Source organism: Zingiber officinale, chromosome 8A, assembly GCF_018446385.1.
Source record: "Zingiber officinale cultivar Zhangliang chromosome 8A, Zo_v1.1, whole genome shotgun sequence".
Taxonomy (NCBI): domain Eukaryota; kingdom Viridiplantae; phylum Streptophyta; class Magnoliopsida; order Zingiberales; family Zingiberaceae; genus Zingiber; species Zingiber officinale.
In genome coordinates, this window is record NC_056000.1 from 134,985,354 (window position 1) to 135,057,442 (window position 72,089).

The following is a 72,089-nucleotide window of genomic DNA, read 5'->3' on the forward strand; positions in this document are numbered from 1 at the left end:
GTAATTTTACAGCTTAAAAAAAGTATTTACTAGATATTGCATCTCACTGAAATTAAATACTCACAATCTCATCAGAGACCTAGGAACTAACTTAGACCCACACCAATACTGAAACTAATCCACAATATCATTTCGATATAAAATTAGTATACTTAAAAGAATGAGGAATTTTTTTGCACAACAAAATAAGATAGCACACCAAAAGTTTATCATTCCAAGATCACCACAACAACAACAATAACAAGATATGTGTCCAAACCATCCAGTGTTAACTAGATGAATACTTTTCCAACAATGAACCAGACTATAAAGATAGTAATAATCAGATCCTTTTAAGTAACTATGAATTATTACAAATAGAGTTTCCTTTGATCCAGTACCTTCATTTTTGGTTGATTCAACTAATCTTGTTTATAATCACAGAACAATTCAAATTATTTAACTATCAAAATCTCAGCTAAATATACTTCAAATACATGAATAGGATGACTGTTTCCTCACAAGAATATCATTTTCCATACAGCTTAATGAAGGTGCTTGCAAGGCACATTTATGCTTCTTCAACTTTCAAAAACATTAACCAATTGTGGCCCAGCATACATCCAATTCTGCTGGTAGAAAGGGAGAAAACATAGCCTTTGATCATTCTAAAACACAAATCTCTTCTAATTGGAAGAAGTTCGAAAGACAAGTTCCTAAAACAAATCCTTTTCAGCTAAATCAGGTTGCAAAATGAAACTCAGACAATTAACATCCTCATGTCTACAGCAACAGTTTCATTCATGAAAATAGCAAGTGAACTATATGAAAACTAGGACAAGATTGGATCAATATCATTGCTTAACCAGTCATAAAAATCACACCCTAATAAATCATGGCATTCATTAGCATTCTGGATTGTTCCCTTTGAACTCAGGTACAATTGACAAGACTTCAAGCAGTTTGGGTAATTTATCTTTGTAAGGGAGCACATACTTCTGCAAAAATTTTGGTCCCGGTGATATGAAAAATGTATGTAGTTTGTACCGTGAAGTCCACAACCCTTCAGATTTTAATATCTCCATCACATGAAATCGAGGAATTAACCTCTTTTCCAAACTCAATTCTAAAACCATTGGATGCTTAGCAATGTCTGAAGGTGTGCTTCCAACAATCTTGATTAAAAATTCCATCTTTCTCTGTAATGCCTCAGTGGAAAGCAATAAAAAAGTTGGATGTTTCTGGATTGCAGCAACGAATTCCGAGTTCGACCAACCAAATCTGTTCATGAGCTTGACATGGGCCTCAAATTTTTCCCTGCTGACCCTGTACAGCGCATTCAGGACCCAGATGAACATAATAGATTCTCGGGGAACTCCAAAACCGGCAGTTCTATCTACCAGAGCCCGGAGGGCATCTGGGTTCTGGGTGATGAAGCTGGGTTGCCTTTTAATGACAAGAGAAACGCGGTCTTCAGGAATACCACATTCATCCCGTAAGAAGTTAATGTTGGGGCGCACTACATTCTCAATGTTGCTGCTAAAAAACCATCCACACCTCCGGAGATGCTTGAGAAGCATCTCCTTCGATCCCAATAAACTTTCCCAAACCTTAAATCGGGGGAGAAGCGTGTTCTCGCTGTTGGAGCCAATAACTATAGGGTGCCGCCGAACGATAACGATGATGTCGGACTCAGATAATCCCATTTCGCGCAAAAGTTTAAACTTTGGGGCGAGGTTCGTCTCCACATCCCAGCCGAGCAATCCTGGTTTCCAAGCTAGTATCCTTCTCAGATTAGTATCATCAAGGCCCTGAGATCTGAAGAATCCAAGAACGGCGTCGGCCTTCTCGGTGGACTGACTACGAGGGAGCGACTTAGAGACCTTGGAAGCAACGTCGGCGGAGAACCCGCATGTATTCATGAGGTACTCGACCAGGAAGTGGGGATCCAGAGAAGCAGTGGCGCCTGAGGAGGCGGAAGTGCCGTTGGAGAAGAGGACGCGACGGAGTAGCGTAGACGGAGGAAGAAAACGGTGGCGGACGGGAAAGCGAAGCATCGCGTGGCTACCCTGTCCGACCCAGAGAAGAGGAAACCGTAAAACCCTACTTGAACCACTTCTTCCGGGTCAACTTCACATTTGCTCCCCTAAATGTTTCAATTTTCTTATATCTACACACGAACTGGGAATCAGAATCAATGAGGATTCCTAAGGTAAAAAAAATGGTAACACCCTACTTGGGCAATTTATCTGTACGATTTATGAGTTGATCAACAGACGCATCATACCTTAATATTTATCAAATGTATATTCAATTTACTATTCTTTCCATTCTATCCCTCTGTCAATCTCTTTTCTTTTTTTTTTTTCATGCAATTTTTGTTATCTTCCCTCTATGCAATGCACGCATCCACTCTCCTCTTTCCTCCCATCTTCTCATTCCTCACTCTTTAACTCTTTAGAAGATATGCATGCATACAAAGCATAATATGGGACGGATATGATTTCATATCAGACCCATGAGATTAGAGTTTAACGTATTTTTATAACATTTTAATACCTTCTGAGAAGTCGAAATATGAAATGGACAGCACCGTTGGACTCCTTGCAGCCTCAAAAATCTACAGGACTTGAAATGAGTCTAATCTAAGGTCTCTAGGGCCATAAGTGGATTTTGACTAAAATCCACTGATGGACCTAGAGACTTCGGATTGAATTCATTTCAGGTCCTGTAGACTTCTGAGGCTGCAAGGAGTTCAACAGTGTCGTCCATTTCATATTTCGACTTCTCCAAAATGTGTTAAAATATGATCAAAAGAATCAGCTAAAACAACCCAATGTGGGCCTGATATGAACCGTGGGCCTCATATTAGTCATATCAAGCCCATGTTGAGTTATTTTAGTTGATTTTTTCTATAACATTTTAACACCTCTGGATTAGTCAAAATATTCAATGGACGACACCATTCAATTCCTTGCAATCTCATAAATCTACAAGACTTGAAATGAGTGTAATATGAGATCTCTATGTCCATCAGTGGATTTTGATCGAAACCTACTAATGGACCTAGAGAGCTCAGATTGCACTCATTTCAAGTCCTGTGGATTTCTGAGGTTGCAAGGAGTTCAAATATGTTATCAATTATTTATTTCAACTTCTCAGAGGTATTATAATATAATAAGAAAAAATCTGTATAAAATTTCATGTTGGACTTTAAACATGTATCAGAAGTTAATTTTTTTCCACTATCAAATCTCGACAACTAGTTAATGCTTATTGACTAGGATTATACACCAATTATCAGTCTTCTTGTTCATGTTTCAATAACATATTGATTATTACTTAACTCAGGATGAAAGTGAACAGATCTATTCTGCTACACACTTTTTTAGGAACACAATTAAAGTAGTATTTGCTAAATTAGCCTCTCTTCAAAGTCATTAGCATAAAGTAATTTTGAATTATCTTGATTGTACTTTACATGCCATCTAAAATATTCATTATAATATCTGATACTAAAGAAGTAAGACTTGTGTAAAAAGAATAGCCAAAAAAAAAAATTAGGAAATCGATATGACTACATGATGACTTTGAGAACATTAGAGATAGAACAATGTAATGCTACCAATCCAACAGATGAAAGGAAAGAAAATGGTTCTGATGTTATTGAATTCTTCTTTAGACTGACATCTTTGGTTCATTTTATACTTTTTTTTGGCTATCCAAAGTTAGCAGGCATAGGTGAGGAGCATAAGGTGTTGATCCTCTTTCACTTACGAACTTTGAGGAAGAATCATAATCAGTAAACACGTACCAGCAAGGATAAAAATCACAACACAGTAATCGTGAAAAATTTTCCATATTATATTATATCACCTCCGAGAAGTCGAAATAAACAATTGATAGCATATTTTAACTCCTCGAAACCTCATTAATCCATAGGAACTGAAATGAGTACAATCTGAGGTCTCTAGGTTCATTAGTGAATTTCGATCAAAATCCACTTATGGACCTAGAGACATTAGATCGTACCAATTTCAAGTCCTGTGGATTTTTGAGGTTACAAGGAATCAAATGGTGTCGTCCATTGCATATTTTGACTTGTCCGAAAGTGTTAAAAAAGTTATAGAAAAAATAGCTAAAACAACCCAACGTTGGGCCTGATATGGTTCATATCAGGCCTATATTAGGCTTGATTTATCTCATGGTGGAGATTGTCTTTTAATAATTATTGTTTTTCTTTTGAGTTTAGTTGAGATTGTTATACCATATTAGTATTTTCGTTGTCAAATTCGTCGTAAATTTTGTAACAAAAATAATATTCATTGCAAAGGTTTGATGAAAATTAGCGACGAATTTGGCAACGAAAATCTAATTCATTGTCAAATTTTGTTGCCAAAATAGGGACAAACTTGGCAACAAAAATATAATTCGTCACCAAATTCATTACTAAGTTTGCAACAAAACAAATATTTGTTCCAAAATTGTATACAATATTGCAACGAATAGAGTTTTTTTTTTTTTTTTTTGCTGTTGGTGCCGAATTTGGGGGCCGATCAAATTAAATCAATCAAGCCAATCAATTCATGTTTGGTGATTGAATCAATCAAGAGGAAAGAAAAGGTGAATTTAGAGACTCCACCTTCTCTAAAATCCGGCCACCACCACCACCAAGGAAAAGAGAGCAAGGGGAAAGGAAGAGAGGAGAGGGTCGACCACAAGAGGAGCACCAAAAAGAGAATAAGAATTGTTATCTCATGAGGCCTCCCCTCCCCTTCTTTTAAATTACTTGCCCAAGGCAAATAAGGAAAGACTTTTTAAAAAAAATTAAAATTTTTCTCTTATTTTTCCTTTTTCCTTTTTATTTTTCCTTTTCTTTCCTCTTGATTGATTCAATCACCAAACATGGATTGATTGGCTTGATTGGCCGACCCCTTGCTTGGGCACCAAGCAAGGGTGGCCGACAACAATAAAAGGAAAGAAATAACTTTTGTAAAAATTTTATAATCAAAGAAAAGACTCTTATAAAATTTTACAAGCTCTCTTTTGATTTTCTAAAGTGAATGTTTAAAAAGGAAAGTTCTAAAAATTAAAACCAAGTTTTAAAATTTAAAACTTCTCTTCTAAAATTTTCATTTTTAACATGGTTAGAAAATTTTCAAATTTAAAACTTCTCTTCCTTTTTTCTTAAAACCATGAGGATGGTTAAAAAAAGGAAAGTTTTAAAACTTTTAAAATTTCTTTTAAATCATGTGGCCTAATTCAAATAAGGAAAGTTTTATATTTTAAAAACTCTCTTTTAAAACTTGTAGATATCTACAAAGAGAAGATTTTAAAAATTCAAAATACCCCTCCTTATTTGAAATATGTGGCCGACCCCCTTAAAGAAGCATATGGCCGACCACCTCATGGAGAATATGGCCGACCCCTTTGGCTTGGTCACCAAGCCATGGGTCGGCCCCTTCTTGGACACCAAGATGGGCTTTTCATGAGTGGATTAGAGGCATTGATGAGGCTATGATAGGGACCTAGAGGAGAAATTAGTTCTGACCTTCCGATGAGCTTGAGTATCCCGTGTTCGCCCCGAACACACAACTCAAATTCATCAATAATAACTCATTCCACTAGAGAGTTATTATTGCACTACCGCACCAATTCCAAATTACATTATGGGCTCCTTCTTATCATGAGTGTGTTAGTCTCCCTGTGTTTAAGATAACGAATGCCCACTAATTAAGTAAGTTACTAACAACTCACTTAATTAATATCTAAGTCCAAGAGTAGTATCACTCAACCTTATTGACATGTCGGACTAAGTCCACCTACAGGGTTTAACATGACAATCCTTATGAGCTCCTCTTAGGGACATTCTCAACCTAGATTACTAGGATACAATTTCCTTCTATAATCAATAACACATACTATAAGTAATATTATTTCCCAACTTATCGGGCCTATTGATTTATCAAGCTAAATCTCACTCTTTGATAAGTTAAAGAAATAAATACTAAATATATATGCTTGTTATTATATTAGGATTAAGAGTACACAATTCCATAATAACTAATGTCTAGTTCTTTTATTAAGTTAGTTATAAAAAGAACTTACCTAAAATGGTTCTACTCAATACACTTAGACTGTACTAGTGTAATTTATTAGTCAAGATAAACTAATACCTAATTACACTACGGCTATTCCAATGGTTTGTTCCTTTCCATCTTAGTCGTGAGCAACTATTTATAATTTATAAAGAACTGATAACATGATCTTCTATGTATGACACCACACACCATGTTATCTACAATATAAATTAATTGAACAACTACACTTAACAAATAAAATGTCAACATTTGACCAATGTGATTCTTTTATTTCAAAAATAAATGTTTACAAAAGCTAGGATTTTAGTGTACACTCTAACAATCTCCCACTTATACTAAAAGACTAAGTCGCCATATCTGCTGCCATACATTTGATTCCTATCCCCTCCACATGCCGATCAAAAACTTTCGCCGGAATGGCCTTAGTGAAAGGATCTGCCAGGTTATCTACTGATGCAATCTTGACGATGACAACTTCTCTTTATTTGATGATGTCTCGTATCAGGTGGTACTTGCGCTCTATATGTTTACTCGCCTTATGGGCTCGTGGTTCCATCGAGTTTGCAACTTCACCACTATTATCACAATAAATTGTGATGATTTTGGGCAAACCAAGAATCACATCTAAGTCCATTAGGAAGTTCCTGAGCCATACAGTTTCTTTGATTGCCTCAGAGGCTGCCACATACTCAGCTTCCATGGTTAAATCTGAAACACATTTCTGCTTAACACTCCTTCATGCAATAGCTCCACCTCCTAAAGTAAACACGTAACCTGATGTAGACTTACTGTTGTCCCTATCTGATTGGAAATTTGAATCCGTGTAATTCACAGGGAGCAAATCATCTGCTTGGTAAACTATCATATAGTCTTGAGTCCTTCTCAGGTACTTCAATATATGTTTTATAGCAGTCCAATGTCCCTGTCCAGGGTTACTTTGATATCTGCTAACTATGCCTACGGTAAAGCAGATATCCGGTCTTGTACACAACATTGCATACATTAGACTTCCTACAGCCGAAGCATAAGGAACTGCCTTCATGTCCTCTATCTCCTTTGATGTCTTCGGAGACATCTCTTTAGATAAGGCTACTCCATGTCTAAAAGGTAAGAAACCTTTCTTGGAGTTCTGCATGCTAAAACGAGCAAGGATTGTATCTATATATGAAGCTTGAGATAGGCACAACATCCTTTTCTTACGATCTCTTATGACTTTGATCCCAAGAATGTGTGCACATTCTCCTAAGTCCTTCATATCAAATTACTTGGATAATCATACTCTTACGTTCGATAACACTTTGACATTGTTTCCAATTAATAAAATATCATCTATGTATAGTACAAGAAATACCATCACATTTTCGTTACACTTCTTGTATACACAAGACTCATCTGGATACTGAATAAATCCATATGACTGCATTACTATGTTAAATCGGATGTTCCAAGATCTTGAAGCTTGCTTCAGTCCATAAATGGACCGATTCAGCTTGCACACTAGATGCTCTTTGCCTTTTTCAATGAATCCCTCTGATTGCTTCATATGGATGTTTTCTTCAAGACTTCCATTAAGGAAAGCTGTCTTGACATCCATTTGCCAAATCTCATAATCCATATGAGCGGCAATGGATAAGAGTATCCGGATAGATTTAAGCATAACTACCGGTGAAAAAGTCTCCTCATAATTGATTCCCTCTTTCTGAGTATACCCTTTCGCAACAAGTCTTGCTTTGAAAGTTTCTACCTTCCCGTCTATCCCTCTTTTTCTTTTATAGATCCACTTGCATCCAATGGGTTTTACATCATCTGGTGGTTCTACAAGCTCCCAGACCTTATTAGAATATATAGACTCTATTTCAGAATTCATTGCCTTTTGCTAAGATACTGCATCTATATCTTGGAGTGTTTCGTCATATGTTCAGGGATCAGGTTCATGTTTACCCGGAATCAAGTCCGAAGACTCTCCCAAAAATATGAATCTCTCTGGTTGCCTCACAACCCTCCCACTACGATGAGACACTGTCTGCGGTTGTGTATCATGTGTGACACGTGTTGCAGTCTCTTGTGGTACTTCATCTTGTACTGTTGGTACTGAAGTAGACGTGTCCTCTCTCATTTCTTCTAGAATAATTTTACTTTTGGACTTGTGGTCTATTATATAGTCTTCTTTTAAAAACTGGGCATTGGTGCTAACAATGACCTTCTAGTCTTTAGGACTATAAAATAAACCACTTTTCGTTCCTTTAGGATAACCCACAAACACGTGAACTTCTGTACGAGATTCTAACTTATCAGCATATGCTTTCAGCACATGTGCTGGTCTACCCCAAATCCGAATATGTCTTAGACTGGACTTTCACCCATTTCACAATTATGTGGGAGTAGAAGGTACTAAGTTCAGAATATGCGCTGCTGTTTCCAGAGCGTATCCCCAAAATAAACTTGGTAATTCTGAATAACTCATCATTGATCTAACCATCTCCATAAGAGTCTTATTCCTTCGTTCTGTCACACCATTCTGTTGGGGTGTACCAAGTGCAGACAACTGGGATTGAATCCCGGCTTCTGATAAGTAATTCCTAAACTCTCCTAAGAGGTATTCGCCAGCACGATCAGACTGCAGTGTTTTGATACTTTTACCAAGATGTTTCTCCACATCAGCCTTATACTCTTTGAACTTATCAAAGCACTCAGACTTACGGCGCATCAAGTAAATGTACCCGTATCTCGAATAATCGTCTATAAAAGAGATAAAGTATTCGAAACCACCTCTCGCCTGGATAGACATAGGACCACACAAATCAGAATGAACCAGCTCTAACACATCTTTGACTCTATACCCCTTGGCCTTAAAAGGTCTCTTGGTCATTTTACCTTCCAAGCAAGATTCACAGGTTGGAAAGTTTTCAAACTCTAATGAACCCAAGAGTCCATCAGCTATAAGCCTTTGAATCCTACTTAAGTTAATATAACTAAGTCTTAGATGCCAAAGATATGTTTGGTTCATTTCCGAAGGTTTTTTTCTCTTATTAGAGTTAGAAGATGTATTATTAATTTCCATTTGTTGCTTTATGGGAGAAATTGGATTTAATGTATATAAATTACCAACCAATGCACCAGAACAGATAATAACTCTATTTCTCTTTATAACTACATTGTTACTGAAAGAAACAGAATATCCATCCAAATACAGTTTAAAAACTGAAATTAAATTCTTTCTAAAACTGGGTACATAAAGACAATTTCTTAAAACCAAACTTATATTCCTATCAAAAAATAAGTAGATATCTCCCACTGCAACAGCCGTCACCTTAGTAGTATTGCCCATGTAGACGGTTATCTCTCCTTCAAATAGTCGTCAGATTTCTTGGAACCCCTGCAAAGAGTTGCAGACATGATCAGTGGTTCTCGTATCTACATACTAGGTGTTGGTAGATAACACCGCTAAATATGTTTCAACTACTAGAGCATGAGATATACCTTTATTGTTCTCTTTCCTACGAGGATAGTCTGCCTTCCAATGTCCAGCCTGCTTACAGATAAAGCATTTGCCCTTCGGCTTCTTCATTCCAGCTTTTGGTCCTGCCCCTAAAAGTTTATTCACCTTCTTTGTTGAAACAACTTGTTTCTTCTTCTTCTTCTTCTTACCTTTTGACTTAAAAGTAGAACTATTTTTAGCATAGTGAATCTGAGCACTATTATGAAATATACATTCTGATGCCTGTAGTTCTGTCAGAAGTTTCGCCAACGTATACTCCCTTTTGTTCATGTTATAGTTCAGGCGGAACTGCTCAAAACTTCTGGGTAGCGTTTGGAGAATAATATCGACCTGGGTTTCCCCATCGATTTCACCTCCAAGGACTTGTATTTCGTTCAGATAAGCCATCATTTTGAGAATATGATCCCTAACGGGTGTTCCCTCCGACATGGTGGCTGTCATTAACTTTCTCATTGCCTCTTGCCTAGTAGTCCGACTCTGGTGCCCAAAGAGTTCTTTGAGATCCTTCATTATATCATAAGCCATTGGTAAGTCCTGATGCTGATGTTGCAATACATTTGACATTGAAGTCAAAATGTAACACCGCGTCATCTCATCTGCCTTTACCCATTTCTTATGATACTCAATCTCCTCTGGGGTAGAATCATTGTTAGGTGTTTTTGGGCATACCTCTGACAGTACAAACTTATAGCTTTCAGCAGTTAAGACAATATCCAGGTTTCTTTTCCAATCTATATAGTTGAGACCAGTAAGTCTGTTCTCTTTCAATATAATGTACAGTGGGTTGAAAGTCATCCTAAGAATTACAAAATAAACTTTGGTCAGGGCTCTAAATTTAAAATAATATTGATTCCTCAAATAATACTATTTTAAATTAACCAACACCTCAAATCACCGTGAATTTCGCATGCCACGATAGTGTGGACGTATACAAAATCAAACATTTGTAAGAGGAGGTTTTACCCATTAATTTTATTTTTGTCATCCTAACTTTTGACAAATAAAATTAATAGTTGGTCTTCCTTCGGTCACACAAGTAATAGCAGTGACTCCGATGGGGAGGATACTATTAGACGTGTCTAAGTGTATATCATTACTTGACACTTACTCCATTAATAAGATTGTGCCCCTTCCGATGGGGAAGATCACACGCTCTTGATTAATTTCCTATAGTCATCCAAAATGGAAGTTTGATCTAGTGATCCTGCAAAAAAACTCATTCGATATGGAGGAAGACACTCAGAGCCAACGCGCAAGTTTGTTTGCATCACTTATAAACCAGTAATGGTGGCCGTGGAATTTATTTAAAAAATTCATCTCCCACTTAGTTATTTAAGGTGAGGAATTTTAACCTATGCTAGCATACAACACATGCATAGACACACATCACAGTAAATAAAAGAAATAAATTTGAAAATTAATTTTCCAACTATTATGGCCTTTTCCATCACTGTTCTCCGTGTGCTCCAACCCTAGCTGCTGCCATCTTTAGCCACCACCACCGGGTCCAGTCGTCGCATCTATCTTGCTTCTTATTTCGTCGCGCCTCTGGTCCTTCAATAGCACCACGCCTTGCAAGGATACGATCCGCGACAAATATAGAATTTTACATATATTGATCATATACTCCACAAAGGAATGTACATGTATTCTAGATTAAACAAAAAAAATAAAATTCTAAAACTAATACAGCTCCTGCTGTATTTGATACATACAATCATGCACACACAAAATAATGCCCTTGACATGTCCAAGGGTCCAATCACACACAATATCTATATGTCATAATAGTTGGAGCCTGCAACCACAAAGTTAGCATATCCTACTATTATCCGGCCTAAATTATGTATGACATGTATATAATTAATTTAAAAACCAAAACACATAGAGGCAAACCCTAGCTCTGATACCAATTGTTGGTTGGTCCTAGGAAGATCATACCGGTTCCACTGTACAAAAATTTTGTACAAGTGTCGAACATTTCCTAAAGAACCTATTGTGTTCTTTAGAACTTAAATTAGGAATCGCAAACGGAACTTAACATTATTGATTCCAAATTTAACTTATTTGTTCTTAATGGTTTAGATTTGGATCGCAAGCAGAACTTAACACTATTGATCCAAATCAACTTATCTTATAAATTTAATTAAATATTAATTTCCAAAATTGGCTTTCAGGTTAAACATGGCGAGGCACTAGGCCTTCTTGGATATGGGAGCAACCACCACTTCCTAGACAAAGTCTTTTAAGGAAAGCTAATATTTAATTTCCTTATATAACTCTAGGTTTAACCAAAAGAAACAATCGAATCACAAATTCGAAAACAAAAAGAAAACACAAACTCGAATTACAATTTGAAAAACTAGAATCTAATTCCTCTTGTATTTGGAATTCATACAAAGAAAAATAACTAGCATGATGCGGAAGAAAATTACTAGTTATACCTTCTCTTTGTATGCTAATGACCTCGAGATCTTCTGCCATATTCCTCGCCTCACCTTGGACGTCGTGTGGGCGACGATCCTCCAAGATGAACACCACCCAAAGCCTTCTTCCTCCTTCTCTAAAATCCGACCACCACCACCACCAAGGAAAAGAGAGCAAGGGGAAAGGAAGAGGGGAGAGGGTCGGCCACAAGAGGAGCACCAACAAGAGGATAAGAATTGTTATCTCATGAGGCCTCCCCTCCCCTTCTTTTAAATTACTTGCCCAAGGCTTTTTACAAAAAATTAAAATCTTCCTCTTGTTTTTTCTTTTCCCTTTTTATTTTTCCTTTTCTTTCCTCTTGATTGATTCAATCACCAAACATGGATTGATTGGCTTGATTGGATGACCCCTTGCTTGGGCACCAAGCAAGGGTGGCCGACCACAATAAAAGGAAAGAAATAACTTTTGTAAAAATTTTATAATCAAAGAAAAGACTCTTATAAAATTTTACAAGCTCTCTTTTAATTTCCTAAAGTACTGAATGTTAAAAAAGGAAAGTTCTAAAAATTAAAACCAAGTTTTAAAATTTAAAACTTCTCTTCTAAAATTTCCTTTTTTAACATGGTTAGAAAATGTTCAAATTTAAAATTTCTCTTCCTTTTTTCTTAAAACCATGAGGATGCATGGTTAAAAAAGGAAAGTTTTAAAACTTTTAAAATTTCTTTTAAACCATGTGGCCTAATTCAAATAAGGAAAGTTTTATATTTTAAAAACTCTCTTTTAAAACTTGTAGATATCTACAAAGAGAAGATTTTAAAAATTCAAAACACCCCTCCTTATTTGAAATATGTGGTCGGCCCCCTAAAAGAAGCATATGGTCGGCCACCTCATGGAGAATATGGCTGACCCCTTTGGCTTGGTCACCAAGCCATGGGCCGACCCCTTCTTGGACACCAAGATGGGCTTTTCATGAGTGGATTAGAGGCATTGATGAGGCTTCGACAGGGACCTAGAGGAGAAATTGGTTTTGGCCTTCCGATGAGCTTAAGTATCCCGTGTTCGCCCCGAACACACAACTCAAGTTCATTAATAATAACTCATTCCACTAGAGAGTTATTATTGCACTACCGCACCATTCCCAAATTACATTATGGGCTCCTTATTATGAGTGTGTTAGTCTCCCTGTGTTTAAGATAACGAATGTCCACTATTTAAGTAAGTTACTGACAACTCACTTAATTAATATCTAAGTCCAAGAGTAGTACCACTCAACCTTATTAACATGTCAGACTAAGTCCACCTGCAGGGTTTAACATGACAATCCTTATGAGCTCCTCTTGGAGACATTCTCAACCTAGATTACTAGGATACAGTTTCCTTCTATAATCAACAACACATACTATAAGTAATATAATTTCCCAACTTATCGGGCCTATTGATTTAAATCTCACCCTTTGATAAGTTAAAGAAATAAATACTAAATATATATACTTGTTATTATATTAGGATTAAAAGAACACACTTCCATAATAACTAAGGTCTAGTTATTTTATTAAGTCAGTTATAAAAAGAACTTACCTAAAATGGTCCTACTCAATACACTTAGAGTGTATTAGTATAATTTATTAGTCAAGATAAACTAATACCTAATTATATTACGACTATTCCAATGGTTTGTTCCTTTCCATCTTAGTCGTGAGCAACTGTTTATAATTTATAAAGAATTGATAACATGATTTTCTGTGTATAACACCACACACCATGTTATCTACAATATAAATTAATTGAACAACTACACTTAACAAATAAAATGTAGACATTTAACCAATATGATTCTTTTATTTTAAAAATAAATGTTTACAAAAGCTAGACTTTTAGTATACACTCTAACATGCACGGGGTGCGACCGTGGGACGAAGACTACGGATGAGTACGCTGGCGGACAAGAAGGAAGCACACGACGATTCCGAGGGACGAGAATCCGGAGAGGAAGCCCGCTCGAGAAAGCCGAAACTTGGGTTCGGGTGAGCCCTATTTCGGATGGCCAAGATCACCCAGACAAGCAGCACCGGAGCAGAGGGCTCGGACCGTCCGGACGTCCGGAAGTGAAGTTTTGATTGGATCATGTCAAGCGCGATCCATTGTGGAGGGGATAAAGTGTTATCCCCCCAGGGTGCTCGGAACCCTTCCAGGCGCCCCGACCAAGGCTATAAATATAGCCTTGGTCCAGAAGCTTTCAATCAACTTAGAAATTGTGTATGCCAACACTTGTGCGCTTCCAATTGTAGTTAAACTTCTATTTCTTGTACGTCAACGTTGTAAGAGACTTCTCTGCCTAGAGGAGATTTTCTTTTAGTACGCTTTTCATCTGCCTTGAATTAACAACCTCCTCGGTTGTAACCAAGTAAATTGTGAGCTTCGTTTTTCTATTCTAGTTTGTTTACTCTGTTTATGCAAGGGTTTCTTTGAAAGTCGAGAAGGGTTGTTTGTTTTTATTTTTTACAGGCTATTCAACCCCCTTCTAGCCGGCTCCAACGGTCCAACACTTTGGACCTAGACCCTCATGATTTTGCTCTTGGGCTCTACCAAAAAGGCTTTATGCCAATGGAAATATCCTACATTCTTTTAAACCCATGATTTTTACTAAATCTTTCCAATATAAGACTTTAATTAAATTCCAACAATCCTCCCCTCAAACGAAGGGCCACCACCACTCTCATGGTTTGGGCCTCCCCATGATCATTTAGTTACCCTAACCTGCTCTGCGCCTCCCAGCGAACATCTGGATCCGGTTACTCTTGACCTACTTTGGGCCTCCTCGTGAGCATTCAGTCACCTTGCCCTATTCTGGGCCTCACGCAAGCATCCCGTTTGCTCACTCTTGACCTGCTTCGGGCCTCTCCGCAAGCATCCGGTCACCTTGACCTACTCCGGACCTCTCCATGAACATCTAGTCATCTTGACCTACTCTAAACCTCCCCGTAAGCATTCGCGTCCGGTCACTCTTGATTTACTTCGGATCTCCCCGCAAGATCTGGTCACTCTTGTTAGATTGTAGAGCTCGCTAGAGGGGGGGATGAATAGCGATTTAAAATTTTAGATTAAGTATGCAACGGAAAATGCACAAAACAATGCTAACATGAACCAATTTTACTTAGTTCGAAACCTTGGTCGAATCCTACCCCAAGGCCCACACTCGTCGAGTGCTTTCGTTGGGCAATCACTAATAGTTCGCAAAATCAGATCACAAATGTAAGTACAAGAACTTTAGAGAGAAAATACCGACAACAATACAAAAAAAACTTAAGCCGCAGGTTGTCGGAGAAGCTTCGTAAAGTTGCAGCATCGCAGAAGCACAGCACAGTAGAGCAGTCGTTGGAAGACGTTGTTGTATTCAGCTCTGTTGGAGGCCTTCTTTTATAGAAGTGCTTTGGGCGCCTGGATCCCTTCTGAGCGCCCGGACCCTGACGTAGGCCCAGCCAATCAGTGAGCTCCTCGTTAGGACAGGATAGAGTTTTGACTTCTGAGCGCCCAGACCAACATCTTCTAGAAAGTCCTTCTCCTGCAAGAAATGTTAGTCCGAGGTAAAATAAAAGTTATACTACCCGCAAAATAAAAGTTAGCACAAATATAGTAAAAGAGTAATAATTAGATTCCGTCTCACCGAGACTAGAATCTAGTCACGATCTCATCTTAGATTTTCAAAATAATTCTAAGTTGGATCGACGCCTACTGTTCCCTCAAACGGGGAACGCGTCCTCACCAAGTCACTCCCCTCTAGTGACTTACCTTAACTTACCTGTTAGACGTTCGGTCAGCCCGTCGACCCATCTGGACTTCGTGCCAACTATCAGGTCAGCCCGTTGACCTAGCTGGACTTCGTGCCAACTATCAGGTCAGCCTATCGACCTAGCTGGACTTCATGCCAGCTATCAGGTCAGCTTGTCGACCTAGCTGGTCTTCATGCCAGATATCAGTTCAACCCGTCGACCTATCTAGACTTCTCCTGCACACTTTGTCAAAGTATTAGATCACAACGAGACTAACTTAACCTATTTTGTCATTCATCAAAACTTGAGTTAGACTGTTAGTGCTAACTGCATCAATAATCCTGACCTGCTTCGGGTCTCCCCGTGAATACCCTGCCACCTTGGCCTACTCCGGGCCTCCCCGCGAGTATTCGATCACCCTGACGTACACTTCGTCAAAGTATTAGATCACAACGAGACTAACTTAACCTACTTTGTCATTCATCAAAACCTGAGTTAGACTGTTAGTGCTAACCGCACCAACAATCCTGACTTGCTTCTGGTCTCCCCGTGAATACCCTGTCACCTTGGCCTACTCCGGGCCTCCCCGCAAGTATTCGATCACCCTGACCTGCTTCAGGGCTTTTCCCGCAAACATCCGGTCTACCTGACCTACTCCAGGCCTACCCTCAACTTCATTCAATGCCACCCCACAAGGTATCTAGTCTGGACCATGACTCTAATACCATTTGTTGGGATCGAAGGATGCCCACATATCTCCACAATGACATGATATTATCAACTTTGGGCCTAGACTCTCATGACTTTGCTCTTGGGCTCAACTCAAAAAGGTTCATACCAATGGAGATATCCTACATCCTTTTTAAACCCATGATCTTTACCAAATCTTTCCAATGTGGGATTTTGATCGAATTTCAACAATTCTCTCCTTAAACGAAGGACCGACATTACATTTATGGTTCGGGCCTCCCCGCGAGTATCCAGTCACTTTGACCTACTCCGAGCCTCCCCACAAACATTCGTTCACCCTAACCTGCTTCAGGCCTCCCCGTGAGCATCTGTGTCTGGTCACTCTTGACCTGCTCCGGGACTCCATGCAAGCATCCAGTCACCCTAATTTGCTCAGGGTCTCCCCGCCAACATCACCCTGACCTGTCTCGGGTCTCTCCGTGAGAATTCGATCACCCTGACCTACTCCGAGCCTTCCCTACGAGCATCCAGTCACCTTGACTTGCTCTAGGCCTCCCCACCACAAGCATCCAATCAACCTAATCTGCTTCGGGTCTACCTTCAACTTCGTTCAAGGTCACCTTACATGACTGATTTGAACCATGACTCTGATACCATTTGTTGGGATACAAGGATATCTACATATCTCCATAATGACATAATATTATCCACTTTAGGCCTAAGCACTCATGACTTTACTCTTGGGCTCTACCCAAAAGGCATCATGCCAATGGAAATATCCTACATCCTTTTAAACCCATAATCTTTACGAAATATTTTCAATGTAGGGCTTTTATTGAATTTTAATAGCTATGATACTAGTTTTTAAAAACTAGTACCACAATTATGTTAGTATTTAAAAATCAATACCACAACGTAAACATCAGTACCACTATGATGTTGATTTATAAAAATGGTAAAGAATAATATATTTAGACTGCAGAGCACTGCAGAAATTCACAGAAGTTGGAATAGGTCCAATTAGAACTTTTAGGTCTATCAAGGAATTTCGACCAAAACACATTTATGGACCTAGAGGATTTGAATTTTTGAAAAGTTAACATGTAATGGAAGATGGAGGTACAATGAAGGTATTTATAGTGTTCATGCCTAATTTTGGCATTCCATGTATACGTGTCAATTGCAAAGTCATAAACTTTGAAAACCTTCTAATTACTGTTGTTAATAACTTCGAGATGATATCTTTAGGTACATATAGACTCCGAAGTACTTTAAAAACTTATAACATTTGAAATGGATCCGATCATAGAAGTAAAACACCTACAACACTTACTATTTTCACTAGAGCGGTATTGATGTTTAAGTTATCGTACTAATTTTTAAACACTAATACCATTGTGATGCTAGTCTGTTCAGTTGTGCTAATTTTTTAAAACCAATGTCCGAGTGGTTGTTACATTTATGCAAATGAGAGAAAAGAGAGAAAATTTTAATTTAATTTAAGAGGAAAAATAATAGAGAAAAGTTATTGTATGCAAAAGAGAGGAGAGAGATAAAAGAAGAAAAAGTTAACTGCTAGTAGACAAGTAAAAAGATAAAGTGGTGCACCTTTTGGATAATCCTAAATCTTAAGTGTGTCGTTTAGAAATTGCCAAAAATATATCGTTTCTCTCAAATGTTTAAAGTTTTTAAGGAGACGATTTTTAATAACCTTCCATTTAAAATATATTTTTAATGGGAATTGACCAAAGAGTGTACACAAAGAGTGCATCATACTTTGAGAATGCCCAAAGAGCCCACTGATTTGGGTGGTCTTCTTGTTCTATCCCTCCTGCCAACATCAGCTTTCCACATACCAATTTCTAATGTATCCGAGCCACATTTTTAAAAAAAATCAAATTTGAATGTAATTTTTGACGTTCAAATGCGCGTGACCTCATAATATATTTCACCCTCTCTCTCTACTATGTGACATTGAACTCCATGCTTACCATACCTCTTCTTGTTGTTATAAACACAACGCTATCATGAACGAGACCTAAAATAAGTAATGGAGAATATCATTGGTCAAAATCCACTGATCGACTTAAACAAGCCCGTTGGACCCATTTCAAGTCCTGTGAGCTTTTGAATTTGTAAAGAGTCCAATAGTACTTTCCATTGATTTTTTTTAGCCTTTCTGTAGGTGTTATCATGTTATGCTAACTTTCAGCTAAAATGTGATCCTGGTCTTTGGGAAATTAGGTCCATGTTGGGCCTAATTTGAATCAGACCAGACCCATAGTAGTGTTGATTCATATCCGGTCAAATCCACTGATCGACTTAGACAAGTCCGATTGGACCCCTTTCAAGTCCTATGGGTTTCCGCAACTGCAAGGATTCCAATGATGCCCTCCAGTGCTAAGTCCACTAATATACAGGGGTGTTATAACAAGACTAGATCCACTTGTCCATAAAAAAGTGGACTAGGGGATGTACCACTTATAATTACGATCGGATTGTGACCACGATCCAGACGTAATTGGTTATTGATCTGGTGGTAAGAGGAGGGGGCCCGCCTGGCAGAAGGTCAAAGTGGTCAACACTCGGCAGACGTTCGACCCGAGTCGGGGTTACCTTCCTGATCAGTAGAAGGATTAGCCGACCCGACATATCGACAACTTGGCCTGACGCAGAGTTTCCGAAGCTCATAAGGCAAAGAAAGAAGAAATGGAGGTCGAGCGGCCATCCCGCTCGGCCAACAATAGCCACGACATTCGGTCAAGCGGGCATTCGCCTGAAGGTCGTCAGCCGACGGGCCTCCGCTCGGCCCGGGAAAGGCGCTAGCCGAGTGGTTCCTCCGCTCGGCTTGGGAAAAGCGCTGGTCGAGCGGTTCCTTCGCTCGGCCTGGTAAAAGACAGAGGGAGCAAGTGGCGAGATCTTCCTAGGAACTAGTATCGCCGACAAGAGGCAGGGCCAGCGGCCTGGTCGAACAGAGAATCATACGGTGGAAACTTCCACTGTCGCATCAGGGATATGCTCGTACTATTGAGGTATGATGTTAGACATTCTTTCCTGACACACTCATTCCAGGTATGTTTCGAGGGACGTGCACATCTCGGGGAGCATGCACGCGCCTCTAGGGTGCCCTATATAAGGACTCCTAGGCTTCGACGGAGGTATGGTTTTACATTTCTACTGTAGCTACAGTTCTCGCTTCTGCTATACTTCTTTCTTTTTTGCCGCCGGAAGTTTGACTTGAGCGTCTGAGGGTCATCGCCGGGGAACCCCGTCTCGGCTCGACACTGTGTTGCAGGTTTGTGGCGGCGAGGGATCTATATCTCTGGAATCTTCAACTAGTCAACAGAAGCGTCACGTCCCTAGCGTTCATCGACTTAGCACTCGGACAGGATCAAATTGGCGCTGTCTGTGGGAACACATCTGAATCCGAGTCAAGAAGATGGAAGAAGCTGGATGCCAACACACTATGACGCTCTCCCAAGAGGAACTCGATGCGCTTGTGCAGGTACGAGCGACCAAGATGATAGAGCAGCAACAGAAGGCGTTAGCCGAGCGGCTGGCGCAACAAGCAACTTCAACATCTGGAGGTTGAGTGGCACACGATGACTGTCCGGAACAGCTCTCCATATGGGGTCAAACCAAAGGTCCGACCGCCCCCCGCGCCGATCCCATTTCACCGGGTCTTGTTCCAGACGCCCTCTGAGATCGCGCAAGTAAATAGAGACCGGTCTTCCTCAGACGAAGCTCCCGCTCAGGATGCAAGAAAGGGCAAAGCGCCCCGAGCTGACTCATCACCTGAGCGGATCAACCGTCAATTATCCGAAGCAATTCTGCAGGATCCTTTGCTAAAGCATTACGGACCCTTGGCGATCGGCGAGTACAACGGGTCGACTGATCCAGACGACCACCTTGGCAAGTTCGACAACGCGACAACCCTTCATCAGTACATGGATGGAGTTAAATGCCGAGTCTTCCTCACCACCTTATCCGGTTTGGCGCAACGTTGGTTTTGAAGGTTGCCGGATGGGTCGATTCGAAGCTTCAAGGACTTCAGGACGTCCTTCCTCCACCACTTCGCAAGCAGCAAGCGCTATTAGAAGACCAGCGTTAGTCTGTTCTCTATGAAGCAAGGGCCGAGAGAGACTCTTCGGACCTAGATTTAGCGTTTTAACCAGGCGGCCATGGAACTCCACACGGTCTCATCTGAAATAATGTTGCACGCCTTCACCCAAGGGCTCGTTGATGGGGACTTCTTCCGCTCGCTCGTCAGGAAGCCACCCCGCGATTATGATCATATGCTAATGAAGGCCAACGAGTACAACAACATGGAAGAAGCTGAGGCGGCCCGAAGGAAAGAAGCGCCGTCGAAACTTGCTATGCACGCCGAGCGGAGGCCACCAAACAACCATCAACCTCCAAGAGGACCCTGAGCCGATGTGCTACCACATCCGGAAGCAAGACCACACGTCGTCCAATATGTGGCGGTCGAACGGCCAAGGCCCAAGGGAAAGATATGGACTCCCATGTTCTATACCTTCCATCAATCCACCACCCACAACACACGAGACTGCCGCAGAGTCCCCGTAGTCACTTAGTCAACTCCCAGGGATTATCGTTGCCGATCGCCTTCCCCTAAATTGCGATATAGGCGGCAAAGCACCGAACGGCGAGGGGAGATCAGGCGGTCACATGAGCGGCGACATCAGCGTCAAGATGACCGCACTCCAGCTTCGCGCGTACAAGTCGGGAGGTCCAGATAAAGCTGGCCATATCCCTCGGAGAAGAGCCGCTTCGAAGAACAAGGACGACTACCTTTATCGTTGTAGACGCTCCGCCCGCCTACAACGTCATATTGGGGTGACCAACGCTTAATGAGTTCCGAGCAGTTGTCTCAACATTTTGCCAGAAAATCAAATTCCTGGTTGAAGATCGGGTCGGAGAAGTCAAAGGGTATCAGCTGGTTGCGCGACGCTGCTACGTCGAGATGGTAAAGGCGGAGGCTAAGTCCGCCCGAAAGGCCCCTCGGATCGAGGTAAACACTATAACCGTGAAACCCCCTACCTTAGTTTATGAAGAAAAGGAGGAAGTGCAGATACATCCTAGCCAACCAGAGGCAACGACTTTCATAGCATCTGATCGAGAAGCCGATCAGAAAGCCGAGCTGATCAGCTGCCTCCAGCAGAACCATGATGTCTTCACATGGTCAACACACGAACTGCCCGACATCTCCCCTAGCGTCGCGCGGCATGAGCTTCATATCTGATCAGACGCCCGACCAGTAAAGCAAAAAAAGAGAGATTTCAGCGCCGAGCAGAATCAGATTATCCGAGCGGAGGTCGAGAAGCTGTTGGAAGCAAGCCACATATGGGAGGTCCAGTCCCCGAACTAGCTAGCGAACATAGTACTCGTCTCCAAGCTAAACAACAAGTGGAGGGTCTGCATCGACTTTCGGGACCTGAACAAAGCGTGCCCGAAGGACTTCTATCCCCTATCCAAAATCGATCAGATGGTGGACTCGACCACTGGGTGCGAGCTGATATGCATGCTGGATGCATACCAAGGATACCATCAGGTACCGCTCGCTCAGGAAGATCAGGAGAAGGTGAGCTTCATCACGGCGGATGACACCTATTGCGACAACGTAATGCTGTTCGGCTTAAAGAACGCTGGGGACACGTACCAACGACTCATGAACAAAGTCTTCTGACTGCAGATTGGACAGAATATGGAGGTATATGTCGATGACATACTCATTAAATCCCTCCGAGCTACTGACCTCTACGCAGACATCAAAGAAACTTGCCGAACACTCCGAGCGTACGGGATCAAGTTAAACCTGGGCAAGTGTCTGTTCGGCGCGAAGAGTGGGAAATTTTTGGGCTATATAGTTACCGAGCGGGGTATCGAGGCAAACCCTAGAAAAGTTAAAGAACTGCAAGATATGTCACCCCCAAGGAATTTGAAGGAAGTTCAGCGCCTCACTGGTCGGATAACGGCCTTATCCTGATTCATCTCTAAGACGACCGACCGGAGTCTACCTTTCTTCAAGATCTTGCGCCGAGCCACCAAGCTCCAGTGGGACGAGGAGTTTGATCAGGCGTTCGAAGAGCTCAAAGCCTATCTCAATTCACTACCACTACTAGCCAAGCCAATCATCGGAGAGTCTCTTAGGATCTATCTATCTTCGACCGAGCGCGCGGTCGGCTCGGCTCTTGTAAGGTCGAACAACGAGGAGCAGCCGGTGTATTTCTTGAGCTATATTTTAAAAGACGTCGATTCCCGCTATACTTGTCTCGAGAAATTTGCTTTCGCACTAGTACTCGCCGCTAGGAGGCTCCGCCCGTACTTCGTCTCGTACACGATCATTGTAATGACCAACAACTCCTTGGGGAGAGTCCTCCTCAATCCAGAAGCGTCAGGGCGATTAATCAAATGAACAATGGAGCTCAGCGAATTCAACATCCAGTATCAGCCCCGAATGACTATTAAGGCGCAGTCCTTGGCAGACTTCATTACTGAGGTGTAGACTCCCGAACAAGAGGCCGTTTGGAAGATATACATGGACGGATCATCCACTCGGCAAGGAAGTGGAGTTGGGTTCTTGCTAATCTCCCCCCCCCCTAGGAAGAACGAATGCATTTGTCAGTTCGATTGGAGTACCGGGCAACCAACAATGTATCCGAGTACGAGGCCCTTATTGTCGGCATGCAGGCCGCTCGACACATAGGAACTATCAAGGTTTTAATTCACTCAGATCCCAGCTGGTCGCACAACAACTTACTGGGGCATTCAAGATCAACAACCTGAGGCTCAGACTTTATGCCGAGGCCTTTGAGAAATTGAGGGCTGACTTCCGGGAGGTGGTTATACAGAAGATATCCCGGGCGGAAAACCAAGCGGCGGACGAGCTGGCCAAGTTAGCCAGCTCCATATCGCCGATCGTTGTCCAACAGCCGATCGAGCAGGTCTCCCTGGTCGCACACATCGACCGAATGGAAGGGCTCATCTTCCCGAGTGACTGGAGGACCTCGCTGATAGAGTTTCTGCAGTCCGAAGAGATGCCTCCCGACTGGGAAGAGGCCCATCAGCTGAGGAGAAGGGTGAGTCGGTTCACGCTGATCGGAGATCAGCTATACAGAAAGCTTTCTCCCGACCGCTGCTTAAGTGTGTCGGACCGGAGGACAACGACTACATACTGCAAGAAGTGCACCAAGGGTCATGTGGAGGGCATCCGAGCGGCGGCTCACTGGCATGGAAGATTCTGTTGGCAGGATACTTTTGGCCGACTCTCCAGGAAGATGCCGCTCGGATAGTGGCAACCTGTTTATCCTTCCAAAGCTTCCATAACTCTTCTCACCGGCCTACGGAAGAGATGAAGTCGTCCGTGGTGTCTTGCCCGTTCGATCAGTGGGGAATGGACATCGTAGGACCGTTCCCAATGGCGACCGGACAGCGGAAATTCCTTCTTGTGGCAGTCGACTACTTCTCCAAGTGGGTCGAGGGAGAGCCGCTGGCAAGGATAACCGAGCAAATGGTCAGAAAGTTCATTTGACAACACATCATCTGTCGGTTCGGCATCCCGCGTCGGCTCGTCTCGGACAACGGAAGGTAGTTCATTGGCCAGCAACTCAGAGAATGGTGCAGAGGGTACGACATCCATCAGACCTTCACCTCCGTAGCATATCTCCAGAGCAACGGACAAGAGGAAGTCGCCAATCGGGAGATCTTACGGATCCTTCGAGTTCGGCTCGACCATATAGGAGGCAGCTGGGTAGATGAGCTCCCTGGAGTCCTATGGGCAATTCACACAACTCCAAAGGAGGGAACAGGAGTAACCCCGTTTCACTTGGTGTATGGAGGAGAGACAGTCGTCCCGGTCAAGGTGGGGGTAGAGTCTGATCGGGTGCAGCGATACGATGAGGACAATGCTGAACGGAGACAGCTGGAGTTGGACTTGGTCGACGAAGCACGCGTCAGGGCTGCCGTTCGGTTGACTTTCTACCAACAAAATATGCGTCAGAACTATAATCAATGAGTGATACCTAGATCCTTTTTGGTGGCCGATCTCGTATGGAAGAAGGTGAAGCTGGTCGGCGACGTCACCAAGCTAGAGGCACCCTGGGTCGGACCTTTCAAAGTCGTGGAGAAGCTTCGCTCGGGCGCTTATTACCTTGAGGATGAGGACGGGTGGCGACTCAAACACCCTTAGAGCGCGAACCATCTCCAACCGTACTGAGCTAGCTAAAAGGTGCGGTGATGTAATCAATGCCATGTCTCCCATGTTCTTGTCCCTTTCAAAATTGTAGGATTGAATCAAAGGCAAAGGTTGTCAAAATTACTACCGAAATGCAAGCTTAAAGTCGAAGACCGTCGAGCGACGACGTTAAACCCGAGAGTCGAAGCGGGATATTTAGCGGCGACTATAAATATCCCACTCAGAAGACCGTTGAGCGACGACGTTAAACTCCAGAGTCGATGCAGCGACTGTAAATATCCCACTCAGAAGACCGTCGAGTGGCGACGTTAAACCCCTGAGTCGACGCGTCGATTATAAATATCTCACTCACAAGACCGTCGAGCAGCGACGTTAAACCCCAGAATCGACGCGGCGACTATAAATATCCCGCTCGGAAGACCGTCGAGCGACGACATTAAACCCCAGAGTCGAAGCGGCGACTATAAATATTCTGCTCGGAAGACCGTCGAGCAGCGATGTTAAACCCCAGAGTCGACGCGGTGACTATAAATATCCCGCTCGGAAGACCGTCGAGCGGCGACGTTAAACCCTAGAGTCGACGCGGCGACTATAAATATCCCGCTCGAAAGACCGTCGAGCGGCGACGTTAAACCCCAGAGTCGACGCGATGACTATAAATATCTCGCTCGGAAGACCGTCGAGCGGCGACGTTAAACCCCAGAGTCGGTACAGTGACTATAAATGTCCAGCTCAGAAGATCGCCGAGTGGCGACGTTAAACCCCAGAATCGACGCGATGACTATAAATATTCCGCTCGGAAGACCGTCGAGCGGCGACGTTAAACCCCAGAGTCGAAGCGGCGACTATAAATATCCCGCGCAGAAGACCGTCGAGCGGCGACATTAAACCCCAGAGTTGACGAGGCGACTATAAATATCCCACTCGGAAGACCGTCGAGCGGCAACGTTAAACCCCAGAGTCGACGTGGCGACTATATATATCCCGCTCGGAAGACCGTCGAACGACGACGTTAAACCCCAAAATCAACGCGATGACTATAAATATTCCGCTCGGAAGACTGTCGTGCGACGACGTTAAACCCCAGAGTCGACGCGATGACTATAAATATCCCGGTCAGAAAATCGTCGAGCGGCGATGTTAAACCCCGACCTTAGAAAATCATCTAACGTATATGCTAAAATTGAAGTCGAGCGGCGACTATGAACTCCGGAGGTATGACCCTAAGTGAATACTTCAATAATGGCATGGGTGTCACAGCTGAGCGGGACTACGCATCCAAATACTTAACAAGAAAACAGCATATATGAAGAGGGCGCAAAATGGTTTCATTAAAAAGCATTGCCGAGCAGCAGGATTATAGGTAAGACTTGAACAGGACTCTACTGACCCCTCGCTCACTCGATGTATTCAAAGACCTCGTCGAGGATGGATTCGAGGAGTTGGACGCGATTCACGTCTTTATCAGATAGGGCCTTGGAGACATGCCCGCTCGTCTTCAGTTGGCTGAGCGTCGCCTCGATCGCTAGCTCAAACGATCGGACGATCCGATAGGCCGCCTTCCCCATGACCTGGTCCGAGCTGACGTACTGTTGTTTCAGGACCGCGAAGTGACTTGGCTCGGCCTCCTGATAGGTCTTCAAAGCGATGCCCGAAGCCTCTAATTCTTCCATGAGGCATTTTATTTTGCCTTGAAGTTCAGCCTCCTTTGCAGACTGGTTCTCCCGTTCGGAAGATAGAGAGTCCTTGGCCTTCTTCAGATCTTCGGCCAACTGTCGAGCTGCTTTATTCTTTTCTTCCAGGTCGGCGACGGCGCGCTGTTTCCTTGTGGTGGTCAGATTGAGTTTCCGATCGTATGTCTTCAACTGAGCCTCGATCTGACTCAGCCTACTGTCTGCTTGGCCGATTTCTGCTGCTCCTCCGTCAGAAGTTGCTGGGCCCTCTCCAGCTCGGCCTTCAGCCGAGCGGACGACGGTCCCCGGGAGGAAGAGCCTTCCCCAGAAATTTTGAGCTTCTTCAGCTCATCCTCCACCTGTGCCAACCGCTGGCACATGACAATGCTCTCCACCCAGTATTGTAAACAAACATTAGCGTCGATTGGAGATAATTTAAGAAGTGAAAGCCAAGAATGTTGGTGCAATATTCCCCAGGTCAAGGTTGACCGTGTTGACTGAGCTTGAATTGAGTCAAGCTCGAGTCTTGATGTTGTGGTTTCGATGTTTGACAATACATGAAGATTGCAGGTGCAATTGCTCATGTGTAAAGGAGAGTCAAGTAGGTCAAGATTGACTTGATACTTGACTGAAAATCTTGGTGAGTGAAGTCAGGTGAAAGACCTAGTGAGTGAAGCTAGGCAGAAGAGAAATCCTGGTGAGTGAAGCCAGGTGAAAGACCTAGTGAGTGAAGCTAGGCAGAAGGGAAATCCTGGTGAGTGAAGCCAGGTGAAAGATCTAGTGAGTGAAGCTAGGTAGAAGGGAAGTCCTGGTGAGTGAAGCCAGACAAGGAAAATCCAGATGGATCAAGGATGATCGGGCATCTGGTGTTGGGAAGTCCAAGTAGGTCAAACGGATTGACCGGATACTTGGCACAAGGAAAATCCAGATGGACCAAGGATGATCGGACATCTGGTGTTGGGAAGCCTATGTAGGTCAAAGGGATTGACCGGATACTTGGCACGGGAAATCCAGGTGGATCAAGGTTGATCGGACACCTGGTGAAGATAAGTCCAAGTGGGTCAAGGTTGACCGGACACTTGGTGAGCGAGTTCTAGCAGGTCAAGGGTGACCGGATGCTAGGCATAATGTACCAACAGGTCATAGGTGACCGTATGTTGGTTTAAGGGGCTTTAGACTTGATTTTGGGCAAAATCAAGGAGCTGGATCGATCAGCCGATTGATTGGCTCATGCCCAATCAATCGACCGATCGATTGGGTGAGTCCCAGTGACAAGCTTCCTCCCAATCGATCAGTGGATCGATTGGGGAGAAGTTTCGCGCGAACAGAATAGCTCTGGATCGATCGGTCGATCGATCCAGAGCCCCCAATCGATCAGTGGATCGATTGGGAGGTGCGATTTCGCGCGATAAAGGCTGGATCGATCAGCCGATCGATCCAGGCAATTTTCGAGAGCACAGAGGCACTCTGGATCGATCGGGTGATCGATCCAAAGCCTCCCCGATCGATTGGGAGCAATCTAATCGATCAGGATTCGACCGTTGGTATCGTATTTAGCTGCTGGCGAGTTGTTCTCTCGGTAGAACTTCCACGACCTTCTTCTCCAGCGTACACAGATCTTCACAGGGCTTCTCCACAGAGTTCTCACCGCCAGTTCTTGGAGGTTCTTCCAAGTCAAGAGGCGGATCTACAGCAAGAAGAAGAAATCTAGGGTTAGAGTTTTCTTGTGCTAACTTGTAAGCATTTAGCTTGTATTTTGTTCCCTTTCCCTTTCTTATTGTAGTGTGAACTTATAGGGCTTCTCCGCCTTTGGTAGTTACCATAAAGGAGTGTTTTTATTAGTGAAGGGTGCATGAGTGTGTGGATCCTTGGACTAGTCATCTCTTGTGAGGTGGATACCAAGTAAATCCTTGAGTTAACATTGTGTGTGCTGTTTCTTTGTATTTCCGCTGCATATCATTGAAGAAACAAGCAATGACAAGCATGAGGAGCGTGCCGAGCTATTCACCCCCCTCTAGCTACATAATCGGTCCCAACAAAGAAAACTTACCCCAGTGGGCTTCTCCAGATAACTGTCGGCCAGCGTGCCCGGGGATTTCATGGCCGCTCGCGCCCTCGCCTCCTCTCAGACGCTGCCGAGCCAACCCCGAATGTAGACTTGATGTTGGGGAGATTCAACCTAGTCGCCCGGAGCACGAAGATCCTCGGTCGACAGACGAAGGCTGGCGGTAATGAATCGTCTTCTGCCAGGTGTCGATTGGCCAGAGGCAGACGGACCGGAGGATTGGGCTGGACGAACGGGATGAATGGCTGAGTGGTTATCTTCCGCCCGACCGGAGGAAGGGAGGAGAGTGGCTGAATGGCGAGCGGCTCCGGCAGCTCAGCCACGGATGGAGTCCGATTGGAGGAAGTAGCCTCCACTTATGGGGGCCGGGAACGGGACGCCTCCCTTCGCAGAGGCTTGAATGGATGAAGTAGTGGATCGGGATGGCGCCTCTGTTCGGCGCCTCTTGCGGGAGAGCGGAACTTCGTCGCCCGAGGATCCCGATCCCTCAGCAGGAATGACGGGCGGCGCGCCGTGAACCGAGTCGGGTTCGGTTGCCGCTCCCACGCTGTGAGTCTGTTCGGTGGTCTCATCGCCCACAGTTGTATTTTCTCCAGCAGTTGCAGTTGTAGTTTCCCCAGTCGTGCCCTCTTGCGAGCTGGCCGGGGTCAAGCCTAGCCGCTCCATCTCCTTGGCAGCAGCCGCCTCGATCTCGGCCTGCTTGGCCTTCATTATCCAAGCAACTCGGGCGCGCATCATAGTGTCAACTGCAAAAGAAAAACAGAATCAGTTAGACTCAAAGGAAGAAGGTCTAAGAAATTTTATACCTAGATTGCTCGAGAGGTGCACTCGGCTCGGACTTAGCCCGAAGATGTACATTACACCCTCGGGAAGTAATTTGTGAATATCGAACTTCAGCTCGGCCAGCATGTTGGCTGTATAGAGGTAATCTGGCTGAGTCTTGTATCTCTTTAGCTCGGGCGGAGGTGGTAGAGCGGTCTGCCATTGAGTACAGAAGCTTGGCCGATCGGGGAGTCTAATGTAGAAGAAATGCTCCTTCTAGTGCTTGTTGGAGGAGGGCATTCTATCGAAGAAGATCAAGCCAATGCGGGATTGGAATTGGTAGGTGTCTAGCTCGGACCGTTTGGGGTAGTAGAAGTAATGGAAGACCCGAGGGGTCAGCGGGATATTGTGTACTTTGAATAACATGACTACCCCACATAACAAGCGGAAGGAATCGGGAACAAGTTGGGCGAGCGAGATGCGAAAAAAGTTAAAAACTTCAGTTATGAACGGATGAAGGGGAAACCGAAGGTCGGCCACGAACTGGTCCCGAAAGAAGCAAATGGTGTCGGTCGGCGGGTCGTGTGGCTGATCGGATGGGCCGGCCAGGACAAGCTCGTGGTCGGACGAGAGGTCAAAGGCGTTTATGAGATGTGTCGCGTCGCTTGCATCAAACCTGGTCTCCATGGTGGTATACCAAGCACCAGGGGCGGGGTCGACCGGCTGGGAAGAACTGGCCATGGGTGGAAAATGAAGAAACAGAGGGGTTCGTTCAGAGGATCATTGGAAAAACGACGAAAGTTCACTGGGCAAGATAGAGGGACGCCGGAAAACGCTAGAGGACAGGAAAGGCAGACGAAGGACCAGGAGTTAGAGCTTATAGGGAAAGGAAAAGCCGCTGGAAGAAGCCGGAAGTCGCCGGAGCACTAGGAGCAGGCAACGTTACCGGAGCAAACGTTCGAAAGGCAGAAGGAGAGTGCAGAGGAAGAAGCGACGACGTTGAGGCTTTATAAAGATGGACGTGGCCGATCAGGGCCTTCCGATCTAGGGCGCAGGAATCGGGGCGCACATCCGGCCGTTGAATTCAAATCGCCAAACATCACATCAACAGCTATCACCTCGGACGTGCGGCGACTGCGCCGCCCCATAGGTTAGCATTTAATGGGTGCGTGCTCGACCTTAATGGAACAGATTTGCACGCATCACGAGGGGATTTGGGCGGCATCAATATCAGCTGACCAGCCCGCGCCCCTCCGACAGAGGTAAGGAAAATTATCCAAAATAGCCAAGTGCAGAGGCACAAATCACTGATCGGAGAAGAAAGATCAGTCCTATGGAGACCGAGCAGGGGTCCCACTCATTCAATAGGCTGACCCGCCAACCACTCTCCAGACTATTTCTCCAGTCAGTCGGACTTTCAGCCTCCTTCGACTAGACTTGAAGGGAAGGCATGTGATCCGGTGGTAAGAGGAGGGGGCCTGCCTGGCAGAAGGTCAAAGTGGTCAACACTCGACAGACGTTCGACCCGGGCGGGGGTTACCTTCCTGATCAGCAGAATGATTAGCCGACCCGACATCTCGACAGCTTGGCCTGACGCCGAGTTTCCGACGCTCATAAGGCAAAGCAAAAAAGAAATGGAGGTCGAGCGACCATCCCGCTCGGCCAACAGTAGCCATGGCATTCGGCCGAGCGGGCATTCGCTTGAAGGCCGTCACCTGACGGGCCTCCGCTCAGCCCGGGAAAGACGCTAGCCGAGTGGTTCCTCCGCTCGGCCCGGGAAAAGCGTTGGTCAAGCGGTTCCTCCGCTCGGCCTGGTAAAAGACAGAGGGAGCAAGTAGTGAGATCTTCCTAGGAACCAGTATTGCCGACAAGAGGCAGGGCTAGCGGCCTGGTCGAACAGAGAATCGTACGGTGGAAACTTCCACTGTCGCATCAGGGATATGCTCGTACTATTGAGGTATGATGTTAAACATGCTTTCCTGACACACCCATTCCGTGTATGCTTCGAGGGGCGTGCACGTCTCGGGGAGCGTGCACGCGCATCTAGGGAGCCCTATATAAGGACTCCTAGGCTTCGACGGAGGTATGATTTTACATCTTTACTGTAGCTACAGTCTCGCTTCTGCTATACTTCTTTCTTTCTTGTTGTCGGAAATTTGACTTGAGCGTCGGAGGGTCATCGTCGGGGAACCCCTCCTCGGCTCGGCACTGTGTTTGTAGGTCCGCGGCGGCGAGGGATCTACGTCTCTGGAATCTTCGACTAGTCAGCAGAAGCGCCACATCCCCAGCGTTCATCGACTTAGCACTCGGACAGGATCAGTTATGATCCCTCCCTGAGTTCACGTCTCCCAAATTATAATTGAGGTCGGGATAGGTGGCCGAAGGCCGTCGGCCACCCGCCCCGATCTAAACTATAATCTGGGGGGAGGAATTACAACCAATTATGATCCGACCTCGAGTTATAACACTCTTTCTCTTGAACGCGTTCAAGATCTTAAGCATGTTCAAAGTAGCGTGGAGTGGGTAGTCAGGTGAGTGTTTTTTTTTCAATTTTTTTTATTTTATTTATTAAAAAAATTATAAATTTTAAAATTAACAATCGAATAAAATGATTAATTTTTAACGACTAATTTTTAATGATTATTTTAATAAAAAATTTAAGTTTTTATCTATAAATAATAATTATTTAAATTGGGTAAATAAAATTAAATTTTATTTTATTTAAAATAAAAATAAAATGACTGAGTTGATAATAAGATGTATAAATAAGGAGTATTAATGTTCAAATGAATATGAGATAATAAATATGTTAATATAATAGGTATAAATATGTGATAATAAATATGTTAATATAATATGTAAGTGGTACATGAACTTAGCATGGATGCTCTGAGTGTTTAAATTTATTTTAGTAGATGATTTTTAAAAGACAGTGATCTCCAATTTGAAATTTAAAACTATTACAGAGGACAAAGGGAGAGGGAGGTGAAGTCAACAACAGTTCACTAAAACAAATCCTTTTCACCTAAATCGGGTTGCAAAGTGGAAGGATTAAATGTACATGGATGATTGCCCCCAAATAATGGTGTAGTGATAAGGAGTCGTTTAAATTTCTTAGTTATCTAAAAATTAAATTATTTTTTAAGTATTTAAAAATTGAATTTTAATTTTGACCAATTAATTGATATTTTTATTTTTTTTATGAATGATTGATCTAAAAATACTGAGTTGATAGATCGCTCATTGTATGAGCTTTTTAATATGCCTTAGTGTCAATGAAAAACTTTTATGACTAAATCGATCGCCTATAAAAATAGTCCGTATAATCTGAATACATAATGACAACTAATATATAGATACAAGCCATTAGTTATGTGATGTACTAAAGACAGAATTATCAGGAATAACTCATATGGCTTTGACTGGTCTCACGGTGGGTCAACTTTGATCTAAAGCAGGGGAAGAAAAGATCATGTGAATTGTACTTGAATTCAAAGGAAATGATCCACTTAACTCGTGTTGTGGTTCGATCTACTTAGCTCGTTAATAAATAAATAGTTCAGCTTACTGAGCATAGCTTTGATAATGTGGATTGTATCTTCATCAAATAGATTGACTCGCCTATTCTTGGTCATCGTCAATAACTTCTTTGCTAGTGACCAAGTACCCCTCTTTTCATACTGTCGTCATCGACTTAATGCAAGTATTTACAGTTTCAAATCGGTTTATTTTCTTTAAATAAAGACAAATTACAGAAGCAATGAATTAGTGTGTCTACAAATATATTATTACTTCTATTATTAATGTAATGGAACATTTTGCTACTAATTTTACAGCTTAAAAAAAAGTATTTACTAGATATTGCATCTCACTGAAATTAAATACTCACAATCTCATCAGAGACCTAGGAACTAACTTAGATAGACCCACACCAATACTGAAACTAATCCACAATATCATCTCAATATCAAAATTAGTATAATTAAAAGAATGAGGAATTTTTTTGCACAACGAAATAAGATAGCACACCAAAAGTTTACCATCCCTAGATCAGCACAACAACAACAATAACAAGATATGTGTCCCAACCATTCAGTGTTAACTAGATGAATACTTTTCCAACAATGAACAGTTTGCAAGACTATAAAGATAGTAATAATCAGATCCTTTTAAGTAACTATGAATTATTACAAATAGAGTTTCCTTTGATCCAGTACCTTCATTTTTGGTTGATTCAACTAATCTTGTTTATAATCACAGAACAATTCAAATTATTTAACTATCAAAATCTCAGCTAAATATACTTCAAATACATGAATAGGATGACTGTTTCCTCACAATAAGAATATCATTTTCCATACAGCTTAATGAAGGCGCTTGCAAGGCACATTTATGCTTCTTCAACTTTCAAAAACATTAACCAATTGTGGCCCAGCATACATCCAATTCTGCTGGTAGAAAGGGGGAAAACATAGCCTTTGATCATTCTAAAACACAAATCTCTTCTACTTGGAAGAAGTTCAAAAGACAAGTTCCTAAAACAAATCCTTTTAAGCTAAATCAGGTTGCAAAATGAAACTCAGACAATTAACATCCTCATGTCTACAGCAGCAGTTTCATGATATAGAATATGAAAATAGCAAGTGAACTATATGAAAACTAGGACAAGATTGGATCAATATCATTGATTAACCAGTCATAAAAGCCACACCCAAATAAATCATGGCATTCATTAGCAGTCTGGATTGTTCCCTTTGAACTCAGGTACAATTGATAAGACTTCAAGCAGTTTGGGTAATTTATCTTTGTAAGGGAGCACATACTTCTTCAAAAAAATTGGACCAGGCAATGAGAAAAATATATGTATCTTGTCTTGTGAAGTCCATAACCCTTCAGATTTCAATATCTCCATCACATGAAATCGAGGAATTAACCTCTTTTCCAAACTCAATAATAAAGCCCCTGGATGCTTAGCAATGTCTGAAGGTGTGCTTCCAACAATCTTGATGAAAAATTCCATCTTTCTCTGTAATGCCTCAGTGGAAAGCCATAAAAATGTTGGACATTTCTGGATTGCAGCAATGAATTCCGAGTTTGACCAACCCAAGCTGTTCATGAGCTTGACAAGGGCCTCAAATTTTTCCCTGCTGACCCTGTGCAGCGCGCTGAGGACCCAGAGGTACATCCTAGATTCTCGGGGAACTCCAAGCCCGTCAGTTCTATCTACCAGAGCCCGGAGAGCATCTGGGTTCTGGGCGACGAAGCTGGGTTGCCTTTTAATGACTAGAGAAGCCCGGTCTTCAGGAATACCACATTCATCCCGTAAGAAGTTAATGTTGGGGCGCACTACATTCTCAATGTTGCTGCTAAAAAACCATCCACTCCTCCGGAGATGCTTGAGAAGCATCTCCTTCGATCCCAATAAACTTTCCCAAACCTTAAATCGGGGGAGAAACCCGTTCTCGCTGTTGGAGCCAATAACTATAGGGTGCCGCCGAACGATAGCGATGATGTCGGACTCAGATAATCCCATTTCGCGCAAAAGTTTAAACTTTGGGGCGAGGTTCGTCTCCACATGCCAGCCGAGCAATCCTGGTTTCCAAGCTATTACCCTTCTCAGATTAGTATCATCAAGGCCCTGAGATCTGAAGAATCCAAGAACGGCATCGGCCTTCTCGGTGGACTGACTACGAGGGAGCGACTTAGAGACCTTGGAAGCAACGTCGGCGGAGAACCCGCATGTATTCATGAGGTACTCGACCATGAAGTGGGGATCCGGAGAAGCGGTGGCGCCTGAGGAGGCGGAAGTGTCGTTGGAGAAGAGGACGCGACGGTGTAGCGTAGACGGAGGAAGAAAACGGTGGCGGACGGGAAAGCGAAGCATCGCGTGGCTACCCTGTCCGACCCAGAGAAGAGGAAACCGTAAAACCCTACTTGAGCCACTTCTTCCGGGTCAACTTCACATTTGCTCCCCTAAATGTTTCAATTTTCTTAAATCTACCCACGAACTGGGAAATCAGAATCAATGAGGATTCCAAGGGAAAAAAACACGGGTAACACCCTGCTTGAAGGAAAAACATAAGAATTCTCATTAAAAAAATGATAATCCCAATTAGTTTCAATGATCCCATGAAAATTTTCCATCGGTCATCAGGAAAAATCGCGAAGCGCGCACGGTAGTCAATCCAGACGCCCAGCATCCTTTGATTGCGCTCCCCATTTGAAGAAAATTCCTACAAATACGCCGTAACTGGAGATCGAACCGCGGATGCCTGGGTGACAACCTGAATATCCTACCACGATACCATACCCCGGAGACAAAAATCTATATGGTTAAAAGTATTCAAACCTAGCACCTCAGTCAAAAGATACAAACATCATAACTAGAACACCCCAGAGTACCTTAATTTGATGGGTGGAAGATGGAGACGGAAGCCTTTTCTCTTCTAAAATATATGGTTTCTCACACGTGTTTATAATTTTTAGCGGACGAATTTTAAAATGCAGCGATCTTCCACTTGAAATATATTTTTAATCCTAGTGAATTATTACGCAGTTTCTTTTCTTTTGATTCAACTGATCTTGTTTATAATCACTGTACAACTCGAATGATTTAACTATCAGAATCTCAGCCAAATATAATTCAAATACATGAATAGGAACTCTTTCGTCACAATGAAAGCGCTTGCAATCTGAATTTATGCTCCTTCAACTTTCAAAAACATTAACCAATTGTGGCCCGGCATACATCAAACTCTGCTTGTAGAAAGGGGGAAAACATAGCCTTTGGTCGTTCTAACAGACAAATCTCTTCTAAACGGAAGGAGTTCAACTGACAAGGTCCCCAAAACAGATCCTTTTCAGCTAAATCAGATTGCAAAATGGAACTGAGACAACTAGCATCCTAATGTCTACAGCAAGAGCTACATTCATGATATAAAATAAGAAAATAGCAAGTAAATTATATGAAAAACTAGGACAAGATTGTATCAATATTGTTGCTTATGCAGTCATAAAAATCATACCCAGACATTCATTTGCGGTATGAATTATTCCCTTTGAACTCAGGTAAAATTCACAAGATTTCAATCAGTTGGGGTAAGGACAAGAGATAACCAGTCTTCAGGAATTCCACATTCACAGCGTAAGAAGTTCATGTTAGAGCGTACCACATTCTCAATGTTGCTGCTCAAAAACCATCCACACGTGCGGAGATTCTTGCGGAGGATCTCCTTCGATCCAAATAGACTTTCCCAAACCTTTAGTCGAGGAAGAAGTGTGCTGGAAGTTGAGGCCGACAATTGTGGGGTGCAGCAGAATGACATCAATGACTTCGGACTCAGATAACCCCATTTCTCGCAAAAATTGAAACTTTGGAGTGAGGTTCTTCTCCACATCCCAGCCGAGCAATCCTGGGCTCCAAGATATTACCTCTCTGAGATTAGCGCCATCAAGGCCCTGAGATCTTAAGAAACCATGAACAACATCGGGGTTCTCAGAGGACACATTATTGACGCATGTACTCATGAGATACTTGACCATGGACTGGGGATCGGGAGAAGCGGTGGCACTTGCGGAGGAGGCGGAAGTGCCGGTGCAAAAGTAGACGCCACCGAGATGGAGAAACAAACAATAGTGAACTAAACTCTGCAAGCAAAAAAAAAAACACAAAAAAATAGGGTAGATCAGGAATTGTTGAGAGCGAGTGCCACTAGATTTCCATATATCATACAATTTGAGAATTTGAAGTTGATACAGCAATTATTGTCTTTGATGCCAGACAAATCAATAGGACACAGTGAGAAGAGTGACAATTACCAGTGCCATGAACATTAATTTACTATACTATTCATTTGAAGAATTAATTTATGATGATCTATTTACAATATATATAATGTTGCTATATTCAACTGATTAATTTCACATTATCTAGAAAAAGGCCAGACAGGTAATTCAGGCAAAAAAGTTTAATACAGTGCTGGTTAATGTCAGGTTGTTGTTGCTCTCAATATGACCGTAACCTTCAAGGGCCCCCTGTCATTGTGTGCCTTATTGCTACATGGCCTCTACCATACAACCTCTCGTCCTTAATCTCCTCACCAACTCTTCAAGTGGCCACCTGCTTGCTCCATAAGCGCCTCATGGACCTCCATGTTGATGATGAAGTTCCCTTTTCTGGTTAATCCAGTGTAGTTGTTGAGAGAATGTTGAAGGACAGTTGAGACTTGGGAGGAGCTAAGTGCGTCCTTTGAGGTTTTGATTCAATTTAGTTCGATTTGATTCAGTATAATTCGATTTAAATAAAAATAATAATAATTTAGAACAAGAATGGTTCAATATCATTGCTTATCCAGAAAAGAAACTCATACCCAAATAAACACTTCAGCTGTTGGATATTCCTCTCAAACTCAGCTACAACTCACAAGACTTCATGCAGTTTGGGTAATTTATCTTCGTAAGGGAGCACATACTTCTGCAAAAAAATTGGATCAGACAATTTGAAAAATCTATGTAGCTTGTTTGTTGACTTCCATAACCCTTGAGATTTCAATATCTCCATCACACGAAATCGAGGAATCAACCTCTTTTCCAAACTTAATCCCAAAGGCACCGGGTGGTGAGCAATGTCTAAAGGTGCAATCCCAACATCCTTGACCAAAAATTCCATCTTTCCCTGCAATGACTCTATGGAAATGTTTAAAAATTTTGGAAATGTCTTGATTGCAGTAATGAAATCCGAGTTCGACCAACCAAAACAGTTCATGAGCTTGACTTGGGCTTCAAATTTTTCCCTGCTGACCCCGTGCAGCACAGAAAGGATCCAGAGGAACATCTTAGATTCTCGGAGAATTCCAATCCCGTCAGCTCTATCTACTAGAGCCCGGAGGGCAGCTGGGTTCTGCACGATGAAGCTCGGGTGCCTTCTAACGACAAGAGAAACCCGCTCTTCAGGAATGCCACATTCATCCCGTAAGAAGTTCAAGTTAGGGCGTACCACATTCTCAATGCTGTTGCTCATAAACCTTTTACACCTACGGAGATTGTAGAGGAGGATCTCCCTCGATCCAAAAAGACTTTCCCAAACCTTCAATTTGGGGAGAAGTGTGTTCTGGACGTTGAGAGAAAGAATGATGGGGTGCAGTATAACGACATTGACGGCGTCGGACTGAGAGAACCCCAAGTCGCGCAAAAAATTGAACTTCGGAGCGAGTTTCGTCTCCACATCCCAGCCGAGCAATCCTGGTTTCCAAGCTATTATCCTTCTCAGATTAGCACCATCAAGGCCCTGAGATCTGAAGAATCCAAGAACGGCGTCGGCGTTCTCAGTGGACTGAATACTACGAGGGAGCAACTTGGAGGCCTTGGAAGAATCGTCGGCGGAGAACCCGCATGTATTCATGAGGTACTCGACCATGAAGTGGGGATCCGGAGAAGCGGTGGTGCCTGAGGAGGAGGCGGAAGTTCCGGTGGAGAAGAGAACACGACGGATTTGCGTCGACAGAGGCAGCGCATGGCGGCGGATTAGGGAGCGAAGCATCACATCGGCGGGCCGTCCGACCAAGTAGGTTTGTCTCTAAAGCCCTAATTGAGACACTGGTTCGGTTCGGTAAATTTCACCCTGTACAGGCAGTGCCCCAACCTGTGAGAGGGTGAGGAGGCACTGCCTGTATAGGCAGGATCGAATTACCCGTTCGGTTCCAGGTCAACTTCACATTTCCCCTGTTTCAATTTTCTTAAACCGGCCCACGAACTGGAGAGCAAAACCCAGAAGGATTCCCAAAGGAAAAAAAAATTTGAAATCCAACTAGCCCAGGTGACTGATCTAGTAAAATTTTTCTATCTGTTGTAAAGTAAATCCCAAAGAGCATCTCCCAAGTGTTTATATTATTTTTTTGACAGTCGATTTTTAAAATGCAATGATCTTCTTCTTGAAATATGTTTTTAATCCTAGTGAATTTTTGAAATTTTAAAACACTTATAGAGGACAAAGATAATAACAATAATAACATGATATAAGTCCCAACTATTCAGAATACTCTTACAACAATGAACAGTTTGCAATATTGTATAGATAGTAATACTCAGATCCTTTATAACTATGAATTATTACAAATAGAGTTTCTTTTCTTTTGATTCAACTAATCTTGTTAATAATCACTGTACAACTCAATAGGATGACTCTTTCCTCACAATTAAGAATATCATTTTCAATACAGCTTAATGAAGGCGCTTGCAATGTGATTTATGCACCTTCAACTTTCAAAAACATTAACCAATTGTGGCCCAGCATACATCCAACTCTGCACATCAAAAAGGAACAAAATCACCTTTGGTCATCCTAAAAGACAAATCTCTTCTAATTGGAAGGAGTTCAACTGACAAATTCCCAAAAACAAATCCTTTTCAGTTAAATCAGGTTGCAAAATGTAACTCAGACAACTAACATCCTGATGTTTACAGTGACAGTTACATTCATGAAGTAGAATATGAAAATAGCAAGTAAACTATATGAAACCTAGGACAAGATTGGATCAATAGTTTATTATGCAATCATAAAAATCAAACATTCATTCACAGTCTGGATTGTTTCCCTTTGAACTCAGTTACTACTCACAAGACTTCAAGCAGTTTGGGTAATTTATCTTCGTAAGGGCGGACATACTTCTGCAAAAAAATTGGATCAGACAATAAGAAAAATCTATGTAGCTTGTATGTTGACTTCCACAACCCTTCAGATTTCAAAATCTCCATCACACGAAATCGAGGAATTAACCTCTTTTCCAATCTTAATAATAAAATCCTTGACTGCTTAGCAATGTCTAAAGGTGCCATTCCAACATCCTTGACTAAAAATTTCATCTTTCTCTGCAATAACTCTGTGGAAAGCCATAAAAAAGTTGGATTTTTCTTGATTGCAGTTAAGAAATCCGAGTTCAACCAACCAAAACTGTTCATGAGCTTGGCATGGGCCTCAAATTTTTCGTTGCTGACCCTGTGAAGCACGGAAAGGATCAAGCAGAGCATCCCGGATCCCTGGGGAAATCCAATCCCTTCAGCTCTATTTACCAAAGCTCTGAGGGAGTCTGGCTTCTGCACGATGAAGCATGGGTGCCTTCTAAGGAGAAGACGCACCCGCTCTTCAGGAATACCACATTCATCAAATAAGAAGCTCATGTTAGGGCGTACCACGCTCTCAATGTTGCTGCTCAAAAACCATCCACACCTCCGGAGATTCCTGCTGAGGATCTCCCTCGATCCCAATAGACTTTCCCAAACCTTCAATCTGGGAAGAAACGTGTTCTGGAAGTTGAGGCGAATAATGATGGGGTGCAGCAGAACGGCGTTGATGACGTCGGAGCCAGATAACCCCATGTCGCGCAAAAATTTAAACCTTGGAGCGAGGTTCGTCTCCACATTGCAGCCGAGTAAACTTGGTCTCGAAGCTATTATTTTTCTGAGCTTAGCGCCATCAAAGCCCTGAGATCTGAAGAAACCAACAACGACGTCGGGATTCTCAGTGGACTGAATACGGAACGGGAGCGACTTGGAGACCTTGGACGCATCGTCAATGGAGAACCCGCATGTATTCACGAGATACTCGACCATGAAGTGGGGATCGGGAGAAGCGTCGACGCCTGCGGAGGAGTCGGAAGTGCCGGTGCAGAAGAAGACGCGACAGAGCCGGGACGGCGAAGGCAGTGCATGGCGGCGGACGAGGGAGTGAAGCATCGCGTCGGCCGACCAAGGCACTTCGTCACAAATGTAACCCAGACCGAAACGTAAAACCCTAATTGAAACAATTCATCCGGGTTAACTTCACATTTGACCCCCTGTATGATTCAAATTAATTCAGTTTAAATAGTCATTTAGAATGGAAAAGCAAGAAGATTATTTGTGAAAAAAAATTATCCTTTGAGAAATAACAAAATATAGTGCGGTCTTTTGAAAATTTCATAATATTAAATAAGCCTTTTGATAAATTGTCAAACACCAGTACATCAAGTCAATCAAAACTCAAAAGTGTTTTGGTTCATCTAATTAGCTGAGTAATTTTTATAATTTTGTTATATATACACACACGGTCTCCGAACTTCACTTTCGCAACTGTCTTCACGATTGAGACAACTCAGGCACCTAGAATCGCTGAGGACTCATTGATTTCCGACACCCTGAGTGATTTCAGACGTCCCAAATCTTCTCAGTCACATGTATAAACTATACAGTATATATATACACATGATACTGTGCAACCATACAATGTATTTTTTAAAAAAATATTATTTATTTTTTTAATTTTTGATTATGCCAATAAAATTTACCTTTAAGTGATTTCAAGTGTCCCAAATCTTCTCGATCGTGGAAACAAGTGTGGAAGTAGAGTCACGTACTATATATATATATTATATATATACACAGAGTCAATCTTTATTGTTTAAAGGTCTTGGACGAAATTATAAATTATGCTCTAATTCTATCTAACGAGTACTACTTTTCTTTAATTAAAAAAATCATATATGTAAAAAAAATCATAGAATGAGGGGGTCAAACCTGATCTCATACTACAATTTACAAAGACTCCACAGACTTACAAGTATTCCAAACAAAAACCATTATCTCCATACTTACATTCCAAGAACACAATATAAAATAGACTTTATTTATACATTTTCTGACAAAAATACTCTAACAAATCCAAGAGATTTCAACCTCTTCCTTGAAATAAAACTACCAACAATGAACGCTTAGCAAAAGCCTTCAAACTCACAAAACGAAATCCCAAACATGTAGAACACACCAAAATCTCCAAACTTTCAAAACACCATAGAACTTTCAGAACCACCGCCATACCACCAATACATAACCACCACACCACCAATACATAACGTAGGAAGTCCACCGACTCTCCAAAAAAATTAGCTTACACATTAAAGCTTTATCAACAAATTCAGTCAGCAGCTCAAAACCCAACAACACCATAAATCAATATCAATTTCTGATCAAAATAAAACACAGCCACAGGGTATGTTTTCTGAACTCCCAATTATAACGAAAACCTTTAGAAATCCACCAAATAAAATTTTGCTCAATGAATCAGCCACATATACAACCCTTCAAAAAATATATATTGCTCCACCTTCTTTAGAAACCATAACATCAGACTCCAACAGCAATAGTATCTCACAATCAAAACATATCAAATACTAACCCATATTAGAACAAAACCAACCAAATACATAAATCCCTACACTATCAGAACATCACATTTTCTGATAAGAGGGAAGTGCTAGACATGAAAAACCAACCTTTACAAATTTCCAACAACTAATACAAAAAACCACTATAAACACAGCACATCATACCAACATTCCTGCACAACAAATCATAAACCATCAACATCACAGCTTCAATCCAGCCCCTTCTAGGCACATTCTGTAAATAAGCTTCTCCTCCCTGCAAGATACCCACTACAACATCCTTACACCAGCCGGCCAACCACCAAAAGAAGAGCTACCCAATCTGACATGAATAAAACATCTTTGTATCAAAGCATATCAAGAATGCTCCAATAAAAAAAGGATGCTCCTTGAAAGAAAATTTCCACCACAGAAAATGCTCCACCATTTCCCTCCGACAGCCATAGTAAACAAAAAAGTATCAATTTATCAAACTATCAATTGATATAATCACCAAAAGAAAAAGAGTATGAGTAGCACCAATTATCATAAGTACTGGAGTTGTTATGACTTATGAACACTTTAAGAGCATAAATACAATGTCACGTGTACTCATAAGTAACAAAATGTTTACCTACAAGTGTGAATGAGAGTGAATACAAATGATATAATTAAATTAGCGGTTGTAATACACCTGAAAAAATACAAAGGTAACTCATTTAAAGTGTATTCGTGATGCACTTTTAAAGGCAAAATCATCAATAATAACATCATATTCAATATTTTCCAAAATATTCTTTTCAATGCATAAAATTGTTAATCCATTTAGTTTATCTTGAGTCATTGTGGTCCATAAATAAGATTTTATTAATTTTAATTTTGAAAAACTTCTTTCGACAGATGCCATTGTCATGAGTATTGTCAATAATATCCTATAAACAATCATCACATTTGGAAACATATCAATTGTTTTTAAAAATCTAATATTTGAATGGAAGATCATTTTTTATTTGTTTCATAAGATTCACTTGGTAACATTACTTGCAAAACTTGTAGTTCTGAAAACATATATTTTGCATCAATATCAGAAGTGTTACCATTTCTTAAAGTATTTTCAAGATTAACACAAGAACCCATCAATTCATCATCATCTAATGAAATTAATTTTGCAACATCATACAAGAACCCAAATATAGATTCAGAATATTGTAATTGTTCAAATCTACTTTTCAATTGCCCAAGAGCAATATCGACCACTAAGATAAAATAATTTATTCGAAAAGATTCTTCTGGTGATTGATTTTCTCTTTCAGTGTTAGCAATTTCATCAAAATGTCTCTTTCTACAAATTTTATGATTTATAGGAAATACAGGCTCAATTTTCATATCAGATGCTTTTTTTTCATCAACCGTAGCAGAAGCAAAACCATTTTCTCTATATTTTTCAAAAAAGGAAACAAGACCAGATAATTGTTTTACAGCAACATCAAGATGCATATCCTCTTACTATAATTTTTTGCTAACTAAGTTAATTTTATGCAAAATATCATACCAAATAACAAGGCTTAATATAAATTCAAAACTTGAAAGTTTACCAGATGCTAAAGTTTTAACATCTCTACTTACTTTACCATCTTCACTTATTTCTACTAATTTGAACAAAGCTTCTCTGATTTGGGAAGCTTGAGATAGTATTGCTTTGACTGTTTTAATATGGCTTTCCCATCTTGTAGTTGATAATGATTTTAAAGTTAATCCATCAATATATTCAAGCAAAATATTCCATCTTTTTGTTGAATTAGAGAACACGGCGTACATACATTGACATGCTCCAAAAAATGATTTTGCTTTAGCACAAGAATTTGTCATGTCACAAACAACTAAGTTAAGAGAATGAGAACCACATGACAAGTAAAATGCTCTAGGATTAATGTCAAGCAATCTTCTTTGCACACCTTGATTTTTACCTTTCATATTAGATCCATTATCAGAACCTTGCCCTCTCACATTATCAATATCAAGTTCTAAATATTGTAAAACAACTTGTAATTCATTGAAAAGACCTAAATCAGTTGTATCTTCTACATTTATAAATTCTAAAAAGCACTCTTCTATTTTAATTGGAGTCTCTGAAACATCTACACATCTTAATATGAGAGTCATTTATTCTTTGTGACTTGCATCCGGTGTACAATCAAGAATTACTTAAAAATATTTTGCCTCTTTTACTTTTTTAATTATTTCATTCTTGACTTTAGAAGCTAGAAGAGATATTAACTCGTTTTGAATTTTATGACTAAGATGATGATAATGAATCTTTTTATCTCGAATGAGTCAAAAATACTCTTGCATTATTGGATCAAAATCTGCAATCATTTCAAGTAGACCTAAAAAATTACCATTACCATCTTCATAAATTTTGTCATATGTACCACGAAATGCCAAATTATGTATAGCAAGACATTTGACAACAACAAGTATTCTTAGCATAACATATTTCCAATTTGTGTCCTTTTAAATTTGTTCTTGTATTTCCTTATCAATTGTCAATGCTTTCTTTAATCTCATTTGTAGTTCAACAAAGGCTCTCAGATTAGTGAGGTATTCAATACTATTTTCATGTTATTTAAGTTTGTCACATAAATGTTTCCAGTTATTAACTCCTTCTTTTGCTAAATTACTTTTGGTGTGCATTACTTTAAACAACTTACAACAAATACAAAATACTTTGTCCAACTCCTTCGAATATACTAACCATTTTCGATCATGAGTCTCACCATTTGGTAACATTTGAACATAGTAAGTATGAGAAAAGTGTCCAGATTCTTTATCTAAAGGAAACTTAAGAATATTTTCTCTTTTAGAACCTCTTCCATAAGTAAATCTCTCATTTTTGTATCAAGATTATCCCAAACTCTTGGATCAAATATGTTTATATCATATCTAGGTGTCGAACATTGATGTTCATTTGTACGCTCATCATCACAACAATTATCAATATCTTTAGTTTTGTCAATTTCAGTTTCGTTCAAATCATTAAGATCTGTATTCTTTTCATTCTCATTTTTTACAAATTTCTCATTCTCATCACTTTCGTTTCTCATAAATTCTTCATATTCATTATTATTATTTTCAACAAAATCTTCATTTGCATTTGATTTATTAGTTAAAATCTAAACTAAGCTTTCTATTGTGTTATGTGATTCTTTATTAAAATATTTATTCAATGAACCTCTTAAAATTTGGGCTATCTCCTCCTCTCTCTTTTTTTTTTTTTTTTTGTCTTTTTTGATATCCAGAGAGTTGTTTCATGATAATAGATAATTATGAACAATAAGCAATAAACAAAGAATAATAAAATCTGATATAGAGAATTTTTCTTTGATTCGAAATCCACTTATATAAGACCTAACACGGATACCCTACAAGTTTATAAAAAAAACACAACAATTTAATTGTTTAAAAGTTGGGACCTTATTTACGCAATTAAAGACACAAGCATATTAATCTAACTAGATAAATTACATAAAAACTTAGTTAATCTACTTATCATTTACTAGCTAAAAGAATCCATCTGGAGAGAATAAACAATTAGAAGCCAAGGATTTTTAGAGTAAACCAATAAGAAAGTTCTTGTATCTCACACACACACACACAAAAATCCATTTGTTGATATCTGCTTGTTTTTCTTAATCAGGAGTCTACTAAGTGTGACCAACTACCAGGGGCAGATCTAGGAATTAAAACTGAGCTGGGCTAATCGATCTAATCTCGAGTTAGTTGAGTCCACTGCGGGCGCCATAGAAGAGGTCCAAATTCACTTCGCTCGAGCACATTACCATCTCGTCTTTTCTTATATTTTACCTAATTTAAAATTTTTATTGAATGTATTTTTTAATTATTTATGAATTGTTAAATTAATTTATTAGTAATGATATTTAATTCGTAGATATTTGACGGAAGGTTAGCCCTTGACGATAGTTTTAGAGAGTTGTTGCCGATGGTGAGGTAGAGGTAGTCAATCTACAAGCGCAACGTGAGGTCATTCTTGAGCGTCTCACATAAGATCTCAATCCATAGATGCTCGTCTTCAGCATCGATGTAAGAGTACACCAGGTGGAGGATATATCAATCCAGTTGGTGAAGCCACGAGCCAAGGCAACCATGTAGACAACTATACCTACGGGAGCAAGGGCCTAGCTATGGAGGAGTGGTCATGGTTGTCAGCGGTGAAAGAGAAAGGGGATGAGTAAGCAAGGTAGAGGAGGAAGGTGATATTATAGGAGGAAGACGGATGGAGGATGACAATAAGAGGAGTAAGGGTCGTTGTCCATGGTCAGAGCTAGTCGATAGCTGAGGAAATAATAAGTAGAAAATATGATAGCATATTGCAAGTTGTATCTAAATGGATAAGAGAAAAAAAAATATGGTGGAAGAGACATCTTGATTATGGAAGAAAAATGGAAGTATAATATTGGTATGTAAATTTTAAAATTTTGAATCAATAAAAAACAATCTAACACGTTTGTTTTTGCTTGACTTGTATTTGTTGGACCGTGGCGACCGGCTAGAAGGGGGGTTGAATAGTCTGAAAATAAAAAAAAAATCTTTCTCAAACTTTCTTAAACTAACATTTGCATAAATTAGCTAAACAGAAAATAACAAAAAGAAAAGACACCGGATTTGACTTGGTTACAACCGGGATGATTGTTAATCCAAGAAAGATGATCGCACTAAAAACTCCTTCAGGCGGAGAAGCCTCTTACAACGATGAAGCGCAGCATAAAAAAGCTAACTAGAAATTGAGCGTACAAGTGTTGGAAGTGAATTGCTTGAGATAAATGAAAGCTTCTAGACCAAGGTTGTATTTATAGCCTTGGTCAGGGCGCCCCGAAAGGGTTCCGGACGCCCTGGGGAGATAAAACTTTATCCCCCAACGTTCAGATTGCAATTGACGCGCTCTGGTCAAAAAGTTAACTTCGGGCGCCCGGAAGGGTTCCGGGCGCCCCGGCTGGGAAAGTCAACCTCGTTGACTTTTTTTCAGCCTGGGTCTTCTGCTCCGGCTCCGTTCGCCTCAGACCGAGTCTTCCGCTCGTTTGGGTGATCTCTGCTATCCGGAATAGGGCTCACCCGAACCCAACTTCCGGTCTTCTCGAGCAGGCTTCCGCTCTGGCTTCTCGTCCCTCAGAATCGCCGCGTGGTTCCTTCTCGTCCGTCAGTGTACTCATCCGCAGTCTTCATCCCTCGATTGCACCTCGTGCCAACCTTCTCACTAGTTGCATCTCTTGGTCCTCGAGCAGTCTTCCACTCCGGCTTCTCGTCCCTCAGAACCACCGCACGCTTCCTTCTCGTCCGTCGGTGTACTCTTCTGTAGCGCCTCGTCCCTCGGATGCACCATGTGCCGTCCTTCTCGGTAGCTGCGTCTTCCGTTCGACTACCTGTGCTCCTAAGCTCCTACACACTTAGACACAAGGTTAAAAATACACAGGACCTAACTTAACTTGTTGATCACACCAAAACAACCTTGGGGTTCCAACAGTATTTACTTAGGTGATTTTTTTTTCTTCCCTTGATTTGATAAGGGGGATGTACTAAGTGTTGGGATTGCAAGGTTGCAAACATAGTCCCATATTGGAAACACATGGGATAGATCATTGGTTTATAAGAGAAAAGATATTTCCATTGGTATGAGGCCTTTTGGGGAGAGCCCAAGAGCAAAACCATGAGGGCTTAGGCCCAAAGTGGACAATATCATACAATTGTGGAGATATCTAAATTCTTTTCGATCCAACAATTGGTATCAGAGCCCGGACTGTTAGAAGGTTTAACCGCAGACTGTGCACAAGAGCTATGGTATGATTGAGCCATGTGGGTACAATATTGACCTCGAACAAAGAAAGTGGGGGCTCCTATGTTCGGATCAAGAGGACCAGACACCAGGCAGGAAGTCCTAGTTGTGACTAGGCAAGGAAGTCCTAGTAGGTTGGGTGGACCGAGGGGCAGGAAGACCTGGTGGGTCGAGGATCGAACGTGGGAAGCCTATGGTCCTTTGTTTGAGGGGGGGATTGTTGAGGTTGCAAGGTTGCAAACATAGTCCCATATTGGAAACACATGGGATAGATCATTGGTTTATAAGAGAAAAGATATCTCCATTGGTATGAGGCCTTTTGGGGGAGAGCCCAAGAGCAAAATCATGAGGGCTTAGGCCCAAAGTGGACAATATCATGCAATTGTGGAGATATCTAAATTCTCTTCGATCCAACACTAAGCTGATGGGAGGACAGTGATTCTCTCATTGAGGGTCTCACGGACGATAAGGGGAGCAGCTTCTTGGAATTGGTCTTCCCTCCATTCTTCTCAATAAAGAAGACGACCTTGTGGCCTCCCTCCTCAATTGACGGATAAAGCTATAATCTTACTATTCACCTCCTCCCTCTTCTCTCTATCAATTATGCCCCTCGCCTTATCATTTTTTCCTCTACTTGCGCTGCACCCGTAGGGCTATGATTATGCCACCATACCAGCCACAAGAGCATCCTTCCTCAGATTGCTCTTCTTACTAATCTCGAGTGAAAGAGGGAGTAAGGAGGTTTGATAAGGGGGTTGTACTGAACAAATTCGATGCAAAATTGTAAATTGAAAAGCAAAAGTTAAAATTTTGGTAAAATCCAGGTATACAAACCCTAATCAATTGCCTAATCAAGCAACAAATAAAAACCCTAATTAATTAGGTGAAGAATCAAGATCTGGTCGCCAACCACGGTTGCCCAAATCAATAAAAAATGATTACTAACTGAAGGACTGGAGGAGTAGCCGTTAAGGTTAGCGACGCTGGCGATATCCTCTAGATGGTAAGGTTAAAGGCATTGGAGACGTCGGGGTCAGTGAGGATGGTAGCCGAGCAGAATCGTCACGAAGGTGAGAGTCGAGAGAGCTAGGGCTCTGTCACTTCGGAGAAGGCTTCGACAACAGGCGACGAGAAACGCGAGAGTGAGAAAGAATAAAAAGTTTATTAAAAAAAATATATACTTATTTATATTTTTTGGGCCCTTAGTATTTTTAGGCCCTGGCAAGGGCCTTGGTAGCTGGCCCAGGGTCGGCTCTGTATATATACATGAATGAGTTTGCTATGTTGCGGACTCACTGTCGCGCGACCCTATGAACCCCGGGCGCTTGGATTGAATCTAGACACCTGGGATTGAATCCAAGCGCTTGGATTCAATCCATGCCCTAGATTCAATCGGAATATTTTTTTATTATTTGTTTATTTTTATGGGGTATATTATATGTATTTAGGGTTCAAAAGTTTTGGATTAAGGAGTTGGGTTATAATGAGTTTGAGTCAATAAGATTTTCATTTTATCGTTCAACTGCCCCTTTTTGAGTTATAGTGTTCAAAATTAAAAATTTTAGATACTAACGGGGTATATTATATGTATTTAGGGTTTAAGATTTTAGAATTTAGGAATTGAATTATAATGAGTTTAAGCTAATAAGATTTTCTTTAGGGTCCAGGCTTCTCTCTTAGTTTATAGTATTCGAGATTAAAAATTTTAGATATTCACTGGTATAGTATTCCTTTTTAAGAAAAATATTGATATAAAAAAATTGAATCCAGACGTCTGGATATCGCAGCAGAGTAGGGTTGTGTATATATACACACACGAATTTACTATACTGCAGACTCTACACCGTGCAACCCTATAGGCCCAGGACGCCTCGATTGACTCCAGCTGCCTCGATTGACTTAGGCGCCTAGATCAATCCATAATGTTATTTTTTTTATTTTTTTGAAAGTATAATATATGTATTTAGGATTCAAGATTTTAAAATTTAAGAGTTGTATTATTATAATGAGTTTGGGTCAATAGATTTTTCCTCTAAGATTCAAGCTTCCCTCTTGAATTATACTTTTCAAAATTAAAAACTTTAGATACTATAATATTATATGTATTTAAAGTTCAAGATTTTAAAATTTAAGAGAAAGGTTATAATAGATGGGAGTCAATAAAATTTTTCTTTTAGATTCCAACTTCTCTTAGTGTTCAAAATAAAAAATTTTAAATACTCACATAATATAATATTCCTCTTTAAAAAATATTAATTTTTAAAATAATAATAATAATAAAATCCAAACATTTGGATACTGTAGAGTGTATGAGTCCATATAATATTCCTCTTAAAAAATTATTGATTTTAAAAATAATAATAATAATAATAATAATAATAATAATATATAATTATGATCTTGTCCGAATGAAAAAAGCTAGAAAGCCAGGAATGGGGTGACCATTGATGGGATAAAGACTTCAATCATGCAAAACAAAACTAAACCAAGGCAGGGGTCCTTGGTGTTGATCCTCCGACGCTCAAGTCAAAATCAGGAAGAGAGAATGAGTAATCAAAAAAATGATCAATCTTACCTTTTCTCATACCTGGCGTACCCTTTTATACCTTTCTTTGTTATCGTTCATTTGTCCTTATTTAATGATATTAATTACCAGAGGAAGGTTTATTTGTCTTGACTTCTGTGCATTAATAATAAATGGAGTGTTCTTCTTGGTTTTGATAATAGACGGAGCGTTCTCTTTTGTTTTCTCGTCTCCTCCTGTGTAGTGTCATTCTTGCGTAGGACGGGTGGTCCAAGCGGCTCGTTTCTTTACTGGACGGGTGGTCTGAGAGGCTCATTTTCCTGCCAACCAACTACAGGTTGTCCATTTGTCCGACCGGCCCATGATGCTCATTTGTCTGACTGGCCGGGTGATCCACTCTGCCACTCCTTTACCGACTGGGATAACCAGACAACCACCTTTAGCCGAGGCTCTTTCCATAAGCTCCGATGTTGACCTCCTTGACTTTGACCGACACCGTGTCAATTGGCCCATGACAAGTGGGCTCCCCTTTATCGCCGCATCACAAGCCTCCTCCTCAAGTCTAGTCGAAGGAGGTTGCATGTCCGACTGACAGGACCACTGGTTTCCTTAGTGAGTTCTACATCCGATCGGAGTGTTCGGTCCCTAGTATATTATCGGTGCATCAACCAACGCCGCTCAGTTGTTGTCTAACCATGGCAAACGGACGATCGGTTCAGTAACCTTATGCAAATCGAGACGATGAACGGTAATACTTTCGAAAATTTTCCAAATGCGCTTCATTGAGCGAGAGCAGTCGTCGCTGACTTCATTCATATTTCTCGAAACTTGTGCAAATCCTTGACAATTATGGTTGAGCACGCGACCATCCCTTTTAATTAAGTTCATTAAATGTTGTCTGGTAACCGCATGTCACGTGGCCCTCTTTCTGCCGTCGCACGCCTGACAATACAATCGGATATCCTCTGTTGATGTGACTAGCACCTTTTTGGATTCTACAGTTAGATCTTCTTCTAAGTTTTAGAAACCTTGGATCAGACGGTTGAGAGCGCCCGACCGTGAAGTTTATAAGCCTCGCGTGTACCATCGTCTTCTCCACTTCGTGCCTTCGTCTTCGAGCTTCGCCGTTGTGGCATTCCGCTTCTTCGTCGGTGATCTCCTAGTACTCCGGTAATCTCCCGCTTCTTTGATCGATTCCATGTGATCTTCCTCGATCAATTCAGTCTAGTGTTCGTTTATCGTTCATCTTCGATCTTATTCTTTCGTTCTTTCGATGACAAGCTCATCTCAACCTCCCGTCATCGTCCCTGGATTTTGGTACACTTCCATCCAGTGTAGGTTCGACGCAGGCGATGCAGAGAGTTTGAGGGATGCATATGAAATTCCACCTAACTATCAAATTGGTCTCCCCTCTATTTTTGACCGTCCGGCTGAACCACCGCGTTGTTTTGTAACATTTTTCATAGACCAATTTACCACCGGTCTACGGTTCCCAATCCACCCTTTCTTTTCCGCTGTTTGTAAATATTGTTGGATCGTAGAAGTCGCTAGAGGGGGGTAAATAGTGATCAAAAATTCATTATCGAGTTAGAGTAAGCAGCGGAAAAATAAAAGCAAAACACAATGCTAACACAAAACCGGTATTACTTGGTTCAGAGCCTTTGTCGACTCCTACTCCAAGGCTCACACTCGTCGAGTGCTTTCGTTGGGCAATTCACTAGCAATTCGAAAACGTGATTATAGATGTAAGTACAAGAATGCTTAAAACGAAATACCGACAACAATTGAAAAAGAAGACTTGAGTCGCAAGTTGTCGGAGAGGCTTCGCAATGTCGTAGGAGCACAGCGCAGTAGAGCGGTCGTTGGAAGATGTTCTTGTATTTGATGCTCCGTGGAGGCCTTCTTTTATAGGCATGCTCCAGGCACCCGGACTGTGACGTAGGTCCAGCCAATCAGCGAGCTCCAAATTTGCGACAAGATAGATTTTGTCTTCCGGGAGCTCAGATCCCTTCCGAGCGCCCGGACCAATTCCGGGCGCCCGGATCCCTTCCAGACACCCGGACCACCTTTCTCCAGAAAGTCCTTTTTCTACAAGAAAGTGTTAGTGTGAGGCAAAATAAAAATTACCCTACTAAACAAAAGTTATCACAATTATATTAAAAGAGTAGTAATTAGATTTCGTCTCACCGAGACCAGAATCTAGTCATGATCTCAACTTAGATTCCCGAAATGGTTCTAAGTTGGATTGAAGCATACTGTTCCCTCGAACAAGGAACGTGTCCTCACCAAGTTACTCCCCTCAAGTGACTTATCTTAACTTACCTACCAGACGTCCGGTCAGCCCGTCGACCCGTCTGGACTTTGTGCCAACTATCAGGTCAACCCATCGACCTAGTTAGACTTCGTGCCAGATATCTAGTCAGCCCGTCGACTTGTCTAGACTTTGTGTCAGCTATCTGGTTTGCCCGTCAACCTAACTAGGTTTCGTGTCAGACATTCAGTCAGCCCGTCGACCTGTCTGGGCTTCATGACAGCTATCCAGTCGGCCCGTCGACCCAGCTGGGCTTCTCCTACACACTTAGTCAAAGTGTTAGATCACAACGAAACTAACTTAACCTACTCTGTCATTCATCAAAACCCAAGTTGACCGTTAGTGCTAACTGCACCAACAAATATTTCCGTATTTCTCTCCACCAACTAGTGTCAAACTCCTTTCGGCTGTTATGCGGGGTCATTGTTCTATTCTGCCTGCATAACATTTCCCTTACTCCTCGGCTCTTCTATTATTTTTATTATCCAAAATTATCTGAGCCGGAAACCTTCTTATTCCAAGCCCGAGTGGGCTTGGTCTTTTTCGATAAGATGTCATCCTCCAATAAACATTGGAGGGAATACTACTTTTTTGTCAAATTCCCCGATCGTCCCGATTTCTCGACTGGCTAGCAATTAGAGGTGCCGAACCCGCTAGAGCTCAAAAAATACAAGAGCCGCTCGAACTACCTCCATGCTGCCTCACAATTGGTCGGGCAAAAGTACCATATTCACAAATTGCTACACGAGGGGGTCCTCTACGTATTCGGCTTGAGCCCGATCCCCACGAAGCTTCCGTCCAGCCTAGGTACGCTCCTGCTTGGTTATAACGTTTGAATCTAACTAATTTTTTCCTTTTCTTTTGCAGCTCAAGTCATGTTGCGTGCACGTCTGGCTGGCAAAACCAAGCTTGCAGACGCTGAGATCAATGCGGTAGTCGTGGTCAAGTTTGAGAGTCGAGGTGTGCAGTCGATCAGCTCATAAGAAGACCCGCTTAGAGAGAGCGAGGGAGCGCCAGCCTTAGTGAGCGAAGGGATAGCTAGCCGGACGCCTACTGGTGGAGCGGTTGGTGCATCGAATCCTCCCTCCACACAGTTGCTGGTGATTCCGGTTGAGGGGACGTCAAACTCGGTCTCTTCTAGGGAACCATTGATAAGCCGCAAAAGGCGCCGGGCAGAGGCGACATCGCGATCTGCTTCCTCCGTGGTGCAAACCCCCACCAGGACTAACATGCACCTTCCTTCCACCAAACGGGTTGAAACCTCGACGCCAGCTCCCGCCACGATGACCGTTCCCCCCTACATCATCGAATCGGACACCATCCCTATCCGGACTGCCACAGGGAACTATTTGCGCGCTGCCAATTCCTTTTATTCCAAGGCTGTCGAAGATTAAAAAGTCTTGTATCCGGCCGACGCCAACATCTCAGCCATCCGGTAGAGCGACCTCAACCCAATCAACCTCGAGCAGCCAACACCACATAACGGTGGTTATCCATCTTCCGACTGAGGAATGACGTGAGTCGGACGATGCTGAATCTCGAGCCCCCGATCACCAAATAATCATTCAGGGGGCGCTCGCACAAATATGGGCGAACACACGAGCTCGTCCAGCGGTCATGCCTCAGGGGGCGCTCGCGGACAGCCATACCCAGATGTTCACTAGGGTAAGTATTTGGTATGTTCTTAATGCATCTCCGATTGACGCTTATTTTTTCCTTGTTCCTCGCAGTATTGGGGGAGAGAGTCTGGCTATGTGTCAAAGGCTTGCTTTTCTGGAGCAGGAAGTTAAGCAGCAGAGGGTGCCGAGCGGCCAATCATCTGCTTTACAAGCATAGATGAATGCTGAGATGGCTCAACTAAGAGCCAATTTGGCTAAGAGTGTCGAGCAGCTGGAGGCGGAGAAGGGAAAAAATGCTGAACATGCCAACCAATTAGCTCGGCTTAATAAACAAGCCAGCACCTTTGAATCCAAAATCCATTCGGCAAATACTAGGAAACTCTGGGCTATTGAAGATCTGGAAATAAAAAACAAAGAGTTTCGGATGTTGGTCCAGAACTTGAAGGAAGCTGAAGCTACTTAAAGAGCAAAACAGGACGGACGGTTGGCCGAGCAGACTGTCGCGAAAACCCAACTCACTACAAAAGATGAGGAGCTGGCGGCGATGAAGGCAGAGTTGGACACTTCCCAAACGGCCTTAGAGACTTATCAAGAGGTCGAGTCAAGTAGGTTCGAGCTCATGAAGTGATCCTACATCCGGTCGGATGCTTTTAATGACAAGATCGCCTATCGGGCATTTCGTCTGTTCGACTTAGCGATCGAAGGGACGTTCGGCCAACTCAGGGAAGGCGGCTACCTCCCCGCCGCTCTATCAAGCAAGGTTATCAGTCGGGACAAGCTGACTGAGTCACTGCCTAATGATGTCTTAAATTATCTGGAGTGAGCCTGTTAAGAGTTCTGCCTCTGTAAAAAATTTTGAAGTTTCACTGAATGTTTGTTCGTCCGGATAGCCTTTATATTCTTCTAGTATTTTATTTTTTCAACTCATTTTTCAAGCGTCACGTAAACAAGTGTGGCCTCGTGTTTCTCCCGATCAGCAACGACTTATCTACTTAGCCAATTGATCTGTTTTGTTTTTAAGGTCGTTGCTTGACCGTTATAGCATAGACATGGTTTTAAGGTCGCCACTTGACCGCTAACGGAGATAGGGGTTTAAGGTCGCTGCTTGACTGTTGACGAAGATAGGGGTTTAAGGTCGCCGCTTAACCGTTGATAAAGATAAGGGTTTAAGGTCGCCGCTCAACCGTTGACGAAGACAGGGGTTTAAGGTCATCGCTCAATAGCTGATGAAGATAGAGGTTTAAGGTCGTCGCTCGACCGTTGATGAAGACAAAAGTTTAAGGTCACCGTTTGACCGTTGACAAAGACATGGGTTTAAGGTCGGCACTCGACCGTTGATGAAGATAGGGGTTTAAGGTCGTCGCTCGACCGTTGACGAAGACAGGGGTTTAAGATCATTGCTCAACCGCTGACGAAGATAGGGGGTTAAGGTCGCCGCTCGATCGTTGACAAAGACAGGGGTTTAAGGTCGTCGCTTGACTATTGATGAAGACATGGGTTTAAGGTCGTCGCTCGACCGCTGACGAAGATAGGGGTTTAAGGTCGCCGCTCGACCGCTAACGAGGACAGGGGTTTAAGGTTGTCGCTCGACCACTTACGAAGATAGGGGTTTAAGGTCGCTGCTTGACCTTTGACGAAGACAAGGGTTTAAGGTCGCCTCTCGACCACTGATGAAGATAAGGGTTTAAGGTCGTCGTTCGACCGCTGATGAAGACGGGGGTTTAAGGTCGTCGTGTTGGTTGCTACTCGGAAAACCTAGAGGTTCCACTGTACAAAAATTTTGTACAAAGGTCTGAACCTTTTCCTAGCTACCATGTGTTCTTTTAAATTAAATTTTGGTTCGCATGCGGAACTTAACACGTTTGATCCAAAACTTAATCTATTCGTTCTTTTAGGTTTTGACTTGGGTCTCCTGCGGAACTTAACACGTTCGACCCAAATCGCCTTAAGTTATTAATTCCATTAAATATTAATTTCCATAATCGGTTCCCAGTACTGACGTGGCGAGGCACATGGCCTTCTTGGATATGGGAGCAACCACCACCGACTAGACAAAACCTTTTATAGAAAGCTAATATTTAATTTCCTAAAATAACTTTAGGTTAACTTAAAAGAACAATCAAATCACAAGGAAAAGAAAAAAAACAAAAGAACACAACATCGAAAAACATATTCGAAATTCTAGAATCGTAAGCCTCTTGTATTTAGTATTATTTCCATAAATAACTAACATGATGCGGAAATAAAAATTACTAGTTATACCTTGTAGAAAAACCTCTTGATCTTCTACCGTATTCCTCTTCTAACCTCGGACGTTGTGTGGGCAATGATCTACCGAGATGAGAAACCACCAACCACCTTCTTTTCCTCCAAGCAAGGTTCGGCTACAAAGGAAAACTTCACCAAGGAGAAAAACCAAAATACTAACCAAGCTCCAAGAGATGCTAGCTTTCTCTCCTTCTTCTTCTTCTTCTCCAAGTAGTATCCGGCCACCACAAGAGCTCCAAGGGGGAGAGAGAGGTTCGGCCACCACAAGAGGAAGAGAGGGAGAGGATGGCCGGCCACACCAAGGAACAAAAGAGGGAGAGAAAATAATAGATGTTGTGTCTCTTGAAGGCACCCTCACCCCTTCTTTTATATTCCTTGGCCTAGGCAAATTAGGAAATTTAATTACAATAAAATTTCCTTAATTTTTCTTGACATGAATTAATTTGAAGTATTAAATAAAACTTCCTTTTTATCCATGTATTGGTCGGCCACATCATTGGAGAACAAATTGGACAAGTTTCAATCAACAATTAAAACTTCCTAATTTGTTTCCGGAAATTTTAAAATTAAAATTTCTCTTTAAAAATCTCTACATGGTTAAAAGAAATTTCTATAATTTTAATTTTACAACATGTGAATAATTTTTAAAGAGAAAATAAAATATCTCACCAATCTACAAATAAGGAAAGAGATCTAATCTCTTTCTTTAATTTTTTGTAGATCTTTTACAAGAGAGATATTTTAATTTTAATTCTCTTTAATAAATTATATCTCCCACATAATAAAAATTAAAATTAAAATCTCTTTTTAATTTATTTTGGCCGGCCCTACTAGCTTGGGTTCAAGCTAGGGCCGGCCACCCAATCTTATACCTAGGCCGGCCCTAGCTTGTTCCCAAGCTAGCTTGGCCGGCCCCTATTGGGTGGGTATAGAAGGTGGGTATAGGTGGGTATAGAACTCTATAAATAAGAGGCTACGATAGGGACCGAGAGGAGGAATTGGTTTTGGTCTCCCGATAAAATTAAGCATCCCGTGTTCGCCCCGAACACACAACTTAATTTTATCAATAATAATTCATTCCACTAGAGAACTATTATTGAACTACCGTACCAATCCCAAATTACATTTTTTTGGGCTCCTTCTTATTATGAGTGTGTTAGTCTCCCTGTGTTTAAGATATCGAATGTCCACTAATTAAGTGAGTTACTGACAACTCATTTAATTAATATCTTAGTTCAAGAGTAGTATCACTCAACCTTATTATCATGTCGGACTAAGTCCACCTGCAGGGTTTAACATGACAATCCTTATGAGCTCCTCTTGAGGACATTATCAACCTAGTATCACTAGGACATAGTTTCCTTCTATAATCAACAACACACACTATAAGTGATATCATTTCCCAACTTATCGGGCTTATTGATTTATCGAACTAAATCTCACCCATTGATAAATTAAAGAAATAAATATCAAATATATGTGCTTGTTATTATATTAGGATTAAGAGCACACACTTCCATAATAACCGAGGTCTTTGTTTCTTTATAAAGTCAGTATAAAAGAAACGACCTCAAATGGTCCTACTCAATACACTCTGAGTGTACTAGTGTAATTATACAGTCAAGATAAACTGATACCTAATTACACTACGACCTTCCAATGGTTTGTTCCTTTCCATTATGGTCGTGAGCTACTGTTTATAATTTATAAGAAACTGATAACATGATCCTCTATGTGTGACACCACACACCATGTTATCTACAATATAAATTAATTGAACAACTACATTTATCATAAATGTAGACATTTGACCAATATGATTCTTATTTTTAGATAAATGTTTATACCAAAAGCTAGGCTTTTAGTATACACTCTAACACGTCGCTCGTCTGTTAATGAAGACAGGGGTTTAAGGTTGCTGCTCGACCGTTGACGAAGACAAGGGTTTAAGGTTGCCGCTCGACCGTTGATGAAGACAGGGGTTTAAGGTCACCGCTCAACCGCTAACGAAGATAGCGATTTAAGGTCGTTGCTCGACTTTTAACTTGCCCTGGTTGGCCCAAGAGTCTGGAAAACTTTGTTTTTTATTTATGTTGGCCCTGCATTCAGAAGACATATACACAAGTACATTTATATTTGCTCACGCACCTCTCACCCAAGCCTGTAGGATTAGAGATGATTCACACTCAATGGTCACTCGAGTCGTCTTCCGTTTTCGTCTTCCAAGTAATAAGCCCCTGAGTGAAGTTTCTGTACGACCTTGTAAAGCCCCACCCATGGTGTCTCGAGTTTGGTGACGTCGCCGACCAGCTTGATTTTCTTCCACACCAGATCACCGACCTGGAAGGACCTCGAGATCACCCTCCTGTTGTAGTTCTGCCTTATCCGCTGTCGGTAAGCTGTTAGCCGCACGACCGCTTTATCACGCGTTTCATCCATCAAGTCAAGCTCCATTAATCTTCGCTCGTCATTTCCCTCGTCGTAGAGTCGCTCCCGATCGAATTCTACTCCCACTTCTACAGGAACCACCGCCTCTCCTCCGTACACTAGCTAGAATGGTGTTACGTCGGTTGTCTCCTTTGGAGTCGTGCGAAGTGCCCAAAAGACACTTGAGAGCTTCTAGGCCCAGCTACCTCCTACGTGGTCGAGCCGGGCTCATAAGCCTCTGAGGATCTCTCGGTTTGTGACCTCTGCCTGGTCGTTGCTCTGGGGGTAGGCAACTAAGGTGAAAGCCTGTTGGATATCATAGCCTTCGCATCACTCCCTGAGCTTCTGACCCGTGAATTGTCTCCCGTTATCCGAGACGATCCAACGGAGGATACTGAACTGATAGAGGATGTTCTGCCAAATGAACTTGATGATCATCTGCTCACTTATCTTTGCCAGGGGCTCAGGCTCCACCCATTTTTGAAAAGTAGTCCACTGCAACGAGCAGGAACCTTCGTTGACCTGTCACCATGGGAAATTACCCCATGATGTCCATGCCCCATTGGTTGAACGGACAGGATACTGTAGACGACTTCATCTCTTTGGTCGGTCGGTGCAAAGTATTGTGATACTTTTGGCAGGACAAGCATGTGGTTGTCGTCTGAATAGCATCCTCTTGGAGCGTTGGCCAAAAGATCCGGCTAGGAGAATCTTTCGGGCTAGCAAACAGCCACCCGGATGGCTTTCACAGGAGCCTTGGTGTAATTCTTGCAAGATGTACATTGCGTCCTCTGGTTCAACACACTTTAGCAAAGCCCTAGAAAAGGCTCTTTTGTACAGCTGATCTCCGACCAAGGTGAATCGTCCGACTCTCTTCTTTAATAGATGTGTCGCCTCTTGGTCGATCGGCGTACTTCCCGATCGGAGAAATTCGATTAACGGTGTTCTCCAGTCGCTCGAAAAGGCAACTCCCTTCATCCGATCAATATGCGCTACCAAAGAAACCTATTCTTTCGACTGGTTGATCACGACCGGTGATAATGAACTAGCTAACTTAGCTAGTTCATCTGCTGCTTGATTGTTCAATCGAGGAATCTTCTGTATAGTGACTTCCTAAAAATTTATCTTTAGCTTCTTGAAGGCTTCTACATATAACTTGAATCTGGGGTTGCTAATCTCGAACGCCCCCGACAGTTGTTGGGCGACCAACTGGAGTTCGAGTGAACGAGGACCTTTGTGGCTCCGACATACCTCGCTACTTGCAAGCCAGCTATCAAGGCTTCATACTCAGCCTCATTATTAGTGGCGTGATAATCCAGCCGAACTGAACATTAGGTCTTCCCTTGGGGAAATGAGCAGGATGTCGATCCCGCTGCCTTGCCAGGTGGAAGAGTCGTCAACATATATTCTCCAAGTTGCTTCTAGCTCGTCGTTCCGGATTTGTATGACGAAAATAGCCAAGGCCTGGGTTTTTATCGCCGTTCGGGGTTGGTATTGGATGTCGAATTCACTTAGTTCAGTTGTCCACTTGATCAGCCGACCAGATACTTCTGGGTTGAGGAGGACTCTTCCCAAGATACTATTGGTCATCACGATGATTGGATGGGAGAGGAAGTACAGGCGGAGTCTCCGAGCAGCTAATACCAAAGCGTAAGCTAATTTTCCCAGACTAGTGCAGTGGGATTCAACGTCTTTCAATATATGACTTAAAAAATACACGGACTGTTGCTCTTGCCCATTCTTCTTAACTAATGCCGAGTCGACCACATTCTCGGTGGACGATAGATAGATCCAGAGCGGCTCTCCTATGCTCGGCTTAGCTAATATAGGCAAGGAGTTGAGATAATCTTTAAGTTCTTCAAACGCCCGATCGCACTCTGCATCCCACTGGAATTTTATCACCCGACACAACACCTTGAAAATTAGTAGGCTCCGGTTGGATGATTTGGATATAAATCTAGACAGAGCGGTAATACGCCCGATCAGCCGTTGGGCTTCCTTCAAGTTGCGTGGCGGTGGCATATCTTGCAAAGTCTTGACGTTGTTAGGATTCGCCTCGATCCCCGGCTCGGTGACAATGTATCTCAGGAATCGACCACTCTTAGCACCGAACAGGCATTTGTTTAGGTTCAGCTTTATTACATAAGCCCTCAGAGTTTGGAAAGTCTCGTTGATGTCTGTGCAAACATCAATAGCTCTTGGAGATTTTATTAATATGTCGCCGACATATACCTCTATGTTTCGGTCAATCTGCCACTGGAACACCTTGTTCATGAGCCTCTGGTAGATGGTGTCGGCGTTCTTTAGTTCGAACGACATGACGTCATAGCAAAATGTTTCGTCGGCCGTGATAAAGATAATATTTTCTTGATCTTCTCGGGCGAGCGGCACTTGGTAATAACCTTGATATACATCGAGCATGTAGATCAGCTCGCAGCCTACCGTAGAGTCCACTATCTGGTCTATCAGGGGCAGCGGATAGAAATCCTTTGGGCACGCTTTATTCAGGTCACGGAAGTCTATGCAGACCCTCCATTTGTTGTCTGGCTTGGGGCTCAGTACGATGTTAGCAAGCCAACTCAGAAATTGTACCTTCATATGTAGTCGGCCTCCAGCAATTTATCTATCTCCGCTCAAATGACGAAGTTTTGTTCCGTGTTGAAGTCCCTTTTCTTTTGTTTTACTAGCCGTGCGTCCGGTCAGACGTGTAGTTCGTGCTAAGCCACACTTGGCGAAATGCCGGACAACTCATGTGTCGTCTAAGTGAACACATCATGATTTTGTCTCAATCAAGCTACCAGCTCTGCTCTTTTTCTCGTCCTCTAGATAGGAAGCGATGAAGGTGGTTTCTTTCGGACAGTTAGGGTGGATCTGAACTTCTTTTTCTTTGTAAACCAGCGTGGGGGGTTTCTCAAGGATGGTGTTTACCTCCAAACACGGGGTTTTCCGAGCGGCTCTCGCTTTAGACTTGACCATCTCGACGTAGCATCGCCGAGAGGCTAACTGGTCTCCTCTGACTTCTCCTATCTTACCGTCCACAGAAAATTTAATCTTCTAATAGTAAGTTGACACCACCGTTTAGAACTCATTGAGTGTCGGTCGACCCAAGATGACATTGTAGGCCGAAGGCACATCTACCACTATGAAATTTGTGGTCCTTGTTCACTTCAGGGGTTCTTCTCCGAGTGAAATGGCTAACTTGATATGGCCGACCGACAACACTTCATTGCCTGTGAAGTCGTAGAGCGGAGTCGTCATTACCAGCAGTTCACTCCGATCAATTTGCAATTGATCGAATGTCTTCCTGTATATGATATTTACCGAGCTCCCTGTATCAATAAAAGTACGATGGATTGTATAATTAGCAATTACCACTCGGATGATTAATGCGTCGTCTTGGGAGACCTCCACTCCCTTCAAATCCTTAGACCCGAAGCTAATCTCGGATCCCTCAGCTTTCTCCTTACTGCAGCCAACGCCGTGGATCTCGAGTCGGCGCGCATGCAACTTCCTTACTCGGTTAGAATCTCCGTCGGTCGGCCCGCTGGCGATCATTCCTATCTCCCCCGAGCAATGTTACTTCGATTCTCTTCTTCCCTTGAGGGCATTCTGGTTCGTTCGGAGGAGGCTCGGGCAAGGATTCAGTCCCTTTGTGGTTGGTGGTGGCGTGGTCCGATCATCCTTTCTGAATTCCTTCGTTCTGCAGATTGGCTTTGGTGACGCCGATCCAAAAGTGGTGATCGTCAACGGTATCTACACGGAACTGCCCTGCTAGCTGCTAAGTCGTAGCAGTCTCTGGTGTTGTGCGTCGTCGATTGGTGGAAGATACAAAACATCGGTGCCCACCTCTTGCTTCTTGGATGAGCGGCCGCCACTTGCTGTACGACATGTGGCCGAGTCTCCTGGTGTGGAGTGGCTCCCAACCGAGGCCCTTTAAATGGTTGATGACTGCTCGGTTGACGCCGCTCGGATGCTCCTGTAGGCTCGGCGACCATCTCCTTCTTCCTTGCCGCCTGGACTTCTTCGGCATTAATGTATTCATTGGTCTTCTTTTAGAGATGACCAAAGTCCTTCGGCGGCCGCCAAATGAGCAATCGGAAGAACTCTCCCTCGGTGAACCCTTGGGTGAAGGCGTTTACCAACACATCTGTGGAGACTGTTGGAATGTCCATCACCACCTGATTGAAGCGTTGGATATATGCCCTCAGGGCCTCTCGGGGCCCTTGTTTAAGCGAGAATAGATTCATGCTCGTCTTCTAATGGTGGAGACTACTAGCAAAGTGATGGAGGAATGTCGTTCGGAAGTCCTTGAAGTTGTGGACCGAATTGTTCGACAACCGTTTGAACCATCATTGCGCCGATCCAGATAAAGTGGTAAGGAAGACTCGATTTCACACCGTCCGTATACTGGTAAAGGGTGGCCGCGTTGTCAAACTTGACTAAATGGTCGTCGGGATTTGTTGCTCCATTGTATTCCTCGATTGTTAACGGGGTGTAATGCTTCGGCAGAGGGTCATTTAGGATCCCTTCTGAAAATTATTGATTGATCCACTCGGGCGAGTCGTCTTCCCTCGACGCTTTTCCCTTTCGTGCATCCCGCACGGGCGCCTCATCCGAAGAAGATCCCTAATCTATATCCGCTCGACTTCTTTCTTCTAGTGGAGCCCATGATAGTGCTCGATTGAAGAGGATTGACACATTACGGGCGTCCTCATAAGAGCTGATTGATCTCCTATTTGGCTCCTGAGCGAAAAGTTGATCCGCTCAATCTTCTCTTTCTCTTTCAACCGGTCAACCTGTTGCAGAGGTAGCAGACTCAGGCGTTGGCCGATCGATCAACGCCTGTTGTTGTTGCTCCGATATCTTCGTCACTCGAGCTTGTATTAGTGCATCGAGATCCTCTTACGTCAGCATCACTGTTGTGAGTATCACTGTTGTGAGTTATCCAACGTCTAACATCTTCTTATTCGGATACAGACCATGTTCCCACATACGACACCAAATTAATCCTGTCTGAATGAAGGAAGATGGAAAGCCGGGGATGGGGTGACCACTGACGGGATAAAGACTTCAATCCTGCAAAACAAAACCAAACCAGGATAGAGGTATCTAGCGTTGACTCTCCGACGCTCAAGTCAAAATCACGAAGAGATATATAATGAATAATCAAAAAAATGATCAATCCTGTCTTTCCTCATACCTAGCGTACCCTTTTATACCTTTCTTTGTGATCATTCATCTGTCTTTATTTAATGATATTAATTGTTAGAGGAAGGCTTTTTTTTCTTGACTTCTATGCATTAATGATAAATGAAGTATTCTTCTTGGTCTTGGCTTCTTCATATTTAATGAAGATAGACGAAGTGTTTTCTTTTGTTTTCTCATCTCCTCCTGTGTAATGTCATTCTTACAAAGGACGGACAGTCCGAGCGACTCGTTTTCCTACCGGACGAGCGATCCGAACTACTCATTTTCCTGCCAACCAATTACGGGTTGTCCATTCGTCCGACCGACCCATGATGCTCATTTGTCTGACCGACCAAATGATCCATTTGACCACTCCTTTACTAACCGAGATAACCAGACAACCACCTTTGACCGAAGCTCTTTCCATAAGCCCCGACATTGACCGCCTTGACTTTGACCGACACCGTATCAATTGACCTGTGACAGGACGACTCTCCTTTATTACCGCATCAATATATATATATAGAGAGAGAGAGAGATTCTCACACGTCGAAGAAGGTTAATCATTCAAAAAAAAAAAAACAAGAATTCCAAATCTATATAAGTGATTAAATTCAACAAACTATATATAATTTCATATTGCCATAAAAAACATAATACAATAACATACTAAAATAGATTATTGATCATTATAAATGCAATCAAACAACTTATAAATAAGCACACAAATTAAAGAATTTAAGTATTAAGGTGGTAAAAGAAGATAGACCTCCTTCCATAAAGGACAAACAAATCAGTTTGCAACAGCAGAAGAGGATAAATATGTAAAGACATCTATCTAGGCCACCTGATCCTACTTGTAAAACATGTCAAGGGGGCTGCTAAGTATGAGATGTAGTCGCCTAACAAAGCTGCCTTGGCAATTGCCCCTACTACTTTTGAGAACAACCATATATATAGTAGCATAAGATCTTTATGATCACTTTACAATTCAAATAACTATACAAGAAGAATATCAGGCAAATAATACTTCACATATTTGTAACAATTTGTAATTGACAACATTCAGAAATAGACTGCAATTTTTGTGTTAACAAACAAGGAAATTTAAGTAGGTGGCATAATAAGAGTGACACTTTCAATGATTCACAACAAAGAAGCTTCTAAGTAGAATTCTATGCTCCTTAAGCTTTCAACAATATTAAGGGACAAGATAGATTGAATAGAAAAGTGATTTTCACTAACCTTGGCAGATGTCACTGTACCACAACATGAACCAAAACTTAGCTAAAAGAAAAGAGGAAACAAAATAACTTTTTTTACAATTTAAAACACAATTTCTTCTATTTGCAAGGAGTTCAACTGACAACTTCCTAAACTAAGTGATTTGCAAGTCAATCAGGTAGTAAAAAAGGAATATGGAAAATACTAGCATCCTCATGTCTATATTAACAATTACATTTATAATTGGCCGGCCAGGAAAGTAATAAGTAAATCGTATCAGAAACAAGAACAACAAGACTAGTTCAATATCCTTGCTAATCCAAGAAAGTCCTATTGGATTTTCCTCTCAAACTCAGCTACAACTCACAAGACTTCAAGCAGTTTGGATAATTTATCTTTGTAAGGGAGCCCATACTTTTGCAAAAATATTGGTTCCGGTGATATGAAAATTGTGTGTAGCGTGTCTTGTGAAGTCCATAACCCTTCAGATTTTAACATCTCCATTACATGAAATCGAGGAATTAACCTCTTTTCCAAACTGAATGTTAGAAACACTGGCAGCTTAGTAATGTCTGAAGGTGTAATTCCAACATCCTTGACTAAAAATTCCATCTTTCTCTGCAACGCCCCAGTGGAAAGCCATAAAAACCTTGGATATTTCTTCATTGCAGCAATGAAATCCGAGTATGACAAACCAAAACTGTTCATGATCTTGACTTGGGCCTCAAATTTTTCTCTGCTGACCAAGTGCAGCACATCAAGGATCCAGAGGAACATCTTAGAGTATTATTACAAAAACTTGTTCACAAATGAGTATTATTATCTCTTTCAAGATATTAAAGAATTTCTAGGATGAGTATTATTACAAAAACTTGTTCACAAATGAATCGAATGATGGTTCGTAAATCCATCTTGTGATGATTTCGTAACAGTAATTGAGGCAAAGGATAAACAATCTATCCCTTTTTTTCATAAGTAAAAGCGGAAAGGTTTTTAAGCGGAAAACTTACCTTAATTTTTTAATACGTTTTTCCAAGTAAATAGTGCGTAAGTGGCCATCTGCTTGCCTCATAAGTGTATTGCTAAAAGATGATTAACTTGTACAACATCTCCGTTAATTAATTCTATATTAATACAGAGAAGATAAATCACGAATGATTATTCATCATTAGTGCAGGTGAAAAGACATGAAGGGAAGCATGCTCAAACACGTCGAATTTTGACTCTAAAACTTCATATAGTAACACCTCATATCTTAACCATCGTACCATCCCGCCCTAAAGGGACCTTCATAAATGCATTTATGCACTATTAAAACCTGTCGATTAGCCATCGATTTAGCAATGAAATTTAAATTCCGTCACTGAATTAGCAACCAATTTAACTATTTATCAATAATTAAAGATGAATTGAAATTTTATCACTAATTAACAACCAAAAATTAAATCAACCGCTAATTTAGTGACGAAATTTAAATTATGTCTTATTAATATTTCGTTGTTAAATAACGACGGTATATTAATTCCATCGCTAAATAACGACAAAATGATAATTTTGTCTCAAATAACGACATCAATAGCGGCAGAATAAGTTTCATTGCTAATTAAACCCATTTGGCTAGGCACAATTTCGGCAAGGGCATGCTTTTGCCCAATTTTGGCTTCTCTCCCTTTCCTCCCCGATGATTACAACGGCTTTTGGCTTCTCTCCTATCTTCCCTCTCTGGCAATTTCAACAGCTGGCACGACTTTCTCTCCCGATTTCCTCACTCCAATAATCTTCTCTTCGTTATCCCCTCTCCCTTGATTAGGTTGGGTGCGGTCTCACGGCAAGGTTGCAGCTTGGTGATAGCCTCGCTGCGAGGTCATGGCTATTAGGGTCGATTTGTAGCTAGGAGTGAATAGCTCATCGCGTTTCGTTTACTAGTTTTATGATGATGATATGCAGCAGATAGAACTCAAAGAAAAACTTACAATGCTAACACAAAGATTTACTTGGTATCCACCTCAAGAAGAGGTGACAAATCCAATGATCCACACACGATATGCTCTAAACTATGAAAAACACTCCTTCTCGGTAACTACCGGAGGTGGAGAAACTTCATACAAACTCACGCAATAAGATACAACACACGCAATAAGAAAATAAAAGAATACAAATGAAAAACCTCTTCTTGCTTGACCTTGTTGTTGAAGAATGCCTCTTGAACCTTGGAAGTGCAACATCGCTTGTCCCTAAGAGCTTCCAAGAACTGGCGGAAAAGTTGTGAGCTTGGTGGAGAAGAATCGAGAGAAGCGTTGCAGCGTTTGAACTCGTCGTCGCCTTTATATCTGCACTTCTAGGGCTCCCAATCGATTGGGCATTCTCCCAATCGATTGCCACGTCCGATCCCAGCGATCTTAGCCGTCCAAAACCTGCATCCTGCACAACAGTCACATTCCAATCGACTGACAAATCGATTGAGGAGGCTTAAATAGATCAGATGATCGATTTAGAGCGCATCTATGCTCTACTGGAAATGACCTGAATCGATCGATGGATCGATTCAGGCTTCCTAGGGCCCTTGCAAGAAAACTAGCCCCCAATCGATCGACCGATCGATTGGCGGTGCCCAATCGATCGGCTCGCGATATCGCTTCCCAATCAATTGACTGATGGATTGGGCTGCTATTTATCGCAGTATTGTGCCCAATCGATCAGTTGATCAATTGAGCTTGGTCCAATTTGATCACTTGATCAAATTGACCAACCCTAGCTCGCCCGAGTCAAGTCTAGGGCTCCCAAACCCAACATCCTGTCAATCTTGACCTGTTGGGACTCCTCGTGCCTATCATTCGATCAACCTTAACTTGTAGGGACTTCTTCACCAAGTGTCTAGTCAATCCCTTGACCACTTGGACTTTTCTCCTCGTACTAAGTGTCCAGTCAACCTTGACCCACTTGGACTTACAGTGTTATGTCAAGTGTCCGGTCCTCCATGACCCACTTAGACTTCCTTCCACCAGATGTCTGGTCACCCTTGACTCATCTGGTCTTGTGCCAAGTATCCGATCACTCCTTTGACCTACTTGGGCTTCCCAACACCAGGTGTCCGGTCAACCTTGACCCACCTGGATTCCCATGTGCCTGGCTTCACTCACCAGGACTTTCACCTAACTCCACTCACTAGGATTTTCCATCTATCTGGCTTCACTCGCCAGGACTTTCCATCTGCCTAGCTTCACTCACCAGGACTTTCAATCTGCCTGGCTTCACTCACTAGGTCTTTCACCTAGCTTCACTCACCAGGATTTCACATCTGCCTGGCTTCATTCACCAGGACTTTCACCATCAAGTGTCCGGTCAATACTGACCCACTTGGATTTTTCTCCTGCCAACCTTCCTGTTTGACTTACATTTGCCTAACCTCCAGTTAGAACTTTCCCAATCAAGTACCCGATCAACCTTGACATACTTGACTCTTTTTTACATCAAACTGGTTAAACCTTGACCAGAGAGGAATTGTATTAACAATCTCTCTAGTCAGATGATTGCACCAATAATTTCCATATATTGTCAAACATCGAAACCCAAACATCAAGACTCAAGCTTGAGCCAACTCAAGCTTAGTCAACTTGGTCAACCTTGGCCTAGGGGATATTGCACCAATAATCTCCCCCTTTTTGATGTTTGACAATATATTTAAGTTAAGCTAATCTCATAGCCTCAACTTCCCTTCATGCCAAAGCATGAATGAGAGTTTCCTTCATTCTCTCCCTTTCCTAGAGGGCAAACTCCCTCTTTAGGTAATGAAGGCCTAACTTAAATCCTACATTCTCTCCCTTTGACACACACTAAAAATTATCCCCCTGAAGAGTTACTCAATGTTGTTCCCAACCTTACATGTTGTTCACAACATCGCAATGAAGGTCTCATACCCTTCATTATCTTTAATGCTCACACTTAAGCATTAACCACTTCACAATGCTCATCCTAAAGCATTCATCATTCCAACAATAAAGGTCTCATACGCTTCAATGTATCCAATGCTCACCCTTGAGCACTAATCCACTTCATAATACTCATCCTAGAGCATCCATAACTCAACACTGAAGATATCCACTCTCCATTATTTTTCAATGCTCAACCTTAAGCATTTACTTTAACGAAGGTTAACCACCTTCCATGGTGTTTGAACAAATTAATTTTCATGTCCTTAAAGAGTGACTCCTCCTAAAGATAGGCTCCAAACTTTTGTTATTGCACCAACAATGATTTGGAATCCCTAAATCTTTTGGAAACCCAAAACTTGAAGTTTTGAGGTTCAAGTATCAATATTTGAATGCAAACATCAACTTAAACTTCAACCTAGTGTTCCATAACCATTTCTCGTTATTTTTATTATGAAAACTACCCTTAAATGCTTATAAATATATTCCAAGGGGTTAGGAGTGGTTAAAGAGACTAAAAATTTCTTAAGTTGCTGAAATTAGACTTTCCCAGTCAAAATCAGCCTTCTCAATCGATTGGAGTTGGGACTCAATCGATTGACACCATTTCAATCGATCGGTTGATCGATTCCCCGAACTTCTGTTCACGGAGAAAGCACCTGAATCGATCCACTAATCGATCCAGGCAGGAATGAATCGATCAGCTGATCGATTCAGTGAGCTTCTGCTCACGGGAAACCTATCTCAATCGATTGCCCGATTGATTGAGACACTCCAATCAATCAGGTGATCGATTGAAGGTCTGATTTTCTGAAAGTGAATTTCAGCCAAATTCAGAAATACCCTAAAAATTCTATTAAATTCTAAAAATTATGAAACTTCTTGTAGACATTATTTAGGGTATATACTATCGTGAAAAAAATAATTTTCTAAGAAAATACACCTTATTTTCAAAGATTGACATAAATTTGAAAACTCTTGAAAACTTCAATATTTTCTTCTAGTTTATATCTAACTTTTCAATGATGTTTACTATCAAAAGATAGCCTTCACCGAGGTTTTTCAAAGTATATTTAAAATGATTTTCAAAAATAATTTCCAACCATGTTCTTTGGGCTCAATGCACATGACTTGTACATTATCTTTTCCAATAATTGGAGTACACATAACTATGTGTTTTGATGAAATCAAAACTCAAATAGATGCACTAAACCAATATCTTGAGTCTTGTTCATCATCCTAACATCACACTTATATCTAATATACACTAAAACATATACAAGTCACCTTATAGTCCTTGTAAGATATAGATTTTGGTTTTACCCTAAACTAGGAATTATGCATATCTATCTAGGCATTTTAATTCATGTACATCTACCTAGGATGTCACATGTTACTAAATGTCATTGTCCTTAATTATACGAAATTTAAAACTAATGCATGATGATTTTATGGCATACATCAAAATAAGTAATTTTCAAAATAAAACATACTATAGCTACATGATGTATGTATGATATGCCATGGTATTTTTGTTTAATTTTCATAATAAGCATGAATGCAAAATATGATGTCATGAGATATGATGGGCAAACAATCATGGTAATTTAGGATTAATAAATATACCTAAATTATCTATCTAAGTATCCTTAATCCTTAGCTAAACTTAAAATTAAATCTAGATTGCCCCCATCTTCCCAAGAAAATACTAAAACCCAACTTGACATTTCTTTTACTCTTGATTAGTTGTGCCAATTTAAATCAAGTGTAATTCCTCAAATTTTGGCACATTTGCTCCTACAAAGAGTAATCAATTAATCATTTTGATTTTCAAAGGTTAACAAAAATCTTGAAAATGTTTCCAAGTGTCAACTTTATCAAGGTTGGATTAACCACCTTTACCCATTTAGAGTTGACACTCTCTAAGCCCATCTAGGGTGTAGAGAATATGCTCTAAGGAACCCAAAATCTATTGGTGCTCCTTGGATGCTTTAGGTATTCACTAGGGATGACTTCTCTAGATACCTTCCTAGTGATCTTCCTAGGCTTCTTAGAAGCCTTAGTCACACTTGACTCACTTAGGTCAACTCTAGGGATAGCTTTTCTTGTGACCTTCTTGGTGACTTTCTTTGACTTCTTAGAAGTCTTAGTCACATTGGTCTTGGCAAAAATACTTTTAAGAATAACTTCCCTTATATCTTTGACTTGACCCTTAGACTTAGAGTTGGTTCCATAACTATATGGACCCAATGGTATGAAGCCACATCCTTTTTAGCCTTAGGTTTGTATCCCAAACTTCTACGGTCATTTGATGACTTTTGTGTTCCTAGACCTAGGTAATGCTCATTTTTTCCTTTTAGAATATTTTTCATTCTTTTCAGGGCCTTTTACAATTT

At 41.8% G+C, this 72,089-nt stretch overlaps 4 protein-coding genes across 5 annotated transcripts; all 4 read right to left on the reverse strand.

Annotated features, from left to right (window-relative positions):
* Positions 1 to 884: 884 nt before the first annotated feature.
* LOC122011308 (transcription termination factor MTERF8, chloroplastic-like) lies at positions 885 to 2,036 on the reverse strand. Its single transcript, XM_042567694.1, has one exon. The coding sequence runs from the start codon at positions 2,034 to 2,036 to the stop codon at positions 885 to 887; it is 1,152 nt and encodes a 383-aa protein (XP_042423628.1).
* Positions 2,037 to 33,746: 31,710 nt separating this feature from the next.
* On the reverse strand, positions 33,747 to 35,107 carry LOC122010353. Its single transcript, XM_042566853.1, has one exon. The coding sequence runs from the start codon at positions 35,063 to 35,065 to the stop codon at positions 33,914 to 33,916; it is 1,152 nt and encodes a 383-aa protein (XP_042422787.1). The 5' UTR covers positions 35,066 to 35,107; the 3' UTR covers positions 33,747 to 33,913.
* A 1,006-nt stretch (positions 35,108 to 36,113) lies between these two features.
* LOC122010355 lies at positions 36,114 to 38,867 on the reverse strand. Of its 2 annotated transcripts, XM_042566857.1 has the most exons (3): positions 38,177 to 38,867; positions 37,551 to 38,102; positions 36,114 to 36,828 (listed from the first exon to the last, which is right to left on the reverse strand). In XM_042566857.1, exons 1-2 carry the CDS (start codon positions 38,717 to 38,719, stop codon positions 38,049 to 38,051), a joined length of 597 nt encoding a protein of 198 aa, XP_042422791.1. In that variant the 5' UTR covers positions 38,720 to 38,867; the 3' UTR covers positions 36,114 to 36,828; positions 37,551 to 38,048. The 2 variants fall into 2 exon arrangements, with proteins under 2 accessions (XP_042422791.1, XP_042422790.1); XM_042566856.1 differs by having other exon boundaries at positions 37,551 to 38,847.
* A 245-nt stretch (positions 38,868 to 39,112) lies between these two features.
* Positions 39,113 to 40,965, reverse strand: LOC122010354. Its single transcript, XM_042566855.1, has 2 exons — positions 39,797 to 40,965; positions 39,113 to 39,482 (listed from the first exon to the last, which is right to left on the reverse strand). The coding sequence occupies exons 1-2, from the start codon at positions 40,909 to 40,911 to the stop codon at positions 39,425 to 39,427; spliced, it is 1,173 nt and encodes a 390-aa protein (XP_042422789.1). The 5' UTR covers positions 40,912 to 40,965; the 3' UTR covers positions 39,113 to 39,424.
* Between the last annotated feature and the right edge of the window lie 31,124 nt (positions 40,966 to 72,089).

Coding starts and splice junctions, on each gene's coding strand:
- LOC122011308 (XM_042567694.1), bottom strand. CDS start 2,036: ATGCTTCGCTTTCCCGTCCGCCACCGTTTTCTTCCTCCGTCTACGCTA.
- LOC122010353 (XM_042566853.1), bottom strand. CDS start 35,065: ATGCTTCGCTTTCCCGTCCGCCACCGTTTTCTTCCTCCGTCTACGCTA.
- LOC122010355 (XM_042566856.1), bottom strand. CDS start 38,719: ATGCTTCGCTCCCTAATCCGCCGCCATGCGCTGCCTCTGTCGACGCAA.
- LOC122010354 (XM_042566855.1), bottom strand. CDS start 40,911: ATGCTTCACTCCCTCGTCCGCCGCCATGCACTGCCTTCGCCGTCCCGG. Junction 39,483..39,796: donor CCCAAACTGCTTGAAGTCTT/GTGAGTAGTAAC, acceptor TTTGATGTGCAG/AGTTGGATGTATGCTGGGCC.